Source organism: Xyrauchen texanus, chromosome 39 (genome assembly GCF_025860055.1).
Source record: "Xyrauchen texanus isolate HMW12.3.18 chromosome 39, RBS_HiC_50CHRs, whole genome shotgun sequence".
Lineage (NCBI taxonomy): Eukaryota > Metazoa > Chordata > Actinopteri > Cypriniformes > Catostomidae > Xyrauchen > Xyrauchen texanus.
Window position 1 is genome coordinate 10,527,303 of NC_068314.1, and position 72,089 is coordinate 10,599,391.

General features: G+C 38.4%; 1 protein-coding gene and 1 long non-coding RNA gene across 2 annotated transcripts; one reads left to right on the forward strand and one right to left on the reverse strand.

Annotated features, from left to right (window-relative positions):
• Positions 1-1,063: 1,063 nt before the first annotated feature.
• inpp1 (inositol polyphosphate-1-phosphatase) lies at positions 1,064-24,669 on the forward strand. The gene is made up of 6 exons (XM_052111699.1): positions 1,064-1,303; positions 10,637-10,842; positions 10,941-11,001; positions 20,364-20,564; positions 21,753-21,924; positions 23,677-24,669. The coding sequence occupies exons 2-6, from the start codon at positions 10,639-10,641 to the stop codon at positions 24,176-24,178; spliced, it is 1,140 nt and encodes a 379-aa protein (XP_051967659.1). The 5' UTR covers positions 1,064-1,303; positions 10,637-10,638; the 3' UTR covers positions 24,179-24,669.
• Positions 24,670-55,573: 30,904 nt separating this feature from the next.
• On the reverse strand, positions 55,574-58,531 carry LOC127632885 (uncharacterized). The gene is made up of 4 exons (XR_007969146.1): positions 58,428-58,531; positions 58,086-58,189; positions 57,876-57,950; positions 55,574-55,680 (listed from the first exon to the last, which is right to left on the reverse strand). It is a non-coding gene; the product is annotated as an uncharacterized LOC127632885 (long non-coding RNA).
• Positions 58,532-72,089: the final 13,558 nt, after the last annotated feature.

The following is a 72,089-nucleotide window of genomic DNA, read 5'->3' on the forward strand; positions in this document are numbered from 1 at the left end:
TCTTTTGTTTTGAAAGATTGTTTATATTTCTTGTATGTATCGTCTTGTTCTGTTTGTTAATATTGCAATAAAAAAATAAATAAATAAAATTAAAAAAATGGCAGTGTGTGCTATTTGGGTCAGGGTCGTACATTGCATGTACACTCGAAATCAGAGTGCATTGTGGGAAAAGAATGTGTGAAGAAATATAGGGAATGAGATGTAGGGAACGAATTTGGACACCACTACAAAATGGCCGACACCCAAAATAGTGCACTATATAGGTGATATGGCTAAAAGCTAACTACACTACCTGTGATCCAGCAGAGAAAGAGCCTCCAATCAGAGAATGCGGCCAAACAAGAAAGCTTGCCAAACAATAACCGCCCACTCCTATGACACTGTGAATTTTGTATCTATCTTATTATTTAACAATAAACAAACTATATTGTTTCTATACTTATAATCAATAAAATAAAAACAATAGTTTATGTATTTGCATCATTTTATGTTCGATTGCATCATTCAGTGCTTCATGGGATTGCAGATTGTGCCCTTGTTAAAGACGGTAAGTACACAGTCTTGTACATTTTTGTCAGATTTTTAAATGCTTTTTTGCTTCAAGAAAAATGTGTAATGTTGTGGTTTATCTCTGAGCTGGTTAGTTTGGTTCTTGGCTTAGAACTCTTATGAAGAAATAAATGGAAGAAATGTGGGCCTGAGATTTTGCGCCTTATTATGACATTATCAAGTATCCAAAGGCCATTATGCCATCGCTGGCAATTTGATTTTGAATGCTGAACATTCTATCAAAGTATTGGAGATTTCTAACTTTAATGATAAATTTCTTTAAAGTTTAACATTTTATATAATGCACCTTTTAATATAACACACCAGAAGACTGAACTGCTTATAAAATGCACAACAAACTATATTACTGCAGATGTAAGGGGAGCTGTAATGTGATGAGTTGCTAACAGTGTAATATAAAAAGTTTGGTTTCACTTTTCTTCAGCTGATATTTATGTTTGGCTCCAGTAGGGGTCGTATTAATGAAAAGAGCCCGCCCCGCCCCCTGCTTCGACGCAAGGAGAAGGCGGAAATGTTTCCGTTCCTAGGCGTTTCCGGTACTCAAATAAAACATCTGCTTTAAAACAAACTGACATTATTCATCAGAGTTGATGTACGTGATTATATGGTGCGCGCGTTTGATCCACGTTCACGCGCTTAGCCTGAAGATTAGTACCACAACGGTGTGACATACGGGAAGCGCTCTGCTCAATTCTACTCAAGGACACCAAACCACTGCACATTTATTTCAGTGGTAAGAGATTGACTTTTATCTGTTCATTCCATTTAATATATTTTATTTATAATAATTAGGATAGTCTCTCCAGTTCTGTTGACAAATACGCATATGCAGATGTACTCCGTGTGTTTGTGTAGATGTGTGGGTGTTCAGAGAAAACGACACCAATTACGTAAACAGAAGCCTAGTTTTCGTCCACTTTTCGCGCTATTTTGTTATCGACAAAGTGAAAATGCGTGAAAACGTTTTTGCGAAATTTGCCGTCTTCTACCTGTTTCCATTCAAATTGCCTTTTTGTCGATAAAAATGGTGTGCGTTATGACGCATGCAGCAAAAAAAAAAAAAAAGTTTTGGTTTATTACAAAATAAATCTGCCCTTAAGCCGTTTCTATACAGAAATGTGCGTTTATTACTAATTTGCCTCCCAGATGTCCCTAATTTTTTCCTCCGAAGTTTTGGTAAAATGGGGAGTGTATTGAGACGATTAATTGAAATTAGCATGCTTACTGTCATTTTAATTTCACAAATAAAAGCAATCAGAAGATGAGGAATTGCAATCAAAAGGGAGCAGTTGTCCTTCTGATAGGACCGTAATATTGGTCCTGATGTTGCTCCTATCGTAGGTTCCGACCCGAAAGCGAATAGTCATGGCCCTGTTCAAGCTGGCAACCTGACCCAAGTAGTGGGGAAACATTCAGTCCTAGTATACGGACCATCCATTGATGTATATATGCTGTGTGCACAAATGCAGTGTAATATCAGCGTTTACATATGATACATTCCTGATATTTAATAGGCTATTTAATCTAAAGCAACGCCATCACAACTGCATTATGTCCCGCATATTTGCCAAGCAAATTTTAACAACCAACTGAACTTGATTGTCATCTCAAATGAATTTTATTGCCATAATGCAATTGAAATTTTCTGAAGCTGAGCAAATGCAATCCAATGTAAAGAGGGTTAAAGCTTTTAAAATGTTCAAAAGCTTGTTTTCTGAAGTGAACTCAGCATTGGACAAATAGTTCTGATAGTTTATAGTCTTGAACAAAGTGTAGAACATTCTGAGAACAACAGAACAAGGTAAGGCTAATTTACGTTTGTAAAAGGCATATATAGGTCTAAAAATAACAAAATTGTTTTCTTTTGGTAATTTATTTTTGTAATGTAATGCTTTTTTCTTTTGGTAATTTATTTAATTTAATACAGGGAACTTTGCCAGCATTTTTTCAAAAGAAAATTAAACTTTCCTCCTAGTATTGTGTATTTATTTTTAAATTTAAACATCACTGCAATTATATGTTTTTTTTTGTATTGTGGGCTAATTGCATGACTGCTGTCTATTATTTTGAATAGTATGGAAAATGTTATATATATATATATAATTTAATAAATATACGAATGGCAACCGTAAACAGTGGCCATTCATTTGTTCTCCTTGCACTTGTTAATGTGAATGATATGAGATATTGTGTAGCCACTCCTGGAAGTGTCATGTTTGCAGCATCAGATCTATATGCATTAAAATAATCCATAATCACGTACAATAAATTGGCTTTCAAGGATGTATACTGTCGTCATTGTAATACAGGCTAACTATTGGGGCAAATTCTGTCATGTGACACTACATTTTTGCATTAATGCCAATTTTCTCTACAAAAAGTGTTTCCAAACCAATTTTTCATGATATTTGAAGTATCGTCATAGAGTTTATGCGCTAGAGTTAAACGGACACTTGTAAAATTTTAGCAATAATTTGCATTTCCATCAGCTTTATTTTGATGCGCTAACTTTTTTTGGCAAAAAAAATCCTTGGATGGAAACGTAGTTAGTGTAAAATTCTAATATTTGGTCAAATGCTTCAGGAGGAATATTAATAAAGTTTTTATACTGTAAGTTAGTTGTCTGATGCCTCACAACATCAGTATTTGTTTTTCATATTCTGATAATGTCATCAGGGCTGTAACTAATGGGCTGAAAGGTGGAAATTTAAACTGTATTTTTTAATATAAAAGGGGCCCAGAGCAATATACAGTCAGGGGGCCTCAAATTCCTTGCTACAGCCCTGAATGTCATTACAACGGTCATATCATAATCATCAGTACTTTGCCACATGCTTACTACTTTTTAGTTATTTAAAATCATCGTCCTGTTATTAAGAACTTTGACTCTATAGAAGACAGACAGCCATTGTATTCATAGATATTTGCATATTTGTTTGCATTGTTTTGTAGTAGAACAACATAACACAAACACACCTTTTCATTATATTTGATAAAATACACTTATTGTGTTCAATTGCTTCCATTTTTGTCAACTCTACATTTACTCTACGTATTCAGAGTTATGAATGTCTGATCTCTAAGAAAATGTACCACAATGGTGCCATTGGTAACATCATTGCCCTCCAAGAAAGTGTGGCATTATTATAATTAGCATAATGTAGAAAGCATTCAGGCTCATTAAGATATACTTCTTGAACTATAGTAATGATGACATTGTCTGTTTGAATCCTTTGATCATAACAGGGGTTTTGTCCCATTTAATTAGATATTTTTGTAGGTTGACCTGATTTTCACTTGACCTGCTTAATTCCATTTAATTGTGCTGAAATTGGCGCTGCCAAGTTCTCTGAGTAGCTAGAGTGATATAAAAGCTAACACTGAAGAAAGAGATGGACAAGAAAAGGATGGTTGTTTTTGTTGTATTTTTCCTTTTCTTTTTTCTAAATAGTTAAATTAAATAGTAAGTGCCATTAGTATGGGCTGGTTAAATGCTCACAGAAGAGATGCATTTTCAGCAGTTTCCTGAATATTGAGATGGTTTCAGCAGATGGAGGTTGGAAGCTCATTCCACCACAGAGGAACAGAGAAAGTAAATGTTACTGAAGTGGACTTTGTGCCTTGTTGCAATGGGACCACGAGGCACCGCTTGTTCATTGACTGCTGAGAGTGAGTTGAAGTAAGAGGGTGCTGTTCCATTGGCTATCCTGAAGACCAAAGTCACAGATTTTAATTTGATGTGGGCAGCTACAGGTTTCCAGTGGAGTGAAATCAAGAGGGGCTAACATGAGCCCTCTTTGATTTATTGAAGACCAGACACGCTGCTGCATTCTAGACCATCTGCAGCGGATTAATTATGCTAGCTGGAAAGGCCGGCCATCATAGCATTACAGTAGTCCAGTCTTGAAATGACTAGAGCTTGGATCAGAAGATGCACAGTATATTTAGCCAGTAAAGGTCTAATTTTCCTAATGTTGTAAAGTACAAACCTGCAAGACCAAGTGGTTGATGAGATTTGTGAAGTTAAGCTGGTCATTAACCACCATTCCTAGATTCTTGGCTGTCATGACTAGCGTTAGTGTAGTTTAACCAGGATGAATTGTGAGTTTGTGGTCAATAGATGAGTTGGTGGGGATAACAAGTAGTTCTGTCTTGGCAAGATAGAGATTAATGTGTTGTTCCATCATACAGGTGAGATCTCATAAAAGTAGGCAGGAATACAAGCTGAAAGATGGGGTCATCAGGCTGGAATGACAGAAAGCAGTTTGAAAGAAGCACTTTAGAGAGCTCAGTCTCAAAGATTGGAGGAAAGAGGAAAAGCAGAAAGAGAGCAATTGTGCATGTGTTGTGTTGAAAACTAGTTGCTGATACTCACCACTTTATCAGTTAAACTGGGCATATGTCATTAGCAGTCAGTGAGGTAGTGCAAGGAGTTAGATGAGGCTAGAGAAGTCTAAGGTGTCTAGTTCATTTAAAGAAAGCAGTACATCGTGGGCAGTTCTGTTTGTGGGTGCAGGTGTTCGTGCACCCAAACTCCGGATGTGTCCGTGTGAACGGCTCTTCAAAGCAGCTGCCGCTGAAGATAAAAATATTTGATATTTTCTTTAATGCCTGCGATGGTTATATACTGAATGGCCATTCTCAGGTAACTTCAAAAACAAACCACAGAACATTTCACTAAGCTCTTGATGAACTGCAAAAAAACATGGAAGATAATAATATTGTTTCATAAATGTAACAGAAATGTCATTCAAATATAAGTTGGTGGTTTAAAAAAAGAAAGGAAAAAAATTTATCCTAATCAACTAAATTCAACTTGTTACATAAAGTTTAGCATCATACACAAACTCTTGCTAGTTGTAAATGATTAGTTTTATAGTAAACTATATATATATATATATATATATATATATATATATATATATATATATATATATATATATATTTATTTTTTTTTTTTTTTTTGCTATTAACAGTTTTTATTGATTGCAATGACAAACCAACATAACAGGAAACACAGAATCAAGCTACATGAACCTAAACCTTTCCCTCCGAACACCCCCCCACCACCACCACCACGACACAAACACACCCCAGTGGCCTTGACACAAATAAACAATAAATCAACAAAATATTCAGAAAAAACAGTAATAATGCACACACATTCAATATTGCTCATCTCCCTACACTGTCTCCCCCCAAGAGCCCTCAAGAAATTTAAATACCTACCCCATTTTTTATAAAATAATCCCATGTTGCCCAGCCTTCTACCAACTTTTTTTTTATGGTCCAAAATGCATATTTAGGGTGCATCAAAATAATCCACACAACTCCAATTGACAAATAAAGTTCTTCTGAACTCAAACAATTGATTATTTTTTAGAAACAAACCAATACTTTTATACTTTTTAACTACAAATATTCACTTCCGTACATCTCTGTGATGCGCGCTCATGAGAGGGATGACATAAGCTCAGTGGTAAGGTCATCATGTGGAGGAGGAGGCAGGAATTGCGGCATTGTTTAAAAGAGACCACAGACCAAGCAGTGTTCACCAACCAAAACAGTCCAAAACAATTTCAAACCAATATAAAAAAATACAAATTATTTCCAAATAATAATAATAAAAAAAACACATTAGTACTGCAGTAAATAACCATCCTTTATTTAGGAGCAATGCTTTTGTGTTATCTACTTTTGCTTTTTCTTTAGCAGAAATATAGGGAATTCAAGTCACACAAGCTGTTGTTAGTGAGACCAAGTGCGAGAGCGTTTACTGTATTTAAAAGGGTTTACACAGTGAGATCAATGGTACAGGTGATACAACACAGAAGAGAAGCTTTGCAAACTGAAGAGGGATTCACAGGGTTTAAATTCCACAGAGCTGAAGAAGAGGTAACAGGCGAAACAGCAGGGTAAGTACTAAACAGATATCGAAGAAGATCAAGAGCAAATACAGACAGGTAAATAAACACTGCATGAGAGCAGCACAGTCAAACTAGAGTCCTTTGTGTGAGAGTTGACAGTGAAGTGGCGTGAAGGTGAGTTAATTATGCAGGCAGTGATGAGCGAGTTAATTAAGTGCATGTGCGGTGAATTAGAAATCAGGTGATGAGGAGCGGAGTGCTGAGGGAGGCGCAGAGTACGAGGGAGGCGTGATAATGACCGAGTTTTCACACATACCTTCTCTTGTAAACAATGACACACTTCCTGCCTCCTCCACGCGTGACCTTACCAACGAGCTTACGTAATCCCTCTCATGAGCACGTCACAGAGATGTATGGAAGCGAACATTGGTAGTTAAAAAGTATATAAGTATTGTTTTGTTTCTTAAAAATAATAAATCTTTGGGTTCAGAAGAAATGTATTTGTCGACTGTGTGGATTATTTTGATGCACCCTAAATATGCATTTTGGACAATAAAAAAATTGACATTCACTTGCATTGTTTAAATGAGGAGGCCTGAAATGAAATCCTAAAAATCTTAAATTCGGATTTGATGAAGAAAGAAACTGATACATCTGAATGTCCTGAGGGTGAGTAAATTAACAGCAAAATTTCACTTTTGGGTGAACTATTCCTTTAACCCACCCCCAAAAACATGGGTTGTGACCCCATCTTCTGATTGCATCACCAGCAGGTGGGTGTGTCTTTGAGACCAAGTCTATATAATTTAGAGGGGGTCCAATAGAATCGATGTAAAATCTTAAATTGCATCAGACGCACCATTGCATCTCTAGATGTAGACTTGATGTTTTTTAGAATCCTAGTCCACACTCCCTCCTCCAATACCAAGTTTAAATCTTTCTCCCATAATCTCTTGAGAGAAGTTGAAGCTACGTCCCCCAGACTCCGGGACTAATACACTGATGCCTCATGACCTTTTCTAAAGGCAGTAATCACCACTTTCAGAGTATTTGCCACTTTAGGGGGGTGCACGCTACTCCCAAAAACAGTACAGAGCAGATGGTGCAGCTGTAAATACCTAAAGAACAGATCTGGGAATCCTAAAATATTGTATCAAATTTTCAGAAGATCTCAACACTCCACTCATATAGATCACCGAGTATATTAACCTCCCTCACAAACCACTCTGACCAACAGAAAGGGGACTTATACATAATTCTGGGTTAATCCAAATGCTCAAGGCAACATCTAAATAAATGTCCGAATTAAACTTTGGACACTTTTGTCCTTACTGAGTGCAAATGTGAGATAATGGTGTATGACATCACTACTCCGGTTAGTTTAATAGAAAGGCTTTGCAATAGCAAAATAAGGGCAAAAACACCCTGTTCAATACAAAATCAATTCACTGAGGCTTTCAGATGACATTCGGAACTTCAGCTCTGCCTCAGCACTTTTAATATTCCCTTCCAACTCCACGAGTTCTCGTGCTTTGGATTTTTTGATGAATGAGGCATACTGTATGATCCGGCCCCTAAGAACTGCCTTAATTGCCTCCCAAGCCACACCCACAGAGGATACTGAGGACCAGTTGGTATCCATATAAACATTGATTTCAGCCTTTAACATTTGTTGGAATCCAGGATTTTGCAAAAGGGATACATTACAGCACCAACTATATGATTTCTTTTTCGCTGTATGTGGCAACACCTCTACAGGTGAAACTCGAAAAATTTGAATATCGTGCAAAAGTTCATTAATTTCAGTAATTCAACTTAAAAGGTGAAACTAATATATTATATAGACTCATTACAAGAAAAGTAAGATATTTCAAGCCTTTATTTGATATAATTTTGATGATTATGGCTTACAGCTTATGAAAACCCCAAATTCAGAATCTCAGAAAATTAGAATATTACATGAAATCAATAAAAAAAAGGATTTTAAATACAGAAATGTCGGCCCTCTGAAAAGTATAATCATGCATGTGTACTCAGTACTTGGTTTGGGCCCCTTTTTAATTAATTACTGCCTCAATGCGGCGTGGCATGGATGCTATCAGCCTGTGGCACTGCTGAGGTGTTATGGAAGACCAAGATGCTTCAATAGCGGCCTTCAGCTCTTCTGCATTGTTTGGTCTCATGTCTCTCATCTTTCTCTTGGCAATGCCCCATAGATTCTCTATGGGGTTCAGGTCAGGCGAGTTTGCTGGCCAATCAAGCACAGTAATACCATGGTCATTGAACCAGGTTTTGGTACTTTTGGCAGTGTCAAGTGTCAGTGTCAGTGTACTTTTGGTGCCAAGTCCTGCTGGAAAATGAAGTCAGCATCTCCATAAAGCTTGTCTGCTGAAGGAAGCATGAAGTGCTCTAAAATGTCCCGGTAGACGGCTGCATTGACTCTGGACTTAATAAAGCACAGTGGACCAACACCAGCCGATGACATGGCTCCCCAAACCAACACAGACTGTGGAAACTTCACACTGGACTTCAAGCATCTTGGATTGTGTGCCTCTCCATTCTTCCTCCAGACTCTGGGACCTTGGTTTCCAAATGAGATGCAAAATTTGCTCTCATCAGAAAAGAGGACTTTGGACCACTGAGCAACAGACCAGTTCTTTTTTTCTTTAGCCCAGGTAAGACGTTTGACATTTGAAGCCCATGTCCAGGACCCGTCTGTGTGTGGTGGCTCTTGATGCAGTAACTCCAGCCTCAGTCCACTCCTTGTGAAGCTCCCCACACATTTGAATGGCCTTTTCCTGACAATCCTCTCCAGGCTACGGTCATCCCTGCTGCTTGTGCACTTTTTTCTTCCACACTTTTCCCTTCCACTTAACTTTCTATTAATGTGCTTTGATACAGCACTTTGAGAACATCCAACTTCTTTTGCAATTACCTTTTGAGGCTTTCCCTCCTTGTGGAGGGTGTCAATGATGGTTTTCTGCACAACTGTCAGGTCAGCAGTCTTCCCCATGATTGTGAATTCAACTGAACCAGACTGAGAGACCATTTAAAGGCTCAGGAATCCTTTGCAGGTGTTTAGCTGATTAGAGTGTGACACTTTGAGCCTACAATACTGAACTTTTCACAATATTCTAATTTTCTGAGATTCTGAATTTGGGGTTTTCGTAAGCTGTAAGCCATAATCATCAAAATTATATCAAATAAAGGCTTGAAATATATTACTTTGCTTGTAATGAGTCTATATAATATATTAGTTTCACCTTTTAAGTTGAATTACTGAAATTAATGAACTTTTGCACGATATTCTAATTTTTCGAGTTTCACCTGTAAACTCACCAGGGCGTGATCTGAGACTAAAAAGTTTCCAATTGAGCAATCAACAACAGATGAAATGAGGGACTTATCAAAAAAATATAGATTCTAGAATTAATCTTATGGACTGATGGACCCTACCAGATGGGTTCAAGAGTCTCCAAATATCTGCAAGACCAAGATTTTACACATCCTGAGAAGCATCAGTGTTGCTCTAGGGGCCTTACTCACTTTTGCTTCGCTATGTTCAAGAACTGAATCCTTCAATAGATTAAAGTCTCTTCCCAATATGAGGGGTGCCAGCGGTTTGCAATATCCCTTCAAGATCTATATAAAAGCCCTGATGATCAGTGTTAGGTGCATAAATATTAGCCAAAATCAACCTTTGCCCCTGAATTTCTGCTAAATCAACAATGACTAATAATTCCTAATTTATCTTTACACTGTGAGACATTTGAATTGTAGATAAATGGAATGACTCCCCTGCTCTTACATGAGCCAGCACTAAACAAACCATGTCCACCCCATATCTTCCCAAATTTCTTATGTTTAAGAAAATAAATAACCTTCCTCCTCCTTATGGTGTGCCCCAACCCATTCACATTCCATGTGGAGAGAGATAATCCACTCATAATAACATTGTACATTTTTCCATGTTAGAAAAAAAAGATTGTGTGTCAAAAATTAAATATTAAACACCACATTTACCCATTAGTGCATCAATCAAACCCTGAACTGGGATATGGTCTATAATATACCAATTTACTAGGAGCAAGCAGTGATTTATTTGAATAGTATAGTATTTCACCATACTATACTATACGATGATTTATGTCTGTGCATATACTATAAAGCCATCTCCATCTCTTATGTGTGATTGACAGGTATGGCAGAGTTGCTGCAGTTGCTCATTAGTGTATCAGAAAAGGCTGCTGATGTGGCTCGAGTTTGTCGTCAGGAGGCTCCGTTGTTTGAATTGCTGGTACAAGAAAAGACTGGAGCTGATAAAAACAAGAAATTTGTCCAGGACTTTAAGACGCTTGCTGATGTGCTGATACAGGAAATGATTCGCCATGATGTTTGTGCTCAGGTTCTTTGAAATTATTTTTATTTAAATCAGATGCAATTTTCAACATATGTATAAGTTATATCATCTTGATGACTACCGTTCTTCATTCTTGCTTATAGTTTCCAGATTTGACTGGCTTTATTCATGGAGAGGAATCCAACATATTTGAAAATGGACATGGTAAGTTACTCTGATAAATCAGTATTGAAACTGATTTAAACAAACTAACTACTACTTATACTACATTTGAAAGGAGTTAAGTGTGCAGTATCCATACTGTGCATTGTATGCAAATTTGCAGTTGTATAATATGTAGATCATGTGACAACATAAATGCATATGTATTCACTTGCCAGATGTTGCTAATAAAGTGACTATACTTGGAAAAGTAGAATGAAGATAAAAGTTAATTAAACTAAGCCCGGAGGAGCCATCAAGACTTCAAACAATATGACCCAACACTTTTGTGTGTATGAAGGGCTGCAAACTCTGACTTTTCCCATCGGTGTGACAGTTTTTTTAAATGCACACTAGTGCGACTACAGAGTTGGCCAACTCTCTCTCTACGATTGTGTGCTGGCATTTTTTGTTAGCAACATCAAACAACAAATGCATCAACAGTGCAACAAAACAGCGCTTTCCGAAACACAGATTGATCATCATCATGGTTTATTGGACAGAGCAGCGCAAGAGCAGAGCAGGTGCATTTCTCACAGACCAGTCTCGAGCTCTCAACCGCAGCACAGATCATTACAGTGCTGTGAGAACCAGTGAGAAATATGGCGCGAGTCACGGAACCCATTTGAATTCTGCACAAATTTCTGTGGTAAAAACACTGATATATATATAACTGGATTGCTCATAGAATTCTAAACTGCCAGCAGTAGGTGAAGCTACCGGAAGTGCTCTGGCGGCCATCTTACTATTCCCTACCGACAGAGGGCATCGTGGCAAAAGTGCCCACAGGTTGTAATTTATACATACTATGCACCTGTTAAGCACAAATGAGTCATTATCCCCATGTAGAGTGGGCATAGCGATCATAATATTTAATAATCAACAGTAAAAATACAACATCAAAGTCTATAAATACCCTTTTTAAAGCAAAAGTATCCAAATAGTGACATCTGCAGATTGTTACAGGATGCAAAGTTTCTCTGCCTTCATAGTTTAAACCTGTTGATGCTCATTGTTCATAATGTTGACAAAATATACATCTGCATAATTTGCCAACATTATTAACTCAATTTTTTTTTTTTTTTTTTTTGACTAGATTATATAGTAAATGTGAACTCATTTAAGCAAGTGACATCGGTTCTAGGGGGGGATGCACATCAACCATTTTTAAAGTTGTTAATAAAAACGACTAGTTTTGTGTTGATATTGTAACTAGATAGTACCTCTTCAAAATGGACCCAGAAGAACCAAATATAAAAATGCAGTATAATGTGTGTGTGTGTGTTCATATGTAGTATGTGTATGTGTGTGTATATATATATATATATATATATATATATATATATATATATATATATATATATATATATATATATATATATACACAAATACATACATGAATTTACCATTACTTAATGGAATAATCCATTTGCATTCATTTCTGGAATACAGTGGTTACGTAAAATATTCAGACCCCCTTAAATTTTTCACTCTTTGTTATATTGCAGCCATTTGCTAAAATCATTTAAGTTCATTTTTTTTCCTCATTATTGTACACACAGCACCCCATATTGACAGAAAAACACAGAATTGTTGACATTTTTGCACATTTATTAAAAAAGAAAAACTGAAATATCACATGGTCCTAAGTATTCAGACCCTTTGTTCAGTATTTAGTAGAAGCACCCTTTTGATCTAATACAGCCATGAGTCTTTTTGGGAAAGATGCAACAAGTTTTTCACATCTGGATTTGTGTATCCTCTGCCATTCCTCCTTGCAGATCCTCTCCAGTTCTGTCAGGTTGGATGGTAAACGTTGGTGGACAGCCATTTTCAGGTCTCTCCAGAGATGCTCAATTGGGTTTAAGTCAGGGCTCTGGCTGGGCCATTCAAGAACAGTCACGGAGTTGTTGTGAAGCCATTCCTTCGTTATTTTAGCGGTGTGCTTAGGGTCATTGTCTTGTTGGAAGGTGAACCTTCGCCCAGTCTGAGGTCCAGAGCACTCTGGAGAAGGTTTTCAGTCCAGGATATCCCTGTACTTGGCCGCATTCATCTTTCCCTCGATTGCAACCAGTCGTCCTGTCCCTGCAGCTGAAAAACACCCCCACAGCATGATGCTGCCACCACCATGCTTCACTGTTGAGACTGTATTGGACAGGTGATGAGCAGTGCCTGATTTTCTCCACACATACCGCTTAGAATTAAGGCCAAAAAGTTCTATCTTGGTCTCATCAGACCAGAGAATCTTATTTATCACCATCTTGGAGTCCTTCAGGTGTTTTTTAGCAAACTCCATGCAGGCATTCATGTGTCTTGCAACGAGGAGAGGCTTCCGTCGGGCCACTCTGCCATAAAGCCCCGACTGGTGGATGGCTGCAGTGATGGTTGACTTACTACAACTTTCTCCCATCTCCCGACTGCATCTCTGGAGCTCAGCCACAGTGATCTTTGGGTTCTTCTTTACCTCTCTCACCAAGGCTCTTCTCCCCGATAGCTCAGTTTGGCCGGACGGCCAGCTTCTAGGAAGGGTTCTGGTCGTCCCAAACATCTTCCATTTAAGGATTATGGAGGCCACTGTGCTCTTATGAACCTTAAGGGCAGCAGAAATTTTTTGTAACCTTGGCCAGATCTGTGCCTTGCCACAATTCTGTCTCTGAGCTCTTCAGGCAGTTCCTTTGACCTCATGATTCTCATTTGCTCTGACATGCACTGTGAGCTGTAAGGTCTTATATAGACAGGTGTGTGGCTTTCCTAATCAAGTCCAATCAGTATAATCAAACACAGCTGGACTCATTTGAAGGTGTAGAACCATCTCAAGGATGATCAGAATAAATGGACAGCACCTGAGTTAAATATATGAGTGTCACAGCAAAGGGTCTGAATACTTAGGACCATGTGATATTTCAGTTTTTCTTTTTTAATAAATGTGCAAAAATGTCAACAATTCTGTGTATTTCTGTCAATATGGGGTGCTGTGTGTACAATAATGAGGAAAAAAAATGAACTTAAATGATTTTAGCAAATGGCTGCAATATAACAAAGAGTGAAAAATTTAAGGGGGTCTGAATACTTTCCGTACCCACTGTATGTACATGCCAGCTTGTGCACATTTAATTATTTCAACAATCCCCTGATCTATTAAATCATAATCAGAAATATGTTTGTTGACACATGCACACTCAAGGAAATCCTACATATTTGTTCAATAACAAAAGCTTCCAAAAAGTACACACAAAAATTGACTATTAAACTGAATAATACAATAAAAATTTGCAGATATGTGGTGACAAATCTGCCTAGTTGTGGTGTAAATGGGCACTAAGTCACAATTTACGCACTACTAAATATTTGAGCGTTACACCATTAAAGTTTGGTAGGATGTAACCCTACGTATAAACTAAATATTTATGGAAGACTCTGACCAGGTGTAACTGATGGAATAAAAAAAGCATACTGATAGTTTGACATCAATGAGCTCATGTTTTGCGTGACAGGCATCAATCGTTTCAACATACAGTATGACGTCGACATTTACGAGAGAGAGAAAAAACTTTCCAGCGTCTTTTCAGCATAAAACCATTCAAACGGTGCAGTTTTCAGGATGCGTCACCCGGTGTCAAGTTTCAACACACAGGCATGTGATCAGCAAAGGACAAAAAAGAAGGTTGCAACCCCAGCGAACCGAACCTCCCATTTGTCATTTGGCCACACAAAATACGAATCCTTGTAATTACTCAATTCTGATTGGCAATTTTATTTTTATCAGTAGATTTTGTGCTGTCTGCATGAATCCGCATGTAATAATATTATTTAAATGCAGCATTTTGCAGTTTTAGTACATTTAATTAGACCCTTTCAACCCTCTACGATCATTGTCACGATCCCCTGTTGTCCTCACTGTGTCCTCTGTTTCTCTAGTCACGTTCATGTCACGTTTCCATGTGGTCCGTCCCGTGTTTTCTGTTTCACCTAACACGCTCCCTGTCATTTCTTCCTTGTTGTCCGCCTGTGTTTCAATGTCTCTGTTTAAACTACACTTCCCTTCTTCCTCACTCCTCATCACCGCTGTCACAGCGTTATTGTCTGCACCTGTCGCTTATTTTGTTATCACGGTGTCTGTCTACTTAAACCCCGTCGTTTCCTCTCTCCGTTGTCGATCGTTATCGTTTCTCGTTCATGCCTTTGTCAGTGTGTGCTATCTCTTTTCGTGTTCGTTCGAGGATTACCCTGCTGTTCATGGATGTTTGTCAACTTGTGTTCACCTGTGTGTGAGTTTGTGTTGAGTTTACTTTTCCCATTGAGGACCCTTTTATTTGTTCCAGTGTTTTGTGTTCATCCTATTGTTTATCTATTAAACCGCTTTTGGATCCGAATTCCCTGTCTGCCTTCTCCTTTCCACATTCATGACAATCATGTTGGAGAAAGAAGCATTTTAGTTTTTACTTGCCAGAGTTTTGATGACATGTAAGCATAATATAACTAACAAAATATATTAAGCAAACTGAGGGGGACTCGTCATATATATTCACACAATATAGTACATTGCCATTTTTTTTTATATTTTCCTTTATGATTTTAATATCATTTTAGCTTTTAAAAAAATTAAACATTTCATCAATTTGTATGATGTCATGAAATCACATTTTTAATAATGATACAAGCTGTTGTCACTGTTTGAAATTTCATACACATTTTTATCAAAACAGTTCACAAGGTAGGAACCTAATAATGAAAATTAGGGGTCATGATTGTGAAATTTGGCTGACAATTAATTGTCAAACATATAATTGTGATTATGACGATTAATTGCCTGTTTTAGGTGTTTCATGAATATGATGATTAATTACCATACAAACTCACTTAGTCATTTATAAAAATTTTGCTTGGGTCATATAATGAAATAAGGGTATGATTTCCTTTTCAGGCTTCAAAAACATATGAATAACAGTCAAATATAGAAGTATAAAATTTTAAACAATTAAAATAATATTTTAATGATCAAAATATGTCTCAAGAGAGCTGCTCTTGTGACGTCAACAGTGACAGTTGCGTAAACAAACAAGGTTTGAACATCAACCGTAACAAAATCAAATCAAAGGCTTTTTAACACTTCTGTGTTCAAATATGAAAGGCTGCTTATTGGATCAATGCAGGTAAACGTCATATTATGCGACTATGCTTTACGGAAAGCTTTAAGAACAGTCTTAGTTACAAACTAAGTAAGTTACTAAGCCCTTAGTGTGAACTTTACACCCCAACTTATGTAAGACCTTACACACAGCTATTTACTTAAACTCATCTCCTTCCAAACCTGTATGACCTTTTCTGTGGAACACCAAAAGATGAGATTTAAGAATGTTTTTGTCCATATAATGAAAGTCGATGGTGACCAAAACAAGCTATTTTCCTCACCATTTACTTTCCATATATGGAATACAAAATACCTTTTTGGGGGGTTCTGCAAAAGAAAGTCACATGGATTTGGAAGGACATGAGGTTGAGTATATGATGACAGAATTTAAATATTTGGGTCAACTTTTCTATTAACATTAAAAGTTATAACTATCTGAAACACAGTGATTGTATAAGACTATTGTTATACTGCATGTTGCAAAAGTACCTTAATTGCAAATAAAAACTGATAGTATCATATTTCTTTCTCAGCTAATGTTGTCTATTCTCTTACCGGTTAAAACAGCTCTTCAGTGAAGCCAAGCTGACATCTGTGTCCTCATACAGCTTTTCCTCCTGCTGCAAACCAATTCCAGTTTTATCTAACATTCAGTGGGATGTTTATTGAAATTGTTTATTGACCTTGTTTACCTTCTACAATATCCATGTGCTCTTTGTCAGGGCTGGACTGGGGAAAGAAATCGGCCCGGGATTTTACATAGCAACTGGCCCAAATGTTGTTGAGAGGGGGTGTTCGCTGTCCTTTTCTGAATATCGAGGCGCTGTTTTGAGGTCCGTTCTGCATAACGCGGCGGTTCATTTTAGCTTATCGCTGCCGACACAGCGGCACGCTCTGTTCTCCCGACGGCCAGTCCACACTGATTGGCCCCAAAGTGCATCGGTCCACCTGGAAAATGCCCGGTATGCCAGATTACCAGTCCAGCCCTGCTCCTCGTCAATTCCAATTGTCCACTTTAGTGAGTCCTGCACTGCAAAAATACAAATCACACACAGCGAATGAATGCAAGCCCACATTATATTCATCATATGTAACCGGTGTTGATCTGTAAGTAGATATACAACGTGACAAAAACAAAACCTAACTTGATGAGTTATACTGTTATTCATTGTGGTTATTTTCCTTAGCTAACGTTAGCTACATAGCTAATATTCATGTAGCCTAAGAAAATAACCACAATTAATGTTCAACGTAAACAAAAGATACAAAGCATAATTATGTATTCTGAATAAAAACTTTAAAGCCTGCAAAACATATGTTTGAAAATGTCTACTGAAATCTTACCTCAGTTTCTTAAACTTATTTCTATTGAAGTAACACGTGCACCGCTGAAGGTAATGCTGCAATAAAGAGTAACATAACACTCTCAAACTTGCAATAAGCAGTGGGGAAGATTGCATTGTGATGCAGTATATGTAGACTTAACATTTTTTTTTAAAGTGACTGGATAGGTAAAAATGACTCCCCAAAACAGACGATTTCCCATTGAGACCCATAGAATACAGAATGTTAGGGATTACCAAGATGGCGGCGCAGTAGCTTCACTGTTGTGACGTCGTGAGCAATCCAGTTATTATATATATATAAGTGGGTAAAAACCCACAGAGAGTAACTAGTTTAAAAACAAATTAAAATGCCTGCCATTCTAAACAGCTTTAACATGAACAAAAGAAAACACTGTGACATGCACATACCTCAATTAAAATCAATTTTCAATTACCTTTTGAATTTACTATAGTAAAAATAACTACTTTAGGCAGAAAAATATTCATAATAAATATTGTCATTTTTCTACTATAGTTCTGTTACATTTAATATAGGCTACATTACTGGAGTGAGGGAATATCATAATTTTGTTTTACAACTATGGCAGTTTCTAAATGTTTATAGTTTTTAAATATGTTACAAATATGCTATAGTTTGTTTTATAGACTATGTTCTTGTTACAAAAAATATAAAACAAGAAAAAACTATGGGAAGATTTCATTAGGGCAAATTAGATATTTGTGAATAGTTTTCCTTATGTGCAAAATTTGTTCTCTGCTAATACTCTCTGATTGTAGGAAAATATAACTAGTTTTGTTTGCCTTCCAAGAGCCTTATGAAAATGAACTGTTAAAGAATGCCAACTCAATCGCACTTTCAGAATAATTTAGACCTATATAAATTATGTGTTAACTTCAGGCAGTTGATGTTATAGTAAACCTTACTGTTGATAATTCCAGTAAATTTTCATCTGCATCCCAACTCAAGGCAAATGCCTTATTGCTGAGTTAGCATGTCAGTTGGTCAAAATAACAATATTACTGGTAATTGCAATTATTTTTGTAATATAATAATTATAATAGCACATTTATTATTCGTTTCTGTCTTAAATTTAAAATTGTATAGGCCCCAGACCCCCACCCCTCACCAGTGCTACCAAATGAGGGGCTGGTGCCACCAACTGTAGAACTTGGTGACACCAGTGCCAGCTCTCTCAAATGTTAGTCTGGAGCCCTGTGTATGTAAGAACTTTATTTATTCATTAATATGGTCAGTATGTTTAGTTATGTCATCATTTAGCAGTGGTATAAGAGACCGTATTATTGGATAAAGGAGCCACTACTCTATTGTATGTAGAAAGCAGGAGGGTCAAGTACAGAGCCTTGGGAGACACCCTGTTTCTATTGAGTGAATCTCATGAAACAATTTTCAAGATTTTGGAGTGAAATATTTACTGGAATTATGTTGACAGTTTGTTTTCTGAGATTCACTCATTTCCCAAGTGTTTCGCTCAATTTCACTGTCTGAAAGCACAGATTAGAGATGCACTTCTGTTCTTAAGTTAAAATCAAAGGCTGCTAAACGTGTTAGATTTAGGCTTAGCCAAAGTCTGTGTGAGGGGGCATATTTCAGGGTTTGGGTTATGCAAAGTATTTTCAAATCAGATGTGGAAGAGCCGGTGGTCAGGATGTGGCTACAGCACATGGCAGGCAGGTGGTTGCATGATGGGTAATCAAAGGCTAAACAATATCATGTGTCAGGATTAAATTTGACTAACCTTTAAGTGACCAAAACCAGCAGTTCAAAGATGCTCGTCTCGATGGACTATTTAGTGAGAGTACCTGATAGGGCTGGGTGATATGTAAGAGATATTTTCTCAAAATGTTTATTAAAAATTAATATTGCAATATCCCTGTTATGTCATCCCCCACTGCCGAGTCCATTATGTAAACCTATTACCTACCTAACAAAAGCAATACGTAATACAAATAAAAAGGATTTAAAACAGAACAAATATAACCTGCACCAAGCAGAACTGGCTTCAAGTTCTTCTCTTTTCTTGATTATTATAATTTTTTAATGTCTGTATTTCCTTAATGATGAAATTTCTAATATATGTGCTGTTTTATCTAGTTGCTAAGCTGTAGAACATTTATTACAGTTAAGTCTTTCTAGCAAGTCAGTCCACTGTCGGCCATCTTTGGAACGCTCTTGGGAGGCTATTCCCAGTCATGGCAGTGCAGCTCCTATCTAATTGAATGGAGAAAGAAAATGGTTGGTCAAGATTACGATCAAAGAACAGATTTCAAATCTGCAATAAAATTTGACAATACTGGAATCATAAATTGTGATTCTTTACCTCATATTATGCTAAAACACAATTTTCCCAGCTTGTATAGCTAATGTGCATCACACTATGGAAAATGTTTCATGCTATTCAGTAAAAATAGACACAAACTGGCCTCTTTAATTTTTAAACGATTTAACGGTTTAATAATTTGATTGGTATCTAAAAACATAAGTGCATGGTGACTACATATATACTACTATATATATATTACAACTTCCCAGCCCAATGGTTTGTCATTTCCCGATATTGTTTATCAGTCGATGACTGTCACAGTCGACATTGGGGTATTTGTAAAATACCATTCTAATACTATTACATCATCCTATCGCCCAGCCCTAGTACCTGTGGGTTTGAGGAATGATTAACACGAAAGTGGCATGTGTTCATGTTGGAGTGAATGTTCAGGAGACTGGTAGGTAGTTATGAGTGTAAAATGTGCTGGGGCTATGTGCTGGGGCTATATGCTACTGTCTCTTGCTTCACAATCATGATTATGTTATTCTCATTACGAACATAACACAAATTGACTGTGTTTAAATGTGATCATGTTATATTTAGGAGAGAGTATCACTGTGACCGTATGTGCTCAGGAAGATGACACTACAACACTGTTGGCTAAAGTTCTGGATGGTGATCAGACCGCTGCATCTCTCCTGTCGAAAGCAATACACCAGAACCTGCAGATGAGAGACGAGTTAGCAGAATCTCTGCAGCTGTCTCTTTGCCCCGCAGACCTGGCCATCTGGATCGACCCCATTGGTTATAAAGACATTTATTATTTTCCTTCATCACTGAAATTACATTTTGGGGTGAACTATGGGATAATTCTGTCTTCATTTATTCATCCTTGTCATTCCATACCTGTATGACTTTCTGTTTTGGAACACAAATGAAATGCATGTCCAAGCTGCTTTGTCCCTGGTCACCATTCAATTTCATTAAATGGAAAAGAATGACAATGAAAGTGGAAAAAAAATATTTTTTTCTAAATGAAAAAGAATCAAAATGATCATTTGGGTGAACTATTCCTTTCAATAAAATTTAAAATAGTATAGCTCACAAAACCAAAAGAAGTAGGCACACACGAACAACCATTCCAACGTGACATAAAGGTATTTGCATACATAATGAGCAGGCCAGGTGGAACCTGCAGACTTTGTTGAATTTTCTGCACTGATTTTTGTGAGAAATATGGAATGGATTTAAATTTGGTGAAATGCGTTAAATAAAAAGAGTTGAGAGTAATACACTCTTGGAATTAGCAGTACAATTCTGTGGAAATCTGCTGAGCTTTTGGTGGAGTTCTGCGCACAGATTTCATGTCAGTAATGAGTCGTTAAAGAAGTGTGCAATGATTGGCACTGCTGAATTTTTTAGCACATATTTTGTGTTGTCTACTTTCAGCCCTGATCAAACCAAAAGTACATTTTGAATGGACAGAAAAGTCAAATGTTACTGTGGGCTTTCCATTTCATGACTAGAACTGCACAGAATCCTCACCCACAAGGAGTGGAGCAGATTTCCACAGAATTCAAATGCAAATTGTTTGAATTCTAAGAAGTTCTACACCTGCATCTTGCTTGTTTGTTTATTCTATATTTTGGCTTATCTATTAATACTTTCAGTCAACAATAAGAGTGAAGGACTCTGTTTAATACATTTTGCCATTTTTAAATCCAAAATTATGCCACAGTCTGCACAGAAAATGCTATGAAAATGTACAGATACCAAGTGGTAGTAGACATGAAACTATAAAACATATTAGAATTAACGTAAGATTGTGGTTGAATCAAAATATGCCATTTATAGACTTTTAAGAAATACTTGTTTTTTGAAACAAGGCACATCAGAAACAGCTCATGTAGAATGAGACCACATGTCCAAACAGGGTTATGAGCCTTATGAATAGTTGGTGTGTGAATTGCTCATGGGTTATTTTCTTGTCAGATGGTACGAGTCAGTACATTGAGGGGAAGGAGGCAGAGGAGCAGGATGGTTTTTGTCTGTCTGGATTGCCATGTGCTCTGGTTTTGATCGGGGTTTACTTACGAGCCACTGGTCAACCCGTGATGGGTGTCATAAACCAGCCATTCAACCGCAAAGACTCCAAGGGTAAAGGGTAAGAGTGCAAATCTTGATTCAAATTTTGCAGCTTGTGCAAAAGCTTTGCATGTCACTATACAGACCCTCAACATTGTTTAAAGACGCAGTCAATAAGCTGTGGCAAATCTCATATGGGAGGTGTCGTTGTCAATCTCTCTCTCTCTCTCTCTCTCTTAAGAGATAAAAAATATTATATTTTTGGTTATGTAGTACAAAAACAACATAACAGATATTTACACATCCCACAAGACAAAATAATAAAAATTTACACAAAGCATCCTGTTCAAAAGTTTACTTCCCTTTTGTTCTTTACATAGTGTGTTGCCTTCTTGAATACTTGGTCCTTAATAGTTGTTTGAGTCTATTTATTGTTCCAAGTGTCAAAAGCTGGGTGACAACATCATAGTGAACTGTTTGGAAGAACTCAATTGTGCTGAAGTTTCTGGGAAACCAAAAAACATGAAGTACCTGGATTATTTTTCTTTAGAACATTGGGCAGATTCACTGACAAAGCAAGTAACTCAAACAGTTATTATTCATTGAGAAAGCAACACCGCTTTAAGAACCAAGTTCTTTTGGATGTAAGCTTTTGAACAGGATCATTTTTATTTATCTTGTCTTATGGAATATATGTAAATATCTGTTTTCAAATAGCTTCATCATGATGCAATTAAAATGCAATTCTTATGATCCCTCTTTTATTTTTCTTTTATTTTTGCAAGGATTCTGCGATGCACTTATGCACCTAAAAATGAAAATGTCATAATTTACTCACCCTCAGGCCATCAAAAATGTGTTTGACATTCTTCTGCTGAACACAATCAAAAATTAGAGAAAGAAAATTAAGCTCTGTTGGTCCTCATTATGCAAGTGACTGGGTAACAACATTTTGAAGCTCCAAAAGCACATAAAGGCAGCATTAAAAAATTCCAGTGGTTAAATTCATATCTTCAGAAGCTATATAAGTGTGGGTGAGAATCAGATCAATATTTTAATTCCTTTAAATATCCACTTTCACACTCATCTTCTGTCTTTGCCTATTGCCACCTTCTGGCAGGGAAAATAATTAATAGTAAAAAAGGACTGTTTTTCACACACACCTATCATATCAATTCTGAAGACTGATTTAACCACTGGAGTCTTATGGATTACTTTTATGCTGCCTTTATGTAGTTTTTGGAGCTTCAAAATGTTGTTACCCCTTCACTTGCATTGACCTACAGAGCTGAAATATTCCTCTAAAAATCATTGTTTGTGTTCAGCACAATGAAGAATCTCTGGGATGATGGTGAGTAAATGATGAGAGAATTGTGAACTGTTCCTTTTACCACACACACACAGACGTTTGTTTCACTATATAAGAGCATCTTACTTTGACTTCCATTGATTTCATAAAGCTAATGCTATTTTCTATTACCTACCCCTAAGCCTAACCATCACAGAAACCTGTGTACGTCAGTAGATTTAAAGCTAAACATGATTTGGCCGATTTATGAGCCTTATTTATTTATTTTTAACTAGTGAGGGCCACCTAAAATATCCTCACTAGTGGGTTTTCAACAACTTTCACTATATTAGTGAGGACATTTAAAATAATGTGGCACTCACAAATATAGTGAAACCTGAACACACACACATACATGCGTGTTTAACTCATAATAATTATAAAAATGAAGAATGTGGCTCTCGAGGCTATAGATTTTTCGATTTTTAGAGTTGAGTAGCCCTGGTTTAAAGACTAAAAATGTCAATTTTCTGTTGATTGTAGATGGAAGGGCCAGCATGTCTGGGGTGTGTCGTATGAAGATGTAAACGTTTGCTCATTGACGGAGCGGATATTGCCATTTCAACAGAAGAGCGGTCATGTGTCAATACTGCTCAGCTCAAGCGAGAGACCGGCAGTGAAGGATGCGCTAGAACCACTTGCCAATGGCGCGCTGATGTATGCATCCGGCGCGGGCTACAAGATTTTGTGTGTGATCCAGGGCCTGGTGGATGTGTACGTACTGTCAGAAGGTAGCACATTTAAATGGGACTGCTGCGCTCCTCATGCGGTGCTGCGGGCGCTGGGCGGTGGTGTGTTGAACCTCAGCGAGTGTCTTCACGCTCACACTAACGGAAACATGACACGTGGAGCTGAACTGACCTACCACGAGCCCCATAATGGAGGTCAAGGTGTAGAGAAATGGGCAAACCAGGGGGGAATAATTGCATATTTGGACTCCAGAGTGATTGATAAAGTCGTAGCGGCACTTGCTGGAAAGATATAACAAAATATCATGATATAATCCTTTAGGATGTGTATGCAGGTTAATACACGTTTTTATTCATAACCTTTTGTCCTATATGATGTAATGTATTTAGTATGTTATGTATTTATTGGGATATTTAAACATTAAGTTAAAGCTGTAACTCTTAATGAAAAAAAGAGTAATAAACATATAGTGACTCGATATGCAAAGTCTCAAATAGATACAGTGGGGCTTAAAAGTCCACATTGAAAAGCTGTTATTCAAAAAGTAATTTAAACCTGGAAATGAATGAAGTTTTAGGATTTTAAAAACCAAGCTTTTTAAATGAGTAAGAAAAATGTAAGATTCTGGAATTTCTAGGTCAATAATCAAATTTGTGACAATTCTGTACTGTACAAGATGCGTTTTGAAACGTTATCTAAGAATGCAGGGAGAATAATTGGCAATATTGTATTGTTTACAGTCATGCCAATAAAGCCACTTTGAATTTAATTGAGAACATGGATCATCAGGTTTTTTTCATGCCATCTTGCTGTCATTAAAGTAAAAGAGGAGCATACCAAACATTATGAATACTATTAAATTCAAGTAAATATTTACTGTAAATATCTCAATTCAACTTTCAATTTTGCATGCTGATTATATAAAAAATTAGAAAATTGCAAAATAGAAACATTTTTGAAAATTGCAAGTGTCATGATATTGTTGTAGTTTGAAGTTTAATTCTGTGCTGCACTAAAACATAAATGTAACAGATGACGTTACATTAATAAGAGTTTCATAGTTATTAACAGTTACATGAGGTAAAAGGAAAGCCAGAAACTGACAGGTGTCTCTCACATTTAGTGCAGGCTGCATAATACCTGGACAATCATTCGAAACATGAGATTAATTTTTTTAGGTTATTGTTTGTTAAAAATAAATAAATAAATGTTTCCATTAAATATTTGATTTTGTGAATGGCAGAGATGTGAAAAATATTGTTACAGTGATGGTCACTTTTGAGTATTTTAGACTTCTGCTTTCCTTCATGATAGATGAGAATAAACTGAAATGATACTGCAAGTAAACAATTCATTTATTTTTATGGTAGGTACTGAGCATATTTAAATTTGGAAAATATTTCTGTAAAAAGTAAGTAAAAATGTTTCAGAATGTTTAGATTCTTAAATGCGGTGCCCATTTCATTGTAAACCCAGTTAGGTTTGAAGAAGAGAAAAAAAGGCAAAACAAAAAACAAGATCTGCAGCTTTGATGTCTGGACATATAAACACCATCATTCATGATTTATTGGAAATGTTTGTTGATTGTTGCTATAGTTAAATATTTAGAATTATAATTTATATAAAAAAATGGTAAGTAGAATACTGCATTGCACAGAATCATTTATGGAAATAACCACCAATATATACCAACGAATGGTAACTAAATAAAACAATGAACAAGGGTGGTGGGAGGTAGTGCACTACTGTAGTAGTACTGTACTACTGTAAACTAAATGAATGAATGGATTGTTTTATTTCTGGTATACCTCTTCAGTTCAGTTTTCATTTGTGAAATGAAATTATACAGAATTTGGCATTATCAGATGAATCTTTCTGTAAAACATGAAGAATAGAATGAAGTCTGACCTATCAACGTAAACAATATACACAATTGATGATTCAGGTAAAATGTATTAATCAACGCAATTGTGTATTATTGATTTAGTTTGGGGCATTACCGTAGCGTAACAATGTGGTCAATCATAAATTGTGGTCAAGATGTAAAAGTCCAGCTATTTTAAAATAATGTTTTAGTTGAGTTGAACTGTAACCACATTAAACCAGTTGATGGCAACTCAATCTAACAGACCTCTCATCTCCTCCATTTCCTTAAATCAGTCACAGGCTATAAGATCACTGAAGAATTATATATATATATATATATATATATATATATATATATATATATATATATATATATATACACACACAATTGTGTGTGTAGTGTTTAGGGACACTATTGTTCAAAAGTTTAGGGTCACTTATTCATAATATTATTATTATTTTTTTTTTTTTTTCACATTTTAGAATAATAGTAAAGTCATCAGAACTATGGAATAATAGAAATGGAAATATAGGAATTGTGTTATGGCAAAAAAATCCCAAATAAATAAAACATTTTGCCTATACTTTACAGAAATGTACTCTTGGCATTTTCTCAACCAAAGTCTTGAGGTATCACCCTGGGATACTTTTTAAACAGTATTGCTTAGTGGCTGCTTTCTTAATTATTCGGTCCAAGTCAAAAACATATTTTTTAATACAATTTTAGTTTTGTAATTAAATTACTGTGCAAAAGTTTTAGGCACATTAGATGTTTAACAAAAACATTTGTCTTAAGATGGTTTATATCTTTATCTGTAGTGTGTCAATAGGTAATATACATTTTAGACTCCCAAACATTCCTTCTGCAAATAGAATAGAATAGAAGAATATGCAACAGATGGCATGGCCCCACCGAGACCCCCATTGAGCATCAAGTCAGTCTGGGATTACATGAAGAGAAAGAAGCAATTGAGACCATCACAGATCCTCCACCAAATTTCACAGTGGGTGGGAGACACTGTGGCTTGAAGGTCTCTCCAGGTCTCCGTCTAACCATTAGATGACCAGATGGAGGATCGGTGATGATCTGGGGGTGCATCAGCAAGGATGGATTCGGGCAGATTGGTCTTTGTGAAGGATGTATGAATCAAGCCATGAATAAGGTTATCCTGGAAAAAAACATATCCTTATGCCTTCACAATGTTCTCCAACTCTGAGGATTGTTTTTTCCAGCAGGACAATGCTCCATGCCACACAGCCAGGTCAATCAAGGTGTGGATGTAGGACCACTGGATTTAAGACCCTGTCATGGCCAGCCCAATCTCCTGACCTGAACCCCATTGAAATCCTTTGGAATGTGATCAGAGGAAGATGGATGGCCACAAGCCAACAAAACAAAAGAAGCAGAGCTGCTTCAATTTTTAAGCCAGGAGTGGCAAAAAGTCACCCAACAGCAATGTGAAAGACTGGTAGAGAGCATGCCTAGACGCACGAAAGCTGTGATTGAAAATCAAGGTTATTCCATCATTTCTGAACACTTCCTAAGTTAAAACATTAGTATTGTTTTGTTAATATGAACTTGTTTTCTTTGCATTATTCGAGGTCTGAAAACACAGCATCTTTTTTTGTTATTTTGCCCAGTTGTCATTTTTTGCAAATAAATGCTCTAAATTACAATATTTAGGCCCAAGCACTAAAAGTGCGGAGGCCCATTGTTCTTCTAAGGATTATTATTAGGGCCCAAGCACTGAAAGTGCAAGGTAACCTATAAGCGCCACTTAGGTAACCTGTAGCGCCACTTAGAAGATGGGCATGTTTGGGGGCTCTGTAACATCCCTTTTGGACTACCATCACCAATCTTTGTCCAAATATAGATCTCATCAAGCCGGACAACTTTAGTGCTGACAGTCATAAGCTCTCCCCAACAGGAAGTTGGCCATTTTGGATTGTTTAAAAAATGCATGCTAATACTCCTAGGGATTTCATGTTACAGGAACCAAATGTGGGTGACATCATGCCAAGACATTATAGTATATTTTTCTATATCATAATATATTTTTTATATCAAAGTATGGAATGGCCTGGACTTTGTGTGACCCAGGAGAGGGCATATGAGGGCATATGGTGGTGTGGTGGTGGTGTAGTGGTCTAAGCACATAACTGGTAATCTGGTAATCAGAAGGATGCTGGTTCGAGCCCCACAGCCACCACCATTGTGTCCTTGAGCAAGGCACTTAACTCCAGGTTGTTCCGAGGGGATTGTCCCTGTAATAATTGCACTGTAAGTCGCTTTGGATAAAAGTGTCTGCCAAATGCATAAATGTAAAATGAGGTTACTGGACTTTGTGTAAATAATCATGCTATGGACCTTGGGAAACAGCTGAAAATAAAGATTAAAACAACTAGTGGTCAAAGTGACCGTATTATGCTCAGACTGTCATGTTTTTTTATATTTTATCAAATTAAAGGCTCTGTGAGATAATGGTGTCATTGACAACCAAAAAATAATGAAGGGGCGTACCCATGAGGTAATATCAGAATAAAACATAAAAGATGAGGATCTGAACCACAGACTACCAAAAATCACTGGTGCCAAAAATGTAGGTAAGGATTTTGCTTAAAATGTGTTTTGTGTAGTCTGTTGTAAGTTTGACGTGGGCAGTGATAAATCAATGAGTCTCTCCAGTTTCGAACTGAATTAAATTATTAACTGGATAAAATAGAGAACTGGGTTCCAGGTTTCAAAAACTATGCATGCAAATGTATATATGTCTTGTAAATATGTTGAAGTGCACAAATCCTTCGGATACTGCACCTCTAGGCAAGTGCAGGGGTGAGCAGCTCTGGTAGGTCACGCAAGAGGCATGCAAATCCTATGGATGCTGCACCTTTAGGCAACTGCAGGGGTGAGCAGCTCTGGTAGGTCATGCAAGAGGCATGCAAATCCTACGGATACTGCACTTCTAGGCAGTGCGGAAGTGAGCAGCTCTGGTAGGTCACCCAGAAGAGGGGTGCTTTAAATTCTGCAATTAACGCTGAATGCAGTGACACTAGTGAGGATAAAGAGCCCACATGGATGTTTTGCCTTTGAACTGGCTGAGAAACAATGAGCCCACATGGATAGTTGGCATTGTTCTCAAAATACCACTGCTTCTAGTGAAATTGACAGGTGCTCAAGAGGTGTGGTTGCCCAAGAGTGGCATAGTGATGGTTAAAATGTTTTGATATTTAAAAATATGTGCTGAATAGTGTAAATACGTGATACGTTGAATAATTGGATGTAAATAAGTATTTTGGTTGTGCTAAGTTGTGTAAAATTTAATTGCATTGCTGTTGTATGTTGGCTGCGTTGGTCGATGTGTTTATGATGACTGTATTGTGCTTATGCTGGCTGCAATGTGCTATGCTGTATGTATGTATGTGTGTGTGTGTGTGTGTGTGTGTGTGTGTGTGTGTGTGTGTGTGTGTGTGTGTGTGTGTGTGTGTGTGTGTGTGTGTGTGTGTGTGTAGACTGAGTGTGTGGTTGAGTGTACTAATATGTGTCCATGTAATAATTTTTCTCATGAGAACTGTGCTGTAACGAAACAGGTATTTTAGGCTTAGTATTTAACAAGTTATAAAATGAATGATAAAAAGAGCAAAAGCAAAATCATTATAAGACCAAAAAAACGTTATAATGTATGGGCTTTGTCGATTATTTGGACATCATCCAAATTATAGTTGGTGTGATCCAGATAAAGGAACACAATTATTAATAAAGAAACTAAATTAAAGTTAAGAAAAAGCACCTGTTTCTCTCTTCCACAGAGGGAGTAAATGAGTACAGGATTTAGTGTGTGAGACGGAGAGAAAAGGGAGGTGCTGAAGTCAGTTTTGTTTTAGAATTGTTTTGTATTTTTTAAGAGCTCTGTGTTTACAAAGGTCTTATGTTTGTAAAAAGTGTGAAAGTTTCTGTGTTTGTGAAAATGTTTGTATCTGTGTCTGAAAGTGTGTGTGAAGTGACTGTGAAGTGTGACTGTTTGTAAAAGGTGGCTGTATAAGATTCAGCTTTGGTCTGTTTTTTTAATGCCATGAAGGAAGCGTAATATGAGAGTAACTAAACTGAGAACGAGCAAGTGGTATATCTGTGCTTAAGTTAAAGTTTGTATTACATTATCTGCACAAACAATAACGTTTTGCAGTCCAGCGTATTACTTTAAACTAAAGTCAACAAAATAATTGGATTTTAAACAAAAGTTGTATTGGAGATAAGGTATAATTATGGCAAACACTCCAGTGGAAATACTAACATCTAGAAATCCACGGTGTAAAAATTGATTAATATAATCTTAAAGAAATGGGAATGAGGAAAACATTTTTCCAAAACCAAATTATATTTTGTAACTTGAGTATGAGAAGCAAACCTTAAATGTGAAAACTTCACATTCATGTGTTTGTTTTACATTCTGTCTGGTCCAGTTTATGAGAGAATACAATTTTGAACAATATTAAAATAAACATTGTAAAGTCTTGATATTTAAATGTAAGAACCCATGATTATGTGTTTTGTTTTTGATTTTCTATGTGTCTATGTGTATGTTTGGAGAGCAAATTTACATGTGAGTTGCACCTTCATTGTAAACTTGATCAACCAACAAAAATAAGATGGATAGAATTTATTATTTTGTTAGGGACTGCCTGATGGAGAGAGATGCTGCTCTGTAAGCAGAGTGAGCGGGAGGGGTTATACTCCATTTTGAATGGGAAAACTGGTCTCTCTTGCTGCCTCCACTCAGACAGGGATTGGTACCCCGAATTTAGAAACGATAGAAAGCAGATTGTATTAGTTAAAATTAGATATTTTTTATTGTATTTTCTTGTTTTATATGTACAGTGTAGGCATTGGTTGATCATTTGAGACAAAAATTTAAGGAAAATAAATTCTCTACATTTCCAATCCACTGAAGTTGTGCTCTTAATACCTGGTTTTCTGATTTTTATGTGTGGCAGCCTTGCCAACATTGTCATGCTTTTTCCTTGGGTTTGATCTGTTACCAATCATGCCAGATAAAATGGAAAATAAAGTTCAAACCTCCAACAAGGAGGAAGAACTAAGCAAACATTGTAAATAGTTTTGCTCAGATGCTCTGATATCTAATAAAATAGAAGTTTTCCTCTTTTGAAAGTGCATAAAATGGAAACTGTTATTCATGCTAGAAGTTCTGATTTTAAGAATTAAGAAATATCTTTGATGTATTTGCTTGTAAAAAAATATTGATAATGCTAAGGAAAAATTGGTCATTGGGGGCAGGTGAAACCAATGGAGAAACGTTAAGATTAAGTTAAATATTGTAACTTCTTCATCTATGAATATTAATAACTTCATATTCATCGTCTACTCTGTGTGTGTCTTTGATCCTAACTATATTTTACCCTTTCTTTTGTCATTATTATGTCTATGTTGTTTCACTAACTCATTCTGGGACCAATTGCAGATGGCTGGGCCAGATGATTGATTGAAGTTACTAATACTGCAGGTGAAAATCCGGAGAAAAAGGAGACTGAAAATGATGTGGACTATTATCTGATTGGTTCTTTATTGCAAAGTTAGTGTTACCTATTGGATTGGCTACTCCCCCAATTTTTCCAGATAGTACCCTCATTTAAAATATATATATGTATGTGTGTGTGCGTGTGTGTATGTATATAAAGTACGTAGCGTGTGTGCATGTATATAAAGTACGTACTGGGCATTTTTTTTAAAACACAAGAGATTTGTTTGAGTTTCCATTGTGCCTCTTTATGACTTTATTCTGTTTAAATTTTTACTTATTTTTCTGTTAGTTTAAAAACTTGATTTATGTTATTTCATTAGATAGAATGGAAGTTTCTTCACCTGAGAAAGAGTAAGAAATGGAGGAAGTAATCATAATAAATTATCATTTGTAATTTTTTATATTAATAAAAAAAGGATTATAATATATTAATAATAAAATGACAAGACTACAAGATAGGTGTTGTAAATGTAAAAGTAATTGCTAAAGTAAGTTTTATTGAATGTAAGAGAATTTCAAAAAAGAAAGGTAAAGTTTGTGTTTTATTAAAGATTTGAAGGATCTATGTATGTTGTTTGAATTGACAAAAGAAAGTAAAGAATGTGTATGAGGGTGCTGGTCTTTGTGTGACCCAGGAGAGAGCATATGAGGTTACTACAAGTGTTGATGCTGCAAAAACCACACAGTGCAATGTAATAGAAATAATCATGCTATGGACCTTGGGAATCACAGCTGAAGCTAAAGATTCAGCTGTAACTAGTTGTCAAAGTGACTGTATTATGCTCAGACTGTCAAGTTTTTTATACTTCTCTAATTAAAAAGTTATTTAAAAAAAAATAGACTAAAGCCAGGTTTCCACCATTAAAAAGAAATGAAAGGCTCTGTGAGATAATGGTGGCAAACGGTATCCTTGACAACCAAAAAATAATGAAGGGGCATACCCATGAGGTAATATCAGAATGAAACTGTATAAAAGATGAGGATCTGAATGAGACAGTCAGATCTCAGCTGACATATCTGGTTTATTGGTTTGCTCAATACTTTTTGACACCTGGAACTTTTCTTACTGAGAGGAAAGAAAAGTCTATGATGCTCCATGACAACACTGACGATGCTAAATTGCTAATGGATTTTTGATATATCTATCAATGTTGCCATGGCAACGTGATAAATTAACATAAAAAAATTGGAAAAAGGAAGTATCTTCTACATGCAAAATTCATCAAAATTGAACCAAATGTTTGTCCTTGCGGGCTAATCACATTGATTGACTATTGTGGGTCACGGTCGTCACCAACTGGCGGAAGGAAGTGTGGTAATTTTAACAGACTCTTATGTCTATCTGAATTCTTTTTTAGGCTGCTAGTACTGAGATGACTATGCAATTCTGCAAGAGCCAAGTCATAAACATTAACAAAGAAGAACATCTCCATAAAACAAAATGCACCCTACAGAGCAAGGAACATAAAACACAGTTCTCACCCACAACTAACTTGAGAACCCATTATTTCACATATATGCACTCGGTATGGACAAAAGAGTCTGGAGTGTTTAATTCGGACATTTATTTAAATCAGGGGTTCTCAACCTTTTTCAAGCTGGGCCCCCCCAAAGCTGGTTCATTGCAGTTGGGGCCCCAGTGCCCCCCGCCCCGCCCCGCCCCATGCTTTATTGTTGTTATTATTATTATTATTATTATTATTATTATTATTATAATTGGCAGTAGCACCAGACTTCTAATGTGAGCTTGCAGGCATTATTATTATTATTATTATTATTATTATTATTATAAGTAGTAGTAGGCCTATCATCATTACTAGGCTATTGCTATATAATTATATGAGGTTACATGCTTTATTGTTATTATTATTATTATTATTATTATTATTATTATCATCATCAGTAGGCCTATTATCATTACTAGGCTATTGCTATAATTGGGAATTGGCACCAGACCTCTGATATTAATTTATGCTTTATTATTGTTATTATTACTAGGCCTAATAGTAGGCATCATCTGCATTTTTACAGAAGCTTGCTGGTAGGTGATGTTAATGTGAGACCTGAGCCTGCTTTGCCTTGCAAAGATCCTCAATTCTTGGCTCAATGTTTGATAAACATAGCCTCAAATCATCCTCGATTTGTGCACGATTGCGGTATTTCGTTTTGAGTGCAGTCATTTTTGAGAATCCTGCCTTACACAAATATGTCGACGCGAAAGGAAGGAGAATCTTCAAGGCGACGTCACAGAGTTCAGGGTTTTCCTGCATCAATGCTGCCCAGAATGACGAAAGAGGGCAGGAGCTAAAAAGTTCCTTCAGTCTACTGTCACTCTTCAGCTCAATAAGCTGTTCCTGCATATCAATTGATAGCTTGTTTGCTGTGCACACAAACGGATCTCGAACCCACGCAAAAGAGCGATAATCCTCTTTAAAGTACGTCGCAAATTGTTTTCTCATTGCTGACAGGTGCTCAGACGCTGATTGAAATAGGGAGGAGAAATCGTGTGACGTGCCTGCATCAGTGATAAAGTCTGCAAGGCTGGGGAAAATGTTGCAGTTCCCTCGACTGATGCGGCCATGCCAGAGGTCTAGTTTTTGTGTGAAGGCGTGCACTTTGTCTGCAAAGAGCAAAATATGAGTTTCGCGGCCTTGCACAGTCAGGTTGAGGCCATTCAAGCGGTCAAATATATCGACCAAATAGGACAGAGACGCAAGCCACCTAGTGTCATCCAGATGCTTCGCCAGATCTGATTTGATTTCTGTCAAAAACCACTTCACCTCCTCTCGCAGCTCATACAACCGCTGTAACACCCGCCCCCTGGAGAGCCAGCGAACTTCAGTGTGTAGAAGCAGCTGTTCGTGCCCTGACCCCATCTCCTGGCAGAGGACCCCAAACAAGCGAGAGTTTAGCGGCCGTGATTTCATGAGATTTATTATTTTCACGGATTGGTTCAGCACGGAGTCAAAGAGAACCGGCATTTTTTGAGCAGCTATTGCTTTGCGATGGACCATGCATTGTGTCCATTTCACAAGTGGAGCTACTTGCTGAACGCGAGCAGCTAGGCCACGCTCACGCCCCGTCATTGCCTGCACACCATCTGTGCATAGGCCAACGCGTCGGTCCCAAGCCAAACCATTTTCACGGATAAAAATATCAAGGACATTGAAAATGGCTTCTCCTGTAGTGTGCGACTGAAGAGGCCGGCAAAACAGGACATCCTCCTCAATCGCCTTGTCCCGCAGATACCTGACATAGGTGAGGAGCTGTGCCTGCCCAGCAATATCAGTGGATTCGTCCAGCTGCAGCGCGTAGTAAGGACTCTTTTTAACGAACTCTATCAGTTGCTCTCTGATATCATTGGACATGTCTACAATTCTCCTAGCGACTGTGTCATTGGACAGTGGTACTGCACCGAGTTTGGCTGCTGCACTATCGCCTATCATTATTCTGCACATGTCTTGCGCTGCCGGCAAAATGAGAGTCTCTGCGATTGTATGCGATTTACCCAGTTTACCGATCCTTTTGGCCACTACATACGATGCCTCCAAACACTGTTTAGACACAGTGCTGTGCACTGAAATGGTTGCGTGTTGCTGATGGAGGCCATCAAGCTTTCTTTTAAAATATTCAGCTGGTTTATTTTTTATGCCAGCATGCTTTGTTTCGAGGTGCCTTTTTCATTTGCAGGGCTTCATACTGTCGTTTGCCAGCACCTCGGCACACACGACACACTGATGTCTCAGATCAGCCGTGACTGTAAACCCAAATTGCAGGTATGCTTCATCGTACCTTCGAAGCTTTTTTGCAGCTGGTGGTGCGTCGGTTGGCTTGTTGGTCCTCACAAGAAATTTCTCCATTTTGATGTGTTTTCAATAAAGTTTAGGCAATATGTAACTGTGTGTGTGGTGTATGTTGAGAGACGTATCAGGGGCTAATCAGTCGGGACTTAGGCACAATCTTTAATAAATGATGCCTCGAGCATATGGCTGAATCCAAATTAATGTATTAATAAGTCCTCTTTCTGCTGGTCAGAGTGGATTAATAGGGGGGTTACTATATGAGAGTGGAGTGTTGAGATCCTTTGAAAATTTGGTTCAAAGTTTTGGGATTCCCAGATCTCAGTTCTTTAGGTATTTACAGCTTCTGGATGTGTGATTATTATTTTTTGTTTTGAGTGTGTGTCTATTATCATGTATGTCCACTGGGAAGTTGCTGGGGGCCTGGGTGGGGTTAGGGATTGTGAGGGGTAAAAGTGGGGGTTAATTGTTGATTCTGTGTATATATCTATTGTTTTTCTGTGTTCAATATGTGAATCAATAAAAAAAATGTTAATCAAAAAATAAAGACCATAAGTTATAAAATGGTTATCAAGAGTGGGTCATTGATAAGTTTTACAAACTTGATAGTTGTGAAATCTTATTTACATGAGGAGAATGCAAACGCGGCTGTGATTGGGTATTGCTGAAGCCTATAGATGAAGTTACTGTTTACAAACAAACGCTTCACCCTGCCCCTTCCATGTTCTTTTGTTTCCCAGAAAAGAACTGAAGTCTATGGGCGTTTTGCTCAAATTGCGCTGAAACTGCCCAAAAAGTGCTGTTTGTAGTGTTGAAAAAATGCTTTTTTAATTTCCAAAGTAAATTATAAATTATATTGTTCAATCAATAACAGCTGTTATTGTTTATTTTTTTGTGATAAAATGTTTTATTGATTCACACATCAAACAAAGAAAAGAAAAACATACATACACAGAATCAACATTTAACCCTGACTACCACCCCTCCCCACCCAATACTGAACCTAACCCCACCCCGACCCACAACAAACACCACTGTGGTCACACATGAACATACACAAAAACTTATTATTCTAACAATAAATATAGCTGTGAGAAGCAATGGGAAATGCATGGGTCCATTTCCAAAAACAATGCATGGTGGACCCAGCAACAACTCAACATTAATGTAAACTTGGACCCCAATCATACAATGAGTAATAGACAGAGGTGGGACCAAGTCATTGTTTTCCAAGTCACAAGTAAGTCTCAAGTCATTGCATTTAAGTCCCGAGTCAAGTCCCAAGTCAAGTCCCATGTCAAGGCAGGCAAGTCCCAAGTCAACACAGGCAAGTCCCAAGTCAAGTCCCAAGTCAGGGCAGTCAACTTTTAGCTTCAAGTCTTTAACAAGTCATTAGTGCGCTTTGCCCAAATTAGTGTCAGAGTATTAATTACCATAGTAAATTTATATTAATTTTATCTAGAAGACTTTTAAAATATGTTCATCACTTTGCAATTTAACTTAATTTGAGATGAGCTATAGACTATTTTTTCACTAAGCGCACCCATCTATCTCAGTTCAATTTGTCTTCCTTAGGATGTGCTTGAAAGTTTCAAGTGTGACATAAACTTAACGAAAAGCAGTGAAAAAAATATTTTTTATTTCTTATTGGTAGAGTAAAAAAAATAAATAATAATAATTCTATAAAAATAGCACAACTGCTACACACTTTGCAAGTGTGTGAGTATGTTTCAGTTAGTGTTTTTATATCTAACCCCTAGAACAATTATGTTATTGGTACCTCAAGGAAATAGATTAAGAAAAACATGGGAAAGAGGAAATATAGTTGCAGAACAAAGCAACTGTTACCACACTTTACAAGTATGTGTCTGCATGTGTGAATGTGTTTGCGTATGTGTGTGCAAGAGAAGGTGGAAACATGGACACAGAATAATCCAGAAAGACAGTCATATAGAACTGCTGCTGCTATGTACCATACTTTAGATTTGAGAGAGGGAAAGAGAGTGTAAATGTGAGTCAGTGAGTGAATGTTTGAGTTATTGAGGGTATCTGATCTTCTCTTTGGGCCCTATGATGCAAAGATCAAATTAGACAAAAGTCTGTCAGTCATTTGTGCACAATGTGGCCGTAGTATGATTCCTCTACGGCTGAAAACATGCTCCACCGTAGCACTAGCGGCAGGAACTGCCAAGACCCTGATGGCCACTCGAAATAGTGCAGGAAGTGGTTTCATGTTCAGAGCCCAGAACAAGAGAGCATCCTGTCCTTCAGAAATGTCAAAGTAGTGACTTAGCTCTTGTGCTGGAGTGGTCCCAATGAACTTCCTTGGTCTCTTATGATATGCTGCAAACAGTCCCTCCTCCATTTCAGGCTGCTGACCCTCTTGCTTAATCCATGAAGCAGCACTTACATCCTCGACAGCATCTTGCAATATCAACTCTGGGAAAGGATGAACACCGCAACAGGCAACTATTACTATTACAGTGTTGCTTATGATGCAGTAAGTTAAACTAAAAATATATTATTGTTTCAATTATTTCATGTGTTCCATGGGAGAAAAAATTATTAACCATGATAATATTTATTTACCCTTCACTCCTTGTTTAACCACTTCCTTGACTTCAGGGTTGACAAGCACATGGTGCACCACCCAATGCAAAGAAAAATTTGGATCCAAGACAGCTGCTTTGAGGTATACTGGGTCTGAAAAAGGCGTAGTAGTCCCATCGTTTGTGCTTGCCATTTTCACATTGATGAAGATTCCAAGAAATGTTTTGTTCAGGGATGCCTCCAGACTTCTGACCAGACCTGAGACTTCAGCTTCTCCAAGTGGTGATTCATAGCAAGAACAGAGGGAACAACAGAACTGATGGTAACATCCTCTCTCCCTGGGTCAAATCTGTTGCCTCTGCAAATGGCTTCAGAATGTCCACCAACTCCTTCAAACTGATTCCACTCCCTTGTTGTGAACAACAGCTCTTTATGTCCAGACTTTTCCAGAACACAACTGACCTTTGGATGATCACATTCAATTACTGCCCGTACCTGTCTCAGTGTTGATTTCCATCTTGTGTTAACAGCAGCTATAATGCTCCTTTCACCAAATTCAGACTGAAAAACTTCTTTGAATGTTGTGCTTGTGTGAAGCAATGAGCTGATTTTTTTATAATTCTCCCCCTTTGCCTTGACTTTGTCTTTCTTTGTCAGCAGCTGTTCCTCTGCGTGCACAGCGTGCACCAGGGTGGAGGTCAGGTGGGGGCTGCTTATGGTGCTTGTCTTCTGGGCGGAGAGCAGTCGGGGTCGGAGTTCAGTTTCAGGGCTTTCAGCTCCGCCACGGGATAGTGATGATTATACGCCGGCGGTGCCGGCACGATCGCCGTTGCATGTGGGGAAACACAAACATACTTTTCATTAGTCGGTTCTGGTGGTGCTGACACACAAACAGATCTTTCACACATTTTATTTTCTTCCACATTGTCAATCCTACATGCTAATTCTTTCTGCATTTGCTTTCGTTCTCTTCTATCTGCTTCCTTAAGCCAACAGCCCACTGTCTGTTCACATTTTTTACACACATGTTGAACGCAGCCACAACAACCTTTTTGTGCCTCGCTGCCCTGTTCAACTGATTCTCGCACCACTCTCAGTCTAGTCGTGCTCAGTCTAGTCATGCTCAGTGTTCCCTCTCTGGGGAAATCATGGTATTTGATCAGTTTCTCTATGTCCTGCATACATTTTCTCCCATAGTTTTTTCTCATTTGACAGAAAACCGGTGTATCAAATTTGGCAAGCTTGCTTTGAGACTTCCCCATACTGGCTGTTTCTGCTTCTCTGTGGATTTACTGTTCAACGCACATCAATAATCTTTCGGATGTCTCCAACAGATTTGATTTCTTAACCCAAGATCAGATAAGGGTGCACTCCCTAGTGCTTTCTTAATTACGGTTTACTAAAAATCTTTCTCTGGAGTACGTTCCAGCGCTCATTATTTCAGCTAACCTAATTAAACAATTTTTGCGAGAACTCAGTCTCTGTTTAGAAAACCTCTTGACCTGTTCGTAGGTCTCAGTTTCTGCTCGAGAACCTCTTGTACTCGCAACACAGAAAACAGTCTCAGCCACTATGGTTCACTCACTCTTATACCAAAAGAAAATAATTTAGTCGTCTCTTATCAGAGATATTTGGGTTGCCACGGGTTCGTTTTCATTTGATTCCAGTGGAGTTTCTCCTGGCCCTGATGTGGTCAGTCCCTCTCTCTGAAGCTTACGAGGTAGAGCTGGAAATTCTCAGTCCAGGTGGCCAAACACCATCCGCTCTCAGGTCCAGAAGGCACTTCCAAGGAATCCCAATATTCTGACACCAAATTGTTGTGGCAAAAAATTATTAACCAACCATTATCACTGCGTAAGAGACACTCTGAATCAAACAGTCTTTTAAAAGAATGTATTGTTGCACGAAGGACCCAGTCATTACACAGGAATTACACTGTGCCATGAGTGAGACGTTGTCGGGGAGGGCTGAGTTGTTTTTATACCTCTTTTCCCCAAGGTCTCCAACAGAAGCAGATCTTCAACCTCTACATTCCTTAGATACAGGGACTAGGCCACTAGCACTGATTTACTACTAACTAGCCCAAACATACCCCCTGTACTAAATGACTATTACTGATCAATGAGTATAAACATTTCTACAACAGTGCCCAGTCTGAGCCTGATGCACAGAGGTCCGCTATGCTTTCCCGGGTACCGCGAGCGCGAGACTGGACCGTAAAATCCCCCCCCCCCCCACGGCTACTTGATTGGTTCTGCGGGCATGTGCACCGCTCACAGCCGCGACCCTTGGGTAGTCCTGTTTTTGATGTTCTGCAGGAAATACGCTCAAAGACCGATTGCACCCCCCCGGGCCCACGAAGGTCAGAAGCGCCAGCACTCGAATGGGCGATGGCCACCCCTGTGGTCCAGAAATGCAACCTATGGACTGGACCTGGTCGAAATACGGGCGCCTTCTTGAACACCCCGTCTCCCAGCTCTGTCCATTCAGCGACACCGTTGACGACTCCACGCAGCAGTCCTCAGCAGTGAAGAAGCAGACGGAGGCCATTTTACACATCCTGCCCTGCCACAAACCTGTCGCCAGGGGCCATGCCCAGTCTGCTCGCCGAGGGCATCCTCCTGCGGCTTCAAAAAAAAACCTGCTGCTCCGCCTCAACCAAGAGTGGGCCCAGCTCTCAGCCCCAGCGTCGAGCACCCCGCAGGAAGCGCACACCCCTGTCTCACGGACCCCTTCGAGGACCTGGAAGGCTCCCACGCGTTCCAGAGATGGACAACCCAGAGATCGAGACCATTGCTCCGGAGTTGGTAAACATACCACTCCATCCCTCGGTGGAGGGCTGGGAAGAGAAACCTTCAGTTAAAGGTACTTTCTTTTGCAAGTTTTTTACTAACAGAGCAATTTTGTCTTTCTGGGTCACCTGTCCCGCAGATGCTGTTCTCACGGCACTCTGCCGCTACACCTCAACAGTCCCGGCATGCTGGATGCGGACCCTCCGCCCTAAGCCCCACGACTGTTCCCCGGCCGGCCGGTTCTGACGAGTCCAGAGGACGCCGCTACAGTACCTCCTCTTCAGTCACTAACCCGTCCCCTGCCGTGTGTGTGGAGCAAGGTAAGTGCTTCGAGTCCTTTCTCAGCACTAGAGCCTTGCGTCCTCGCCTCCCGATGCCGTACTACCTGCTCTGCCCCGCTGCGAAGCCCCGCCGGGTACGTTAATAGTTATCGTTCCCTTAGCGTCCCCAGCACGGAGCTTGGATGCGTGTCTTTCACTTCCCAATCCGTCACGCTGGCTGGCCAGGACCATCCGACTTGGTTATGCAATTCAGTTTGCCAGGCCTCCGCCCCCTTCATGACCATCTGCTTTACCGCAGTACACGGCAAATATGCCAAATCCCTGCGTGTGGAAATCGTCTCTTACTTAAAGACGCGATAGAGCCTGTCCCTCCAACCGAGATTAAGAAGGGTCCCTACAGCCCTTACTTCATCGTCCCTACAGCCCTTACTTCATCGCGCCTTACGACCGATCTTGAACTTATGAGTTTTCAGCCAGGCTTTGCACAAACTCCCTTTCAAAAATGCTCATGCAAGAACACATGCCTCCCCTCCAGCCTCTCTTGCAGGAATAAGAGCACTGACCTAACTGCGCACCTCTGCGGGTCTTCGGCCCGGGAAGAATACCAATTTGTGAACAAGCGCCACTTCAGGGCATAGAGATGCCTGGTAGAAGGGGCTCTGGCTTGGTTGATTTTGTCTATGATGGTAGGTGGTAGACCAGCTAGATCTTCCATGCCCCATCCAGGGGCCAGACGTGGAGGTTCCAAAGGTCTGGGTGCGGATGCCAGAGCGTGCCCTGCCCCTGAGAAAGAAGGTCCTTCCTCAGGGGAATTAGCCAGGGAGGGGCTGTTGCGAGGAGTACGAGGTCCGAGAACCAGACCCGGGTGGGCCAATAGGGTGCCACCAGTGTGACTTGGGCCTACCAGAGCGGGCAGTGGGAGGTCTCTCGGGAGGCAAACAGATCTACCTGGGCCTACCGAATCATTCCCCATCAGCTGGACCGACTGGGGGTGAAGCCTCCACTCTCCGCTGGGCAAGCGTTGTCGTGACACGCTATCACATTGAGTTTGCCGGGGAAGTGAGTGGCACACAGCGAACTGAGTCGCTGCTAGCTCCAAAGGAGGAGACGACGGGCGAGTCGTGACATGTGGCGGGAGTGTATGCCGCCTTGGCAATTTATGTACGCTACCACAGTAGTGCTGTCTGACCTGACTTTGGAATTTTTGTCCCGAACTTACGGGAGGAACTTCCGCAGGGCGAAGAAAACAGTCAGCAACTCTAGGCAATTGATATGCCAGCGCAGTGGGGCCCCTACCCAGTCTGGAGGCATCAGTTGTGACCAGGACGCGTTGGGACACCTGCTGCAAGGGTACTCCTGTCCGCAGAAAGCAGAGGTCTGTCCAGGGTTTTAAGGTTTGGCGGCAGGCGGGGGTGATGATCACACGGTGCGTGCCGCGGCGCCATGCTTGTCTCATGACTCAAGTCTGTTGTCAAGTTACATCCGTAACCTAGACGTTTTTAAATCCATAAGGATCTCTTTTTTTTATTATTTTTTATTATGCAATATAAAAATAACAAATGCATATACATAAAAAGATCAATGAGGGTTACATTACATTATGACTAAGCTTGTTATACTAGCTTATATGCATTACACCATAAAAGAGTCTTACATGCAATAGAATTGTTAGAATTCCTTAAAGAATTTAAATTTATATCAATATCTTTCTTGAAAGAGTTTTCTTTGAAAATGTACACTTATGAAGATAATATTTGGCAATTTTTTGGCTTATACAAAAGTTTGAAGATAAATACTTTTTAACAAAATTTGAGAAGTCTACCCAAAATACTTTGCAATAAGTACACTCCCAAAACAAATGAATAATTGTCTCTTCAAACTGATGACAGAAGGAGCACATGGGAAATACTATTATTGAATTTAGCAAGTTTATAATTTACTGCAATTATGTATAATTTAATAGAGACTTCAACAACTTTATTGGATAACAAAAAATGTTGTCATAGGAGCCAGAATTCTTCCCATTCTATATCATTAAACGTATTATTCCAAAAGCTTACACAAGCAGGTAGAGAAATCTGACACCTGTTAAGAATTAAACAAATTGTTTTGTTTGACATGTTTCTGAAAAGACATTGGTCAACAAATAAATTAGTGTTGTCAAAAATAGGAGGAGAGCATAAAAAACCTTTAGGGCCATGCTTTACTAAAAGTTTGACACAATCAGGAATTGCACCAAATACAATGTCATACTCTCTTGGGGGTACTGGAAAAGAGAAAACTTGCATACAATTTTCGTAATTGAGCAGGACACCCATATCATCTATAAGTTGACTCACTAAAAGTATATTCTTGTCAAACCAATTATGAAAAAAAAAGAGATTTATTTTTATATCTAATATTTTTGTTGTTCCAGATAAAATAACTATGTGGAGAAAAACTATAATTATATATTAGTGACCAACATATTAAAGCCTGTTTCTGAAAATTAGATAAAGCTAAATGTATTTTAGAGACGTCATAGTTGGAGCGAAAGAAAAAATGTAAACCTCCAACTGAACTGAAAATATGATTTGGAATTACATTCCAAAAGGATGTGGGGTTGTTTAAAATTATTTTATCCATTTAACTTTGAAAGAGTTATTAAGAGTGGAAAAGTCCACTAACTCAGATCCCCCCATAGCCCAATCAGCTATCATAAAACTCTTTTTTATTAAGTGAGTTTTAGAATTCCAAACAAAGTCTACTATAATTTTGTCCAATTTTCTACAAATCTCCACAGATACATCCAGTGCCATTGCGGGATAGATAACCCGAGATAATCCATCTGCTTTGGACAGCGACACTTTACCTGTTATAGACAGATCACGCTGTAACCAGGAGTTTAATTTATGATGAGTAGCAAGGATAGGAGGTTCAAAGTTCAGTTTCGATCTCTTTTTCTGATCTTTACATATAATTATACCTAAGTATTTGACTTCAGATTTGACTGGGATGTCACAAATATTAACATCAGTGGAATGTTTTACACATAAAAGTTCACATTTGTTGATATTAAGAACTAAGCCAGAAGCAGATGAAAAATAATTAATTATGTCTAAAGCTAAAAAAAACCTTGATCTTTATTTTTCAGAAATAGAGTTGTGTCATCAGCCAATTGGCTTATTAATATTGATCGATTTGCTACAGAGATACCTTTCAAATGACTATTTCGAATGAGGATGGCAAATAATTGCATAGGAAGCAGAATAAGGTATGGTGAGATTGGACAGCCTTGATGGATGCCTCTCTCTAAATTAAACCTATGAGTTGTACCATGTTGTAATTTGATTGAAGCATTGGCGTTATTATACAATTTTGAATTGCGTTAATAAAATTGGGGCCAAAACCAAAAATATTCAGGGACTTGAGAATAAAAGGAAACTCAACAGAATCAAAAGCTTTATAAAAATCAAGAAAAAGCAAGAAACTGTCATCAAGGATCAAATCTGAGTAATCTAAAATATCAAGAACAAGTCTAATACAATTTAAATACGTCTGTCTCTCATGAAACCTGACTGACATTCATCAATTATATAATCTAGAAAACATTTAATCTTTTTAGCAAAAAATCATGGATAATATTTTGTAGTCGTTATTTAGGAAGCTAATAGGTTGCCAATTTTCTAATTGAGCATGGTCCTTTTGCGGTTTAGGGATCAAATTTATAACGCCCTGAGTCATAGAGGGTGGGAGAGTACCCTTATGAAGACTTTCTAAATAAACTTTGAGGAGAAATGGAGAAAGAACATTTGAAAATTTCTTATAAAATTCTGTGGTCAGACCATTATTTCCAGGAGATTTATTTAGTTTCAACTTGTCAATAACCTCAAAGATATCTTTAATTTGAATAGGAGATTCACACAGAAGCTTGCCATTATCATCAATTTTGGGAATATGGTCCATGTCAAGGGAGTTACAAAATAAATTCAAGGTATGTTGAGAGTGTCTAGAACAATAAAGGTCTTTATAAAACTGTTCGCAATAATTACAAATGTCTTTATGTTTCTTTAAATCCACTCCATTTACATTAAGACTATTTATAGAAATAAGATGATTTCGCTGTTTCTCTAATTTGAAAAAATAGATGGAATTACCTTCTCCCTCTTCTAGCCACCTCCTTCTTGAACGAACAAAAGCACCCTTTGCTTCATGTATATACAAGTTATCTAATGAATTCTGTAGTTCATCCAATTCTGATTTCTGAACAACTGATACACTTTCAAAGGGGATGCAGGAGAGACAGACAATTCTTTTAACAATGTTGAGTTCCTCTAATTTAAATTGCTTGGCTTTTTGAGTACCAGCTTTAAGTAGCATTAACCTAATATTGTATTTTAAAAGCTCCCAATTAGAACAAAATTATCTTCAGCTTGAGCTTTATTAAAAAACATTGAATCCTAGATATCACAGATCGACAAATTTCCTCATCCTCTAATAAAGTAGTGTTTAGTTTCCAATATGAACTATATGTGCTTGAATAAGAATTTGAGTTATCTAAAGATACAATTATGGATTTATGATCAGACAATGGAGAAGCCAAAATTTCAACCTTAGTGACATAATCAAATAAAGAGTCAGATATTAACCAGAACTCAATCCTAGACCTCAGTGAACCAGAACTGTTAGACCAGGTAAACTGTGAAGCATGAGGATGTTTATCCCACTAAATGTCAATTAGGCCAAATCGGGAGATCAAATCACAAAGGCCTGATAATCAATTAGATAATTTGGGTGGTGATCTGTCCAAAGAGTTGTTTATAGTTTGATTAAATTCTCTACCCAAGAGAATAAGCAAGTTAGAATATTTAGATTTGAAATATTCTAAATGTGTTTCTATTGAGTTCTATTTCAAGTTATTTTTTATATCATTAAATCCATAAATGTTACCCAGGACAAAGATTAAATCATTTAAAGCAACCAATAAAAAAAGAAAATGGCCTTCAGGATCAGAGATTGTCTCTATAATTTTACACTTAAATTCGTGCTTTAAAGTTAGGACACCTGCTGAGAAATTAGAACCATAAGAAGAAAACAACTCATCACCCCACTGAGATTTCCAAAACTTAAAATCACTAGGATTTGCATGTGACTCTTGTATAAAACTGAAATCAGTATTAAGAGTTTTTGCATATAGGAAAACAGCTTTACGTTTGACATCATTACGTAACCCTCTTGCATTAACTGAGCAAATAGAAAATTTAGGAAACATTGGAACAAGATAACACCAGAACTGTAACAAGAAGTGAATCAGCCCACATTTTGGACATAATTACTTGTAAATAAGCATGGTTGGGGTCGTTCAGAAAAAATGAAAAATAATATGAAATACATATACACATCTAAACACACATACAAAAATCTGTTAAAAATAAAGTCAAAAACCACATCTGCACCTGTGACTTCTTATTAAATAATCTTTTAACCTTTCAATTGGCATTTTGAAGGTTGAAAACAAAGTCACTTTCTCAGGCCAGAAACGCGTCGAGAAAGGCAGAACAGAACCGCAAGCTAATTTAAGCTCAATTCACTCGGCTATCTCCATGTTCTGCAAAACGATTTCTTTACCATCGACATACGCCTTTGGACCAACAAAGTAAGCGCGGTGTCCTTGCTGCCGATCCTTCTCAGCAAGAGGCCAAAGTTTGTTCCGCTGCTCTCGATCTTCGGGGGAGATATCTTCTGCGAAACACAAGTGATGTTTTGCCAGATAAGGAGAGTTCTTTGCAGCTTTCCAGAGTGTGTCACAAAAATGACGCATTGTGAACTGTAAAATAATTCCGCAAGGCTTTTGACCAGCGGACAGAGCGCCATCGCTCCTCACTTTTCCCAAACAGTGTACCACATCGATAAGCTCATGAGATTTGCCAGCAAAAGCTGGAGTGACAGCCTCGCATATATCCAGAACTTTCTGCCTGAGGTTTTCTCCTTGTTGTTCGGGGAGGCCGTGGAGCCGCAGATTCCATCTCCTCTTATATCTTGAGAGATCCTGTACTTTGTTCTCCAACTCACTGATTCTTTTTTCCGCATTTGTTACCCGATTATCGACTCGCTCCACTTTTCCCTTTACATCTTTAATTTCTTTTGTCAAAAACTGATATCTTCACCTCCCCGATGCCTTTATCGAGGATATCAGCTCTTTCATTGATGATGGATTTGAGAGACGTTATAATCATAGAGGCTAGAGGAGATTGTAAATCTTCATCACACCATCATCATCATTTCTGCCTTTTTTTTAATGGTTCCTTTATTGGAGTCAAAGTCCATTGTAACACAGGCACCGAGATTTAAAGATGAATCCATCGGTTTATATTTGCGCTTCTTCTCTTTTGTCATAATCCAACAACCCTCCAAAGGTTTCAATCACAGTACTGACGAGAAAGATTAAACTGTCATCGGAAAGTGAGATGTGTTAACTAACAAAAATCTAAATAAAGTTTAGAAACTAAAGTTCATGTAAACGAACTTCACAAAAGCAGAAAATAAAAAAGCAACAAGATGAACCTAAATGAACCCCTAACTGAGCAAAAATTGCTTCAGAGTTAAAATTATATAATACTGAACGAAATGCACTTAAAATTACAAGTTAAAAGACAAATGTTCAAAGACTGATTCACCCACGCTATCAAACTCACGCTGCCATTTTTCTCCTCCCATAAGGATCTCTTTCTCAACGGCAATACGACCAGTGATGACAGCTGACTCGTCAGCAAGATCTCGCACTCTTCACTTTCAAATTACATCACTTAGCGCCAGCTAGAAGGCCTGGACTGGGACATATCCTAAAGACCACACCCACAAGAACAAATAAATCAATTCGATTTGCTGATGAATCTGACAATCTGATTTTAGATTCACTTGCACTGTTGAGGGATTCTGTAGAAATTCTGAAGGCTTGACGGGGTGGAGCTCAAACTCACGCATTGCTTTGGCTAAAGAGAATGGCTTCGGGGATGCGATTTGTGAAACAGCTGTCACACTTTTTTGTAAGCGTCGAGGAATAAATTCTGATTGGATAAATGTTTTTAAATTTTTTGCTATTCATTTGTAGATTAATTATGAGTGGAAAGCAATTGAAAATACATAGGCAAAAAGGTCAATGAGAATGAAAGCATGAAAACATATTTATTTATTTAATAATAATAATAATAATAATACATTTTATTTGTAATGCGCCTTTCTCAGACTCAAAGCGCTACAGCATGTACAGAACAAAATAATCAAACATGTGAATAAAATATATATAGAAGTATCAAAAAAGAAAAAATACATAAAAAATAATACAATTATAGATTGAAAACTTGACTAAAAAGATGTGTTTTAAGAAGTTTCTTAAAACAATCCACAGAAGCAGCATATCTAACAGATGAGGGTAGTGTGTTCCATAACTTAGGCGTGTTATAGGAAAAGGCCCTTCCCCCCATGGTTTTTAATTTACAACGAGGCTGACACAGAGAGAGAGAGCCAGCACAGCAGAGAGAGCGAGTGGGAATGGATGGAGTAACCAAATCACAGATGTAATCTGGAGCCAACCCATGTACTGCTTTATAGGTTAAAATCAGAATTTTGGCATGTAATGCCAGCAGAGAAGGCTTTGCTGGCCCTGAGAAATCACCATTGCAAACAAATACTTGATACATATATTTGAGTATTTATGTACACATTTAAATTCCACAAGTGTTTAAAAAACATGATACGTATATGAAAATTTTTATTTTTGTCATATTGTCATATTTTGTATATTGCATAAATTTACATTTTTATAGCAGTAAAAATATTTATGAACACTTTCAGCATATATTGCCATTTTCAGAATCGTAGACTACGGGAGCACGGGGCATAAGCTAACGCGGGGTTAGTTGTCACACACGTGGTGTAAACATTTCCACACATGCTGGTAAGATGAAACTTCATTTGTTTACTTGTTGCCATATCAAAACTATGCAGATAAAAAAAATTGCATATGAAAGTAAATTTTCATCTCTGTTTTACTGTTTATTTAAAATTAGGCAAACCAGCCAGGTTTAAATCCTAGTTGCTCTGACGGGGCACGTTGTAACACTGTGTTACAATATACCCCAATTCCAAAAAACGATATATAATTCCAGTCAGATATGTAATTTACATAATTCCCCTTAATACGTGTGTGTGTGTGTGTGTGTGTGTGTGTGTGTGTGTGTGTGTGTGTGTGTGTGTGTGTGTGTGTGTTTAGTCATGTCCAGTGTTTGTTTTGCTCATTTTCACATTGACAAAACTATGTTGACTTTATTCTAATTTGCTTTTATTGAATCTATTTTATCCTTTTCTTTAGTGTCATGGTTCGGAAATCTATCTTTAAAGAACAGAAATTATTTGAGTCAAATTTTCAAATGGTCTAGTAGGCTGATTGGGAAGTCACAGCTTAACCCAGCATCCCTATATACCACACAGTTACAGCGGTTGGCTGGCTCGATATTAAATGATGACTCCCATCCTTTGCACAGTGAATTTCAGCTACTTCCTTCTGAACGAAGATTTATAGTTCCAAAGTGCAGAACAAAACGGTTTAAAAATAGCTTTGTTCTGCAGCTATAACTTAGTTGAATAAGTCCTAGCAACATTGCTAATCTGATGATATAGGTACACTGTCTATTTTATTTAACTTTTTTTATATTGTTTTTAAATGTTGATTGGAACGTGGAGCACTTTTTAAATATTCGTACACTGTTTGTGTTGTTTTTTAAAATCAAGTCGTTTTATATTTTTTGTCATACAATGTTTGTGTTGTTTTTTAAAATCATGTAGTTTTATATTTTTTATGTCATAGACTATTTGAGTTGTACGGAGCCCCTGAAGTGACCTGTACCAATAAATTAATCAAAGAAACTTTTCGCGTGCGCACTAGAAAAGATTCCAGTGTGTGTATAGCTCTTTTCCGATTGCGTCATTGCCACAGAGTATGCGATAGGGATCACTGATCTATAATATACATTCATCACTGATCTATAATAAAAACTAAATTTTTGGTTTGGAAATTTATCGGGCCCTGTACAAAATGGAAGGAGAGTTCATTGAATTTCTGAGGACACGAGACGTTCCTCAAGGATCAATTGAGAGACTTTAACATCAATTTGTCTTATATTACAATGTGTATCGTTAGCGCACATATGCATTTATTAAGGCTGCTTCTAATTGTCATAGTAATCATCGACCTTTCATTTTAGATTGGCATTAGTGTCATTGCAATTATGACTGAAGAAGAACTTGGAAAATATATCCTCAGATATGGGGACCGTCTTGCAGTCAGAGCTTTTTGCCGTCAAAGACTTGCGGCCTGCGAAACTACCAAATCGACAGTACAGAGATTAAGAGACAAGATGCCGGAGGGAAAAGGGGGCACATATCTAATAATTTATTTTAAAATGCATGTATGGGAAACAGACATGCATCTAAGTAGACCAGGTGACTGGAAATAGGATGGCTTCATTTTCATAACAGAATTTCACCAAATTCGGACAAGACAGGGAGGAGGACCTGTTAGTCAAATAGAAGACATCGGTTGAGGAATTAATGATGATGGGGAAAGATTAGTTTTTTCCAAAAGGGATTTTTTCGAAAGGCCCCGCTGAAAAGTACTCTTGATATGCGTGATTTCAGTTAAAAAACAATTCCATTGGGGGACTTCCGGTGATGGTGTAACGAGATAGACGTGTTTGGTGACCGCTCTCCGAGATTGATGGAAAATACCCACAAAAACTCGACGATATATTTTCCATTAATAGAGTAAGTTAAGCATTTGAGTGGGGTTCAAAACATTAAAGGCCAAAAAGACGCAAAATGCCTAAAGGAGACAAATCAATAACCGCGACAAAAGCTAGCAATGCAACCGAGCAAGCAAGCACGAGCCCGGGCGGAACTAACAAAACCTCGAGCGCTATATTGGAAGCAATAGAAACGCTTAAATCCGAAATGAAGGAGGACAATGACAAATTAAGGAAGGACATCAATACCCTGCGCCAGGAGGTGGGTAACAAACTTGACAATCTGACGGAGGAAGTGAGAGGCCTGACTGAAAGAATGGAAGAAGCGGAGAGTCGCGTGGGACATGTTGAGGACATGATACTGGATCTGACTGAAGCGCTGACTGAAAGCATTAAGCGACAGAGGAGTATTCAAAACAAACTGACCGATCTCGAATCCAGATTGCGAAGGAACAACATTCGCCTTTTCGGGGTAGAAAAGGGAGAGGAAGGGAAGTCGGTGACGCAATTCGTGACAGATTTCCTCAAGTGTGAGTTACCTTTGCCAGCGGACTTGTATCTTAAAATTCAGCGAGCCCACAGAGTCTTCGCAGCTAAGCCCCGACCCAATAAAAACCCGAGACAAATTATAGTAAATTTTCAAGAATATACTACTAAAGAGCTAATCCTCAAGGAAGCGTGGAAAAAAGGATGCATTCAGTCAAATGGGAGAAACATTTATTTTGACCACGACTATGCAACAGAGATCGTCCAAAAACGCATGACATATCAAGAGATTAAGAAAGTGCTGAAGGAAAAAGGTGTTCGTTTCCAAACACCCTACACGAGCATACGAATCCATTGGGAGAGTGGCGTTGGAACATACAGCAGCGCACAGGAAGCTGGGATGGAGTTGCGGAAGCGGGGCTTGGAAGTGGAGGTGCCGACAGCGGTTACGGAAGAAGTCGCTATGGAGACTCGACTACAGAAGTCCTTGGGATGGCAGCGGGAGACGCGTCCCCAGCGAGAGCACAGAGTCCCTACGGCGCAGAGGGCAAAAGAGAAACTGATGGAGTTTCAGAGAAGCGGGAAAAAATGAAGGATGAGGAGCGTTCGCATTACTGACACAGGAAGGCCTCCGTAATTCACAGGACTGATGGAGAGGCACCAGAGAAGGAGTTAGGACGTTGGACACTTAGGATGGAAGTAGTTTCCAAACCTTACATAGGGCCCTCCCCTTACGGGAGACACTACCCTAGGCCTACCGACGGGGCCCAGTTGGGAGAGATAATTTTCCCTTTGAGTTGGAGTCACAGGTATCCCTGGTTTTATTGTCTTTATTTATTTTATTTTTTAAACTTTTTTGTTCTCGTTAATAGTTCCTGTTCACTTGTGGGGTTTACAGCAATAATTTACTCAGGGTATGAGTGGGTCATGTAAACTGAAAATTGTATAGCAAAAAGATTAAGATCACAGCAAATAAGGAACTCAATTAACAAAATCAGAGATCCAGAAAGTAAGGTCATAAAATATGAACCTGAGGAAATCAAAAATATTTTTCATAAATATTATAAGGCTCTGTATAATCATTCAGAACAAGTAGATAAAAAAGAATTTGAAGATTATTTAGCTGAATTAGAGCTCCCCTCCATAGGAACTACTCAAAATGGGTTATTAAATTCACCCATTACTAAAAAAGAGCTTGATAATGCCATCAGTAGATTGAAATGCAAAAAAAGTCCAGGTACAGATGGATATCCTAATGAATGGTACAAAGTTTATAAAGAAGACCTTGCCCCTGTATTGTTGGAATCTTTCAATTGGACACTCAAACATGCAAAATGCCCTCCCTCGTGGAAAGAGGCCATGATAACAGTCATACCAAAGGAAGGTAAAAATAAAGAGTTATGTGAATCCTACCGTCCAATTTCCATTTTGAATGTTGATTATAAATTATTCACGTCTATAATCGCTAGAAGATTAGAAACTTTCCTCCCAGACCTGATAGATGAGGACCAGACGGGTTTTATAAAAGGTCGCCAAACACAAGATAACATTCGGCGCACATTACATATAATTAATGAAGTCAATAAACAGAGCACTCCTACAGCCTTGGTAAGTCTTGACGCGGAAAAGGCTTTTGATAGAGTCAGCTGGAATTTCCTTTTTGCGGTTTTGAAAAGAATGGGTTTTGATAAAACTATCATTAAATGTATACAGGCCCTATACGATAAACCAGTGGCTAGAATTAAAATAAATGGCGACTTAACAGACAGATTCGAGCTCTTCAGAGGGACAAGGCAGGGATGCTGTCTGAGCCCCTCCCTATTTGCCCTGTTTATAGAGCCTTTGGCTCAGTACATAAGACAAAGTAAAGAACTTAAAGGAATCACAGTCGCTAAGGATGAACATAAGTTAGGTCTTTTTGCAGATGATATTATCATATACCTCAGCAATCCGGATTATACGATTCCTAAACGTTTTACGTTACTAAAAGATTTTGGAGGGAAATCTGTGTATAGGTTAAACATTTCAAAAACCCAAGTTCTCTGTATAAAATACAGACCAGCTGACTCAATCAGACGTGCTTACAAATTAAAATGGGATTCAGGAAAAATAAAATATTTAGGTGTTTATCTGACTAGAGAACTAAATACATTATATGAGGCTAATTATAATAAGATTAATGAAGTTATACGAAAAGATCTGACAAAATGGGCAACACTAGTAATGGATTTAAGCTCAAGGATAGAGGTGATAAAAATGAATGTGTTGCCTAGATTGCTGTACTTATTCATTTCACTGCCAATTTGTATACCAAAAACTCAATTTGATAATTGGGATAAACAAGTGACTAGATTTATTTGGAAGGGGGAAAGACCAAGGGTTAAGCTCAAAACTCTACAACTAGAGAAAAAAAGAAGAGGACTTGCTCTTCCTAATTTTAAAGAATATTTCCTAGCGGCCCAGTTGAGATATATAATCTATTGGTGCTCGTCAGAATATTACTCCAAATGGAAACATATTGAGCTTAACTACGGAACATGCCAACCACAAACGAGGTTGGGTGAGAAAACATTTAACCAACCTATAGAACCAAATCCTATAGTAGACACAACAATTAAGATCTGGTGGGATATAATGAATAAATACAAATTGGAGGGGGATTGTAAATTGTTGATCTGGCCATTGTACTCTACAAAATTCAGAAGTGGTCAGATGGATAGCACATTTACAAGATGGAGAGACAAGGGAATCACCGCAATGTGTACATTAACAGAGGGTAAAAACTTTAAATCTTTTGAAAACTTGAAGAGGGAATTTGATCTGGAAAACTTTGATTTATTTAGGTATTTCCAACTAAGACATTTTTATAATACAGACATTGAAAATCACCTCTCACAAGAGGGCAGTGATTTAATAGATATGATCGCAGGGGCATACAAATATTTACCCTCGAAAACTGTATCTAGGGTGTACAAATGTTTACAAAATTGCAATAGGTTTGACTCACTATACATAAAACAGAAATGACAAGTAGAACTTCAGCTCGAATTGTCAGAGGATGATTGGCATTCGATCTGTCTTTTACAACAAACTTCTACTAGCTCTAGACAATGGAGAGAATTTGGCTGGAAGAACTTGGTGAGATACTTTATTACCCCCCTCATCAAAAGCAAACAGTTAAAAACCCCCCAACAGTGTTGGAGACTTTGCGGGGATGTCAATGTCAATCACTCTCATGTATTTTGGTCATGTATAAAAATTCGCCCCTACTGGGATTCCATTGTAACAGAAATGGAAAAAATTTTGGGTTACAAAATACCGAATGACCCACAGTCTCTGTATTTAGGCCTGTTAACTAAAGATGTTGTTAAAGGGGAAGACATTTATCTAATCAAAGTGATGCTGATATCAAGTAAGAAAGTTATAACAAGGAATTGGTTGAAAAGTGAACCTTTGAGTCTGGACCAATGGAGGAATATCATGGAGGAAATATGTGCAATGGAAAAAATTACCCATGACCTGAGACTGGAAGCACATAAATGTAAAATACGATGGTGGAAATGGACTTGTTATGTAACTCACTCAAATGTATGAAACAAATGGAAGACCTGTATTTGTAGTACCCTACTAGTTTTTTTTTTTTTCTCTTTAATTATGAAATTTAAGAAATGCAAATAAAAAAAAGAGGAAAAAAAAAAACAATTCCATTAAGCAATACAGTAAATGAACTGTATGAGCAGAGTAACTCAGAATGCTATGATTGTACAATTTCTGAAGAGGAAAATGGCGGAGCCTCTCTGTATCACTAAGATACTGACAGTTTGGATGATTTTAATGAAGATTCAGGGCCATCTGTTGCTGTTTCCATTGATCTATCAGTGGAGGACTCAGAGATTCAGTTTGGAATTGTTCATGATCATTATCACATCCTGGATTCCACTCTTCCCTGGACTACAGAAGATGGTGGGGGTCCTAGACAGGTAGTTATGTTTATAATAAATATAAAGAAAAAAACTTTAAAGGAATGGTTTAACCAAAATGAAAATTCTTTCATAATTTACTCACCCTCAGGTTGTTTTGAACTTGTATTTTTTCTGTAGAGCACTATCTTGGTTCAATCTTGGTTGCTCCTTGTCATATAATGAAAGTGAATGAGGACTTGGTCTGTAAGATTATCAGTGAATAACGACTTAAATTTGAGTCTATTCACAAACTATTGTACCACTTCAGAAAACTTGGAAAATAGAACACAATTTATGGTGCTTTTATCATTCAATTTGTTTTGACAGACCGAGTCCCCGTTCGCATTCATTATATGGAAAAGAGCAATCAAGATTTCTTCCAAAATTATAATTTTGTGGTCACAGGAATAAGGAAGTCAAACAGGTTTAAAACAACATTAGAATGAATAAAGGATTTACATTTATTTACATTTATTCACATTTACATTTATTCATTTAGCAGACACTTACATATGCAAAGTCGCTTTGGATATATGAAGATAAGACGGGTCAATGTTGTAAAAGATGTTTTGGAGATCTTCATGGATCCCCAAATACTGAAAATAGTCCTGCGAATTGAATTCACAAATGAAAATGCTCTTGATGATGATGGAGTGTCACGGGAGCTGTACACAGCCTTCTGGGAAGATTTCCTTGCTCAGTGTTAGGGTGAGGAAGAACCAGTTCCAAGACTGCGGCCAGACTACCCTGAGAGAGAGAGAGAGTGGCAAGCTGTTGGAAGAGTGTGGGTGAAAGGATATGCAGATCATGGTTTGATTCCTGTCAGGTTGTCTCCAGCATTTATATTGGCATGTAATCAGGGTGTTGACACTGTGGGTGAAGAGCTTCTGATGTCCTCCTTTTTAAAATATTATCTCAGAGCAATCCATAGTTGAAAAAGCAGTTCAAGGCAGCATGGATGAAAGTGATGAAGAAGATTTACTTGACCTCTTCTCACGGATGGGCTCACACTGCTTGCCTCCAAAACGGAACATGCATTCTGCTATTTTGAAAATGGCTCACAAAGTCCTGCTTCAAGAGCCCAAATTTATAATTGACTGCTTCCGCTCCAATATGCCAAATGGCATTCTGAATCTAACCACACAAAGCATTCTGGAAGCTTATTATTCAAAAAAGCTACAAACAAGAAAGTGGCACAAATGATTAAGCATCAAAGGATTTTCTGAACCAGCCGGAGCAACTGACCCTTAATCATTTGCAACGCTATGTGAGAAGCCTAGACCAAAGAAAGCATGAGACCTTCTTACGGTTCTGTACAGGATCTACTGTCATGTGTAAAGACAAAATTGAAGTCATGTTTAATGGATTATGTGGTCTTGGATGGAGGCCTGTTGCACACACATGCGGAGCAGTTCTCGACTTACCATGTACCTACATCTCATACCCAGAATTTCGGTCAGAGTTTGACCATGTGCTAACTGGAGATTGCTTTACAATGGACATACTGTAATTGAAAAAAAAACAAAGACTGTAGCTCATTTAGTTAATTAAGCATATTGATGCACTGTAAATGTATGTTCCCCGTCTGTCGCTCACTTCGACGTTGTGTCGAAGAAGCGACATAAGTGCCATATCTTACATCCTGCCCTGCCGCAAACCTGTGCCACGCTCTGTCTGCTCACCGAGGGTGTCCTCCTGCGGATTCCAAAAAACGTGCAGCTCCGCCTCAACCGGGGGCCCAGCTCTCAGCCCCTGCGTCGAGCGCCCCGCAGGAAGCGCATGCCCCCCATCTCACGGACCCCTTCGAGGACCCTGAAGGCTACCAAACGGTCCTGAGATGCCCGACCCAGAGACCAAGACGTTCGTTCCGGAGCTGGTAAGAAGACCACTCCGTCCCCCGGTGGAGGGCCGGGAGGAGAATCCTCAGTTTAATTTATTTCCTTTGCCACACCTCCTTCGGGCTGCGGTACCCACATTCTCAATAAAAGAGCTATTTCCTTTGTCTCTGTGAGGAGACGGCACTCTGCCACTACACCTCAACTGTCCCGGCACGCTGGACGCAGACCTCTCGCCTTCAGCCCCACGACTGTTCCCCAGCCGGCCGGTTCCACAGGACCTCCTCTTCAGTCACTAACCCCCCCCCCATGCCGGGTGTGCAGAGCAAGGTAAGTGCTTCGAGTCTTCTCTCAGCACCAGAGCCTCGGGACGCACCCTTACCTCCCGACGCCACATTACCTGCTCCATCCTGCTGCGAAGCCCCGCGGGTACGTCAAGAATAATCGTCCCCTTAGTGCCCCTAGCTCGGAGTTTGGAAGCGTGGCTCTCACTTCCCAATCCGTCACACTGGCTGGCCAGGACCATTTGACTCGATTATACAATTAAATTTGCCAGGCAAGTTGCCAAATCCCTGCGCGCAGAAATCGTGACTCTCTTACTCAAAGACGGGATAGAGCCTGTCCCTCCAACCGAGATGAATAAGGGTTTCTACAGCCCTTAATTAATCGTACCCAAGAAAGGCAGCGGCTTACGACCAATCTTGGACTTGCAAGTTTTCAACCGGGCCTTGCACAAACTCCCGTTCAAAATGCTAACGCAAAAACACATTTTAACTTGCGTCCGGCATCTAGATTGGTTTGCAGCGGTAAACCTGAAGGACGCGTACTTTCACATCTCAATATTGACACCTTTCTATTTCGTATTTCTATTTCTTTCTAATGTCATAAAAGTTTGAGAAGGCCTAAGGGGTGAGAAGGCCAAATGACAAGAGCATGACAAGCATTTTTGGGTGAACTACTAAAATCATTCGATGAAGCTGAACAGTGAACATAAACAAAACACTCAGCTAATTTAAGATGGTTTCCCTTTAAGACAAAGGCATTTAAAGAGACATTTGGACATTTGTATTGAGACACGTAGAAAAGTGAATTACTTGTTGGCATTACCTGTTGCCTGATGAGTTTCTGCAATGCGAGTGATGTCTCTCCAGTGAAAAATCTGCAGGAATTCTTTGCCACTGCCTGACAATGAGAAAGCACAGCATTTCCCATGAGAAAAGTATGGTGTAAGTGCCACATACAGAATATGAATTATTGTAATTTACTTCCTCAATGTCATTTTGGAGTGGTGGTGGTGTAGTGGTCTAAGCACATAACTGGTAATCTGGTAATCAGAAGGACGTTGGTTTGAGCCCCACAGCCACCACCATTGTGTCCTTGAGCAAGGCACTTAACTCCAGATTGCTCCAGGGGGATTGTCCCTGTAATAAGTGCACTGTAAGTCGCTTTGGATAAAAGCGTCTGACAAATGCATAAATGTAAATGTTAATGTAAATTTAAGGCAAGTGGCATTACATTACAGAGACCTAAATTTATGCTTCACATATTGATGTATGTATTTATTCATGTTGTCTCAAACACTAACTGAGGCACAATTTAAAAGAATAACCCGAACACTCAGACGGTTCATAAAGCAGTGTGGAAATGCTATTAACTTACCGGAATTATCTGTTGTTTGCTGAGTTTCTGCAATGCGAGTTAGGAGTTGTAAGTGAAGGCCCTGAGCAGCGGTTGAAGATGAGGAGTATCTGCCTGGTGAAAATATGCATGGGTTCCTTTGTGTTTGTTCAACTGTGAAAATGTACACATCTAATTAGCCTCATGCAGACAAATGTTTAATAAACTGTAGATTTGCAAACGTGACGTAAGTTGACATTACTTCTTTAAGTGAATCGAAACTTGAATACACATAAAATGTATAGCAACAACAACAACAAAAACATCTACTGATTTCACACTATGTTTACCTTTGAACTATTTGGCAAAACCTTTGTGTTGTCCACCACAAGCTCTCCTCATCTAAAATGGCAGCCAGCCCCCAAATATGCTTGTTTAAAATTCTATCACATTTTGCATCACGTGGATTCCCATGGAATCTTAAAAAAATAGACTGGGTTAATAAACTTCACGTCGCTTCACTCAAAATAATTAGCAACATTTCTTTATTATTATGAGTATAGCATTACGTTTTCAGTTAAATCTGTTTATTTTAATGGGCAATATTTGCTGAAGCAAAGAAAAATAAATTTCAGTGTTTGTGCCACGCTCTCTCCTACTGGTATGGTGATGATACATAGACTTATCAAGCATTTGTTTTGCCACTGTCAAACATAAAGGAAAGGGATGGGATTCCCATAATAACATAATAAATGTAATAAATTAATCTCTATGTGTGCTTTTGTCAGTCATGAGATATTGTAAGTCAGTGGTGAAGTACATCAATTAGTGCAGGTAGAAGGAATCTGAGTAAGTGGTCTAGTGGTAATTAATCCGCTCATTGCATAAGAGGTTAACCCTCTGGGGTCTGAGGGTGTTTTGAGCCCTGGAGAAGTTTTGACATGCCTTGACATTTGTGCTTTTTTCAGTTGCTTAAAAACATATTAATGGCTAAAGTCTGATTACACTGTATTCAGCACAAACTGGGCTACAATAATATGTGAGCAACATGTATGTACAGGTTTGTATTTTTGAGAAATTAACATTTATGCATGGTTTTTGAAAAAACTAAATTTTTAAGTCATTGAAATAAGGCCATATAACACATAATAAATATTTGTCCACAAGACTTTTGAGAACTGGACTTTTTGCTACAAAATGACGTGAAAATCATCCTGATCACTCATTCATACAAAACAATGTAGAAATTTAACTTTTGTAAGACAATTTTAGTGTTGAAAGGTAATGTGAGGAGGCATGAACGATCATGAATATTAAGGTGATTTACACCTGAAGAGACAAAAGATGACAACCCTGGCCTATCAATGAGGGATAGAGAATGAATGTGAGAAGACAATGATCAAAATCAATTTTTAAGTTAAAAGAAGTAATCTGACTATACATTGTCTTTACATAAAGACTTTACTTAATTTTAGACCTACACTACCGTTAAAAGAAGTCTCTTCTGCTCACCAAGGCTACATTTATTTGATATTTGAAAGTAAAAAGAGTTTTTACAGTAAAAACATTGTGTGAACTCTTTTTACAATTTAAAAGAACAGTTTTCTCTTTGAATATAATGCAATTTGTGATCAAAGCTGAATTTTCAGCATCATTACTGCAGTCTTCAGTGTCACATGATACTTCAGAAATCATTATAATATGCTGATTTGATGGCATATGTAAAGTGCATTTTACTCATTTACACCTAAACACATATTTGTTAGCACAAGCTTTGTTGATGATAATGAGGCGGCATAAACGCTGGTTCAAATATAATCTAAACATTCATATTATTTTTATATCATATTACATATCACATTTATATTATACAGCATACAATTTAAATATCTGCTTTAGCTGAAACAGCATTTAAATGTAACTAAAACTTGTTTATTAGGAGTCATATTTCAAATGTCAATACTCTGAATCCTGTCTGGCAAGTCTGGAAACAGTCCCACTAGTAAAATATGAACATGTTTATATAAAATAGCATGTAAGCTAATGAAAACTAAATGACTTACTCATCTGAAATTGTATCCTCGGCTGGATCAAATCTCTCTTCAAAATACAAATGTTCATCTGAGTACCGCTCTTCTTCTGAGGAAAATGTTAACACTTTCTTAATATCCAGGAGTTTGATCGCATGTGTATCGTTACAAACATGCAGAAAAGTTGAGCTGTGTTGTGTTTACATTAAACCTCTGAACACCGTTGGGGCGTGCACCATTTGCATTGATCGTCTCAGCACATTAGCGCATGAATGGCGCGCTCTGCTGGTGGGTGTGATCACATTACAGATAATGAGTTGAGCCAGAAGAAAATGTACATCGCTTGGTTTCATACAGATTACATTGCAGGAGAATATTTGTTTTAAATCTGAATTGTTTTATTTAAAAGTAGACAATTTAGGCTTTCTTTAGACATATGTTTCATGTTTGTGTGAAAAGTATTCACGGAGTTTCAGTTCATTTTTGTGACGTGTTTCTGAAATATGCTCATGAACACAGAGACTGCTGAAAGCTCACCCTTTTTATTTTCTTTATTTTACAAAAGCACAAGATGTTGTTGTTATTGTGAGTGTACACAAATAAAAGTAGACCCTTTATAGTTTCTAATGATGTCTTACACTTATCTGTATACCCAAAAATGACGGAGTATTTTAAGTTGTTTCCACTGTAATTATGAAATGACTTTGATTTTCTAGTATTTTTACATTTCAGTTGATGTTTTTATTGTATTTTATTTATATAAAAAATATAAACTTTTTGCAGTACATTTTCATTACAATAAACTTGAATATTCAAGCATGCCAAGTACCTCAAAACATGTGAATATACACAAAAATGGAATGATGACATGTAATTAGTTGCCATGGCAACATTAAGATATGAAGAATCACTTTAGAATTATAAATCTGCATTTAAGTCTTGACATTATTCTAAAAAAAATTAAGCAATTCAGGTAAACATGAGAGGTATGTTTCAAAGTCTAATAAAAGTGACACATGTCCTTCCAGCAGTTGGTGGCGCTATGACATTTGTGGCATTTTAAATTATTCTAAACAATTTTGAAGCAATTTGGTTTACCAATAGAAGATAACTATTTTAATTTCTCTTGTAAGAGCCATACTTCCTGCTGCCATTGGTGGCGTTATGTCCATGACCCAATATAGTCAAATACATGTGATTAGCCCCCAACATACATCTTAGTTTTGATCTAAAACACATTGCACACAGAAGATAAAAACACTGCTTGTTTCCCATTTTTTGCCATTAATTTAATACCTCACTATGGCAACCCCATTCGATATTTCAAAATATGTATCTATCTATTACGGGTGTAACAATTCTCTGTAAAAAACCAAACCGCATGGTTCACCACCCACGTTCGTTAAGCATTTGTTCTGCGGCTCATCTCTAGTTTAATAACACATCTGGATCATACACTTTGGCAAAGAAAATAAAGTGCCAAATAGACATGTAGTATTGTACATAGTATAATATAGACATAGTATTGTAACCATAACAGTGAACGTGCAAATTGTTTGGTTACTTTGATTTAACTACAAATACCATGGTTAAACTATGGTTACTGTTGTAAAACCATAGTGATTTGTAGTGAGGGTAAATCTCTTGAAGTATCTGTTACCAAATAGAATATAGTTACCAAATAGAATATAGTTCATTTGGATTTGGCAGTAAAATTTCTTTTTCTGAACATAACATATACCGAACCATACCGAAACCATGACCCTAAAACCTTGATACAAACCAAACCGTTACACCTCTACTATCTATCTATCTACTGTATATTGTGGCAAGCAGGTCATAGCCGAGCGGCGTCAGGGCATAGCGAAACCAGTGAGATAAATGATAAATTAGTTCCACCTGTTTGCATACTGGTCTCGCATTCCAGGGAGGAGCGTCAGGAGTATTTAAGGAGAGAAGACAGCAGCAGATGGGGAGAGACAGACGCACGGAGCTGTGTGGGACTGTGCCACAGTGGCTGCTGAAAAGCAAGGCTGTTGAGTGTTGTTGAATGTGTTTGTTTATTGTGCTGAAAAGCACGTTTATATTTTGATGTACACTGTTATAAAGAATATAAACTTGAGAAAGACTCACAATAATGTTCATATGTGCTAATTCTGAATATGTTACAGGAGCTTTTAAACAAAATAGATGTCTTTGAGAAAGTTCTTGCTTGTGTTGACAATGCAAATAGCATCTGCTCTTTCATAGATAGCACTAACTACAGTGATAATGATTTTTTGATGGTGGGGAACTTCAAGATTTTACTTACCCTGTACACTGATGAATTTGAGATTGTCAATCCTCTTGGCACTTCAAAAAAGAAACACAAGATGTTCAGTGTGTATACAGTTCTTGCTAATCTTCCATCTAAACACCGGTCTTATCTTCAGGCAATTCAGCTGGTAATCATATGAAAAGCTAGTGCAGTAAAAGTCTATGGATATGAGAAATTCCTTCACCCTATTGTACAAGATCTTATAACTCTGGAGATGGTGTCTTTGTGGAGCAGTTATGGGAATGTGTAAGGGGAACTGTTCTCAATGTATCTGCTGATTAACCATGGTGCTCATTCCTTGGCAGGATTTCAGGAGAGTTTCATTGTGGAACACCCTTGCCGCTTTTGCATGGTGAAAAGGAGTGAAATTCAGCAGAAAGAGGTCAGAGGTCAGCAGTCAGGAGGATTTTAACCCAGGACAAAGCAGAATCATGACAGGCAAGCTGAAGAAGTTGTAAAAAAAGTTAAAATTTGGCGAAATAGTATGGTGTGAAAGGCAGTTGTGTTTTAAATGAGCTAGACCATTTTCACACTTTCAGTGGTTTTCCAGCTGACATCATGCACAATCTCTTGGAGGGTGCAATACCCATTGAAATGGCAGTGTCTCAATGATTTGATTAGCAAAAAGTAAATCACCCTTGAGTATGTGAACAGAACAATCAAACATTTTCTGCACAAATCCTGAGCCGTACAAACCCAAGCCTGATCAGCCTCAGATCATTTCAGCTTAATTTGCCTCTAGAGCAGCGTTTCCCAAACTTGGGTACGTGTGGTGACAATGGGGGTACGCAAATAACATTCTGAGATTTACCGTTCTTTCAATTTCATCAGTCTAAAATAACATTCAAACCTAGTTCATGTATTTCTCACTGGCAAAAAGTATTTTGTGTGCCCTCTAGTGTAGAAACACCAAAATGGTTGTGTCATAAAGGTCAGAAAAATATGCAATGAAATAACCCTATCTTTTGCAGTTAAAAAAAACTTCTACTCATGTGTCATGCATCACACAAGTATCTTTTTTCGTCAGCCCAGCCCACTGCTTGGTGACGTAGCTTAGTGATAGTCAGTAAAATACTTCACTGTTTTACCAGACTCGACAGTTAGATGCATAGGGAGTTTTGATACTGATGGTATAATTTCCATATTCACACACCGTAATTTTCAGTCACATTTGCTCGCACTCTAGAGAGCCGTTTTTACATTGTTGCATGATGTTTTTTCACCAAATGAGCTCAACCTTGCCAACAGTGTCAAATGTGACATAAAAAAGCACCTTGAGCTGACCACGCTATTGCACAGATACTTGCCCGCAATACTCAAAGCCAGCCGGCAATGGCGTATCTGCAATGATGCGCAATTCCTGGCACAGAACCGAGCGCTATTCTTGCATATCGCAGGACGTGACGAGGGGGGAGTTTTCAAGTTATGCAGTTATATCATATCTAGCATTCCCATCTCAATCGAAAAGCCATTTATTCAGTATGTGTATGATTAATATAACATGTACAAATACTGATATAAGGGAGTTGCTTTACAAAGATAATTGTGTTAAACAGACATATTTTCAAATGACCTTGTGTGAATTGTATCTATGCGTTACAGAGGGGTACACGAAAGGATGTTGAATGTTTGAAGGAGTACGCCACTGTAAAAAGTTTGGGAACCACTTCTCTAGAGGAATGATTGATGATAATGGCCATGAAAACTGGGCTTGATATTCCAGAGAATGATGCAACATGGGAGATTTTAATGCTTTTATAAGACATTCTAGAACTGATGACATCCTTCAGATTCACTGATGATACTATTGATTTCCTTGGGGTTAAAATTTTCAGAGCACAGAGGTTTGCTTTTAAAAGTCTTTCCTAATTTTGTATTGCGTCCCAAGCACAGAGGCCGCCCTTGCCCTGCAATGGGAAGTGGGCATCCGCATACTCAATTACCTCGATGACTGGCTCATTCTAGCTCACTCTTGAGAGATACTATGCACGCACAGGGACCAGGTGCTAAGGCACCTCAGCCGTCTAGGGCTTCAGGTCAACTGTGAAAAGAGCAAGCTTAACTCGGTTCAGAGCATCTCTTTTCTCGGCATGAACGAGCGCGCCCAGTCAGTGCTCAGATGCCTCTCTCTCTAAAACAAATGTGCGTTGGCACATCACCTGCCTAGAGTTGCTGGCTGTATTCCTTGCCCTGCGGAGGTTTCTCCCACTGATTCGGGGCAAGCATATCTTGATCCGTTCAGACAGCACCGCAACAGTAGCATACATAAATCACCAAGGCGGTGTGTGCTCTCGCCATATGTCACAACTCACCCGCGATCTCCTGCGCGCCACTCGTATCCCTGGCAACCGCAACATGACGGCGGTCACGCTGTCGCGACAGGCTTCACCCAGCGGAGAGTGGAGGCTCCACCCCCAGGGGGTCCAGCTGATTTGGGGCAGATTCGGCATGGCACAGGTAGATATCTTTGCCTCTCAGGACAGACGCATTGGCACACAGCTTGCCCCGGGGGCTGCGCAAGTATGCATTTCCCCCAGTGAGCCTTCTTGCACTGGTGCTGTGCAAGATCAGGGAGGATGAGGAACAAGTCACCTTGGTGGCTCCTTATTGGCCCACCCAGACTTGGTTCTTGGCAAATTCCCCTGAGGAAGGAGCTTCTTTCTTAGGGATGGGGCACCCTCTAGCATCTGCGCCCAGAACTCTGGAACCTCCACGTCTGGCCCCTGGACGGAAGGCGGAAGATTTGAGTGATCTACCACTTGCTGTCGTAGACACGATCAACCAAACCGGAGCTCCCTCCACTAGGCAACTTCACGCCCTGAGTGGCACTTGTTCGCAAATTGGTGTTCTTCCCAATCTGAAGACCGCAGAGATGCACAGTTCAGTCAGTGCTCTCATTCCTGAAAGAGAGGCTGGAGGTGAGGCCATCCCCCTCCACCTTGAAGGTGCATGTAGCCACTATCGCGGCCCACCACGACACAGTGGATGGCAAGTCCTTGGGTAAGCACGATTTGATTATCAGGTCCCTTTGAGGCACCGGAGGCTGAATCCTCTCCGGCCAAGCCTGTTCCCCTCCTGGGATCTCTCAGTGGTCCTCTCGGGCCTTTAGAGACCCCCCTTTGAGCCGCTTGACTCTTGACGTCCTCTCCTTGTAGACGCCCCACCTGATAGCGCTAGCTTCCATCAAGAGGGTTGGGGACCTGCAAGTGTTCTCTGTCAGTGACACTTGCCTGGAGTTCGGTCTGGCACATACTCGCATTATCCTGAGACCGTGACCGGGCTACGTGCCCAAGGTTCCTACGACCCCCTTCGGGACCAGGTCTAGAACCTGCAAGAAAGCAGCCCCGGGAGGAGGTAGACCAAGCCTTCTCGTTGCTGTGACCAATATGTACTTTGCGTATCTATTTGGACAACACGCAGAGCTCCATATGTTCTGAGCAGCTCTTTGTCTGCTTTGGTGGACGGCGGAAAGGGAACACTGTCTCTAAACTGAGGCTGCGCGCTGGGTAGTTGATGCCATTTCCTTGGCCTCCCAGACTCAGGCCGGGCCTGCCCCCTTGCAGGTTCGAGCACATTCAACGAGAAGTGTGGCATCCTCATGGTCACTGGCCAATGGCACCTCCCTAGCAGACATCTGCAGAGCAGTGGGCTGGGAAACACCCAATACCTTTGTGAGATTTTACAATCTCAGGGTTGAGTTGGTCTCGTCCTGTGTTTTGTCAGGTCCGACCCGGTAGAACTCAGTAATGCGGAACAGCCGACCAGGTGTTCCGCTTGCACCCAGCACCCTTCACCAAGTTGATCCAGTGCGCTTTCTCTCCCAGGCTAGCCACTAAGTGTTGCTTCCTGGATGTTCTTCCTCCCTAGCCCTCTGGCCTGCAAATTCATCTAAGCAATTTGCGACCAGACCCACTACGAGCCACAAGTGTTCTGTACTGGGGTAGGGCTCCACAGGCTTAATTCCCTCTTCAGGCAACTCCCTGGGATGGATTTTCCGTGGTACGTTCTCCCTGTCGGCAGGCCCGCGTCTCCCTTGGGCAGTCCCACTGCCCCCAGTCACTGTGTTTGTAGAGCTCCTCCCTCATCAGATAGGACCTACCACCGCACCGCTCCCACGTGTGGCTTGACAACCCACGTGGTGTATTAGCCACATATCACCTCCCCCTAGTCTGGGCAGGATGTGGCCTCCGCAGGGTCTTTTTCCCCATAAAAGAATAGGATCGGGAAAGACCGCCTTCCCCGTTGCATTTTCATAGCACTAAGATACTATGCACGCAGCACGCAACAGCCTGCTTGCACCTGAGTCGGCAGTTCACATAACACAGGCTAGTGGATGGCGCTTTTGACGGGACACCTTGTGTCACTTCATTCGACACAACATCGAGTGAGTGACAGAAGGGGAACGTCATGGTTACTGTTATAACCTCCGTTCCCTGAGGGAGGGAACAAGACGTTGTGTCCCTTCTGCCACGGCACTAGACCTACCACTGTAAACGTCCGTACCTTATACTCAGCTCCTCAGTGCAAAACTCTGACTGATAGACACATGTCCGCTTCCCTTTATACCCGTATGTTCGGGGCAAGACATGCAAATTCTGTCTGACAATTTCTCATTGGCCTTTTCTCAAGTTCAGAGGTACGCGAGGCTCCCAAGGAGACCAATTGTGTCACTTCATTTGACACAATGTCTCGTTCCCTCCCTCAGGGAATGGTGGTTACAACAGTAACCGTGACGTTATGTTGCCACAACAAATATTTGGTCATCAAATTATGGTGCAGTTAAGTAATGAAAGAAGACTTATTTGTACTTATTAAGGTTCCAAACTGCATTTTTTGTTACTGATTTGCCAACATAAAAAAAATTTGTCCAGAGTATCAATACATTGTCTATTAAACACATCAACAAATTCTAATTCAAATTTGTTTTTAACTGTACCCATGGATGTAGAGTGCATGATTATTCTGCTAATAAAATCCTGTAGACTATCAAGCCCTTTGAAAGGGAACATTAACACAAAGTTAGTTCTAAATACAAATAAACTCTAGGAAAACTCTAGCTGTGCTGCAAAACTCATGAATATTAATTATTTTATGCAAAATAAGAAATTATTTTAACTCACATATTTTGATAAACTCTCATTCTTAATGACCACTCAATTGATTCTTAATCAATCACTCAAATAGATATTTCACATTATATGGTAATTTAATCTCTACACCTGCCACTACAAGTCTTGGGATTTTGTTAGTCAGTAGATCAGCAATTTAATCAACAATATTACTGATTGGTCTAGTGGTTACTTTTTGCGTCTCGTTTTTAGAGGTTCTGGTTTCTAATTCACTCAAATATAATGTTTTATTGTAATAAACCAAGATTGCATCTGTATGTCAGTGGATGGGTGTTACACTTACAAAAATTAAATGCTATAAAAGATGGGGAGACGATAGTAGAGGAAACAAAGAAACATTCATTGAAGAAACAGCAAACTCCGACGTTCAGACATCGACAACCACAAACTGTCCGCTCCAGCAGCGAGAATCTGCGCGAGAGCATCGGTGACCAAGATGGCACACCTCACGAACACCCGTCTCCCTTAGCACAACCCATACATGGAACACTCAGTTTATATAAGAAGGAAACACTGTTCCGGTGAGAGCCGCCTGAGAGCGATTAAGAGAGAGAAAGTCAGAGAGAGAGAGAGAGAGAGAGAGTGAAGAGATATAGACAAAACACAACGCTCTATCTACATACACACAAACAATATGGCCGAGGAGGCAATCACAATGGGAGACATACTTCACTTTTATATTTCCTGGAAAAGTATGTGAGCTGCAGAAAAAACTGCTGACACTAAACAACAATGATAACAGCCACAACGAACATTTATTTTCAAATTCTAAATAATACATTCCAGCTCCGGATCGGCAGTCAAAACATACACAGATCAGATGAAATAGAAACTCCAACTCAAGAACTGGAGATGTTTAACCTGTTGATACGCAATTCCCCGACACGGTGGTGTTGTTACTCTGCTTACATTTAATATAAAATTTACTGTCTATAAATGTAATGTGAACAAATTATACATCTTTTCAAAGGTCTAAGGGTTCAAAATTGATACCCGATCTGTTTCACGATAGCAGTGCTCCAGAAACAGTGATTTAGTTATTTGTGCCAGGAGTACGAAAGAAAACATGCAATATCAAAACGGGACTTCATACCTTTGTTATGAAAACGCGATCGCCAGATGAATCCAGTTCACCACACTTGGGTCAATTGTCCATGACAAGCCTTCATTGAAAAACACCCAATAGCACTTTTTGTCCATAAAAGTGATAAATCTGAGAAATATTGATATATTTTCCATTGTTTACATGAGATCTCACCTGAACAAATTACCCTTCGTCATCATTCAACAAACTATGCAATCTGAGCAGCATTCATGTTGTAAAACTCTTTATCTGAATATTATCTTATATATCAGAGTCTCATAAACAAAATGAGCCTGTCTCCGAAGTCTATTTTTAAAAATGTGCCATAGTTTCATTCATAATAGCCAAGCAGTGCAGTCAGATTTTGTGTCATCTTGAAAGGTGGAGCCTTAATTTTACTCTGTATGCTTCCAGCGATTTTACAGAGAAAAAAGCTTGCAGAAACCAAATTTTTTTGTTAGATCATCTTCAAATATGAAACATAACTTCTTTAGACTTGTGGCTTTGAGAACATTGTATTTCTGGGTTGTCTTGGCATTTTTATTATTGTTTTTTTAGATTATAAATACATATTCAGCACAAAATATTTCCATTACTATAAACTTCAGCTTCTCTAACTTTAAAAAATAACAACATATATTAATTATGAAACTTGGGAGATAAAGCCCAAGGTGTCTTCTTTCAGAAGATACAACAACTGTGTCCATACTCCAAAGGGTCCAGTAAATACAACCATTTAAGTTCAGGTATGTAATTTTAATGGTTTGCGCTCAAAAAGGGGGTGTGTACCAACAGGTTAACACATGAAATAAGAAATATAGTTTACCGAAGAAGGTAGTTACACATACATATACATAACGTACAAAAGAGGGATCCCAGCTAGACACCACAGGCAAAATCCTGGAATCCAAAAATCATTCATCAACTGAGCTCGGCTCATTGTTGACATGGTGGACATTTATGGTACTGCGTTTGAATAAATTGAACTGCCACTCATAACTGGGATGGACATATTGCTTTGACTTTCAAGTATTTTTACCTTTCATTTTATATTTTATTTGTAAAAACAGTAAAAAGTTTGAGCAGTACATTTTCATTACAATAAATGTAGACTTCTATATCTTTTATTTCACTTTAAAAACTCTTTTACAATAAAAAATAAATTACAATGGAAACAGTATTTAAGATATCAAAATATCTCTTTACAATTTTGCATCAGCAGTGTCTTGACATTATTCAAATTTTTTTTGAAACAATTCACGTAAACAAAAGAGGGCTATTTCAAAGTCTGTTAAAATTGCCTTACTTCCTGCTGTCAGTTGGTGGCGCTATGCCCTTGACCCATAAAAGCTGTATAAATATGGTCAGCCCCCATTACGAAACATACACCTGAATTTTCATCAAAATCATACAATGCACACAGAAGTTATAAGGAACTTTCTGTTTCACATTTCTGTCCTTAATTTATTGCCTCGCTACAGCAACACCATTCAAAATATCCCAAAATCTGCCAGACAACTTTCGCGCTGACAGTCATAAGCTCTGCCCAAAACGAAGTTGGCCATTTTGGACTGTTTGAAAAATGCATGCACAGGAACTTTATATACTCCTCCCAGGGATTTTATGTTACTGTTACTAGATGTGGGCGACGTCATGCCAAGACATTGATGCTAAATTACGAAAGGATTTTTGATGTTGTTGCCATGGCGAAGCGATAAAATAACATCTTCTGCATGCAGAAAATAAAAAACATAAAAATTGAGCGAAATGTTTGTCCTTGCAGGCTGATCACATTGTGACTATTGTGGGTAACGGTCTTAGCGCCGCCAGCTTGCGGAAGTGTGTCACTTTTAACAGACTTTGAAATATCCCTATTATGTTAACCTGAATTGCTTAAAACAATTTTTGAATCAAGTCAAGACAGTGCAGATTTAAAATTCTGAAGGTATTCTTGATATCTAAAATACTATTGCCACGGCAATGCATTACATCTCATCATTCCTTTTTGTGTATATTCACATATTGAGGTATTTTGCATGTTTGAATTTTAAAGTTTATTGGTAATAAGCATATTTCTTAATTTTTATATAAATAAAATATAATAAAAATATCAACTGAAATGTAAAAATATTAGAAAGCCCAGGCTAAGTCTAACCCAGTGTGTTAGACACTCAGAGTGGCAATTACAAGAAATGTTCAATAAAGAGCATCCAAGCTCCATTGTTGAATGATTCTCAAAATAACACTGAAGGTTTTTTTTTGGGTTGTCTCTAGAAGGGATCCCTCTTTCGTACGTCATGTATATGTAGTATGTTAATAATATTAACTATGTTCTTCAGTTAATTATATTTCAAATTTCATGTGTATATCTATTTGAGTGATTGAATAGGTCATTAAGAACAACTATTTATCAAAATAGGTGATTTAAAATAATCTCTTATTGTGCAAAAAATAATTAATATTCATGAGTTTTGCAGCACTGCCACCCAAAGTACAGTTTTCCTAGAGTGAATTTTTATTTAGAACTAACTTAATGTTCCCTTTCAGGTGGCTTATTCCAGCTGTTACAAAGTTAATAGGCCTATAGGATTTTATTAGCAGAATAACATTGGATATGCATGCGCTCTCCATCCATGCGTATGCTTAAAACAATTGTCCTTTTAATGTGAATTTTATTCCAGATTGCCAGTTTTGTCAAGCTAAGAAACATTTAGAATTTGTTGATGTGTTTAATAAACAATAGACATCGGACATAATTTATTTTTATATGTTGGCAAATCAGCAGCAAAATTGTTACTATGTGGTTTCTGTGGAAATGCAGTTGAATCGCAAATTCATGATTATTTATAATTTGATTGTAACTCCAATTAATGATCTAGTACAGTCCATCATTATGACGTCCTGGCAACATCGATAAACAAAATTCCGAAGTATGTGTAACTACGTTCTTCAGATAATTATGTTTTATCAATAGAATGACAGTTCTAGATCTGTTAAAGATCCGTTTAAGATGGCTAGCAAAATAACAACGTCAGTATCTTAGAAATAACTGCTTGTATTCGGGAGCAATGACGTCACTCTCCATGGCCCTTAATCCACTAGCTAATATTCAAAATATATATTTGAGATTACAGCGCTGTGTTT

What these genes read in the sequence shown, in the direction of transcription:
- inpp1 (XM_052111699.1), top strand. Translation starts at nt 10,639, where the DNA reads ATGGCAGAGTTGCTGCAGTTGCTCATTAGTGTATCAGAAAAGGCTGCT. An exon ending in CATATTTGAAAATGGACATG is followed by an intron (nt 11,002 to 20,363) that starts GTAAGTTACTCT and finishes TGTTATATTTAG; the next exon opens with GAGAGAGTATCACTGTGACC. An exon ending in CATCTGGATCGACCCCATTG is followed by an intron (nt 20,565 to 21,752) that starts GTTATAAAGACA and finishes TTTTCTTGTCAG; the next exon opens with ATGGTACGAGTCAGTACATT.